Source organism: Nelumbo nucifera, chromosome 1 (assembly GCF_055504915.1).
Source record: "Nelumbo nucifera cultivar China Antique chromosome 1, China Antique-T2T, whole genome shotgun sequence".
Classification (NCBI taxonomy): Eukaryota; Viridiplantae; Streptophyta; class Magnoliopsida; order Proteales; family Nelumbonaceae; genus Nelumbo; species Nelumbo nucifera.
In genome coordinates, this window is record NC_142649.1 from 216,775,791 (window position 1) to 216,847,879 (window position 72,089).

A 72,089-nucleotide genomic window follows, 5' to 3' on the forward strand; every position below is an offset into this window, starting at 1 on the left:
TTTATTTCTTCTTCGGGTTTTTATAGACAGGTAAGTTGTTTACAGTTGCATTTTGTTACAAGATGGTTACAACTTGTTCTGTTACAAGATGGTTATAGCTTGTTGTAAGACTGTTATTTTGTTCTAACAGTCAGCCACTTGGACTACATTCTTGCTGACGTGGCTTCTCCCTTTTCTTGTAAACTTGGTATGCATGCTGGCTTCTCCCTTTTCTTATCAATACCCCCCTGGTTAAGCTGGACCTCGCCCTGAAGGTCAATATGGGGGAACTGGTGTTGCAGTTGTAGATAGGGTTCCCATGTTGCATCCTCTTCCGATAGATGTGACCACACAACTAAGGCTTTTGGAACAATGTGGGAGCCTTTCTTGACCCATCTGAAATTAGTGATATGCACCGGCTCTATTTCTAGGTTCATATCACTTGAGAATTTTGGAAGATGTGGTTGAGTTATAGCCTCTGGTTTCAAGCATTTTTTGAGAATTGAGACATGGAAGACTGGATGCATTCTTGAATCTAGTGGAAGATCCAATCTGTATGCAAGAGGTCCAATTTTCTCCAAGATCTTGAAGGGTCCAAAGTAGCGAGGTGCCAGCTTGTTCCATCTCTATATTTGTACAGAAAGCAACTTGTAGGGAAGCAATTTCAAGTAAACCATATCACCAACTTGATAGTGTGTTTCTCTATGGTGTTTATCATATGATTGTTTCATCCATTGTTGGGCCCGGAGTAGGTTTTGGTAAAGTTCCTGTGAATGTTGTCTCGATTTAGCATGTGTTCTTCTAGTGAAGCTACTGCTGTGGAGCCCCTTTTATAGGGAATCAGTGTGGGTGGATCATGACCATATAATACCCTAAAAGGGGTCATCCCAGCCGACATTTGATAGGTAGTGTTGTACCACCATTCAGCCCAATGCAGCCAGCTGAACCATTGTCTCGGGTTTCTTCCAGTGAAACATAATAGATATGTTTCTAAGCAATGATTGACCACCTCCATTTGCCCATTTGACTGTGGATGGTAGCTTGTGTATTTGCTGAGCAATACGCCTGGGAGGTGAAAAAGTTCTTTCCAAAAGAGGCTGATGAAGACTGAATCTTTGTTAGAAACAATAGACTTTGGGAACCCATGGAGCCGAGCTATTTCCCGCACAAAAGTGTTAGCTACTATAATTGCAGTAAATGGATGTGACAGTGCTAAGAAGTGGTTGTATTTTGTAAGGCGATCAACCACCACTAATATGACTGATTTACCGGCAGAGGTCGATAGGCCTGTTATAAAATCCATAGAGATATCTTCCCAAACTTGGTTAGGTATGGGTAATGGTTTTAGTAGGCCAACTAGGGATTGGGCTCATACTTGCATTGTTGACACTCTCTTATATGGATTTTAGCATACCCTTCCAATAAAATTGGTATGACACTCTTATATGTGCGTAGGACTCCTGAGTGTCCACCCATCGGTGTCGCATGGAAGTAATTTATGAGCTGGTCCAAAAGTGTTGAGTCCGCTGGTAACACCGTTCTACCTTTATAGTACAGCACTAACCCTTGGATAGAATACCCCAGTTTGTCCCCTGTTTTCTGCAACAACTGTGTCTTTATTGCTTGGAGTTCCTTATCACTGTCGGTTGCCTCCCTTAATTGGTCCCATAGTGCTGTCATGGGTTATTGGAACACCTGCAATTGGAGTATGCTCTCCACTCCATGTTTGAGTTGACGTGACAGTGCATCCACAACCCTATTTGTTGCTTCCGGTTTGTATTCAATAGTGTAATCAAAGCCCATTAACTTTGAGACTTACCACTGCTGATCTGGAGAAAGGACCCATTGTTCCAATAGGAATTTCAGACTTTGGTGATCAGTCTTAATTACAAACTTACGGCCTGGAAGGTAGGAGCGCCAATGTTGAACTGCTAATACAACTGCCATCAATTCTCGATTGTAGACTGAAGAGTGGTTTTGTGTGGTGGATGATGCCTTACTGAAGAAGGCAAGGGGCTGACCATCTTGCATCAGCACTGCTCCCACACCCAATCCCGATGCATTGCACTCAACCACAAATGGTTTGTTGAAATCCGATAAGACTAGAGCTGGTGGGGATGACACCGCTACTCTTAAGGCTTCAAATGCTACTTGGGCTTTGTTGTCCCAGCTGAAGGAGTCCTTCTTTAGAAGGGCTGTTAGTGGTGCTGCAATTATTCCATATCTTTTAATGAAGCGTCGGTAGTACCCTATGAGTCCTAATGCCCAAAGTTCCTTGGTGTTACGTGGCATTGGCCACTATTAGACGGCAGCTATCTTGTCTAGATCTGCTGAGACCCTTCCGTCTTCCACCACATGGCCCAAATAGTGTACACGGCCCTGCCCAAAGGCGCACTTCGATTCTTTGGCATACAGTTGATTTTGTAACAGAATGTCTAGGGTAATCTGCAAATCCACTAAATGTTGGGCCCATGTGGAGCTGTACCAAAATGTCAGAAAAAAAGACTAATATGAAACGACGTAAATGTGGCCTGAACAAGTCGTTCATTAAGGCTTGGAAGGTAGCCGAGGCATTTGTGAGACCAAATGGCATAACCCAGAACTCATAGTAGCCATCATGAGTCCGGAAGGCCGTTTTTGGAATGTCACTTTCATGGACTCTAATCTGATGGTATCCAGCCCGTAAATCCAACTTTGAAAAAATTCTTACAGTCTTGAGTTCATCCAGTAGCTCACTTATTATTGGAATTGGAAAGCGGTTCTTAACCGTAATATTATTAAGTGCCCTATAATCTACACAAAATCGCCATGTCCCGTCTTTCTTTTTGACAAGAAGAACAGGTGAAGAAAATGGGTTGTGGCTGGGTTGAATAAAACAGTTCTTGAACCTGCCTTTCAATTTCTTGTTTTTGAAAATAAGGGTAACCGTAGGGCCTTACATTGGTAGGAGGCGCATCTGGCAATAGTGGGATTCTGTGGTCATGATTCCTTGTTGGAGGTGGTCCGTTGACTCCTTGAAAACTGCAGCATATTGCTAGAGGATGTTGCGGAGCTGCTATTTGTATTCAGCTTGAGTTGTTGTATCCTGGGCCTGAGATAGTGTTGGCCTGTATGATTTGATCCCCAGATGATGAGCAGATTCGGGTCTCGTGCTTCTTTCAACATGGATGCCAAGCTTACTGGATTGGCTCGGCTAGTTGAGTGGCCTTGCAAATGTGCTCTTGACCCTTCTATCATGAAATCCATAGATAAACGGGCCTAGTTGCATAGAACAGGCCCAAGTTGCTGCAACCATTGAATTCCCAATACAATGTCGGCCCCACTTAACTCCAATGGATACAAATCAACCCGAAATTGTTGATCTTGGATCGTAACCAAATGTCTGTGCAAATTCCATCGCATTGGAGTGAGGTCCTATTTGCCACATGGACCTTAAATGAGGCTGTGGACTGAATTGGCAATCCTAATCGTCTGACAAGCATAGTGGTTACAAAGTTTAGAGTGCTACCATTGTCATTTAGGATAGACACCTGGCAACCCCAAACTAAACCCGTCACCCTCATGGTTTGGGGTGATGAGAACCCTGCAAAGGCCTGTAGCGATATTTCTAGTTGTATGGTCTCAACCTAGTGTTCTTCAGTTGACCATCCTTCTTCCGGTTGTTGATCCTCCTATTCCTCCTCAGTCTATAACAGGAAGGCTTGTTGAGTTTTGCATCTATGACAAGGGACAAACTTTTCTTCACAGTTGTAGCAGAGACCTTTGTCTCGACGATTTTACATTTCTGCCCATGTTAATTTCTTGAATGTTATAACGGGACTCGAGCCTAAGTTACCTGGTGGTCTACCTAATATGCTGTCATCTTTACTAGACCCCGTCCCTTCTAGTCTTGGTGTAGTAAATGATTTGTTCATTTGCTGCCAGGGCCTGTTCAGACGTCGGGCTCGAGCTATCTTTTCTTCTTGGGTGTGGGCTGGCTGCCACGGCCATTATCGTTGTTGGGTGCATCGCCTTGACCTCCAACCAGATTTCTTCCTTGAGTCCTCCCACAAAAGCTCCAACCACCCTTGGACTCTTAACGATAAACGTTCAAACTCCAATTGGTAGTCACAAACACTTCCTACTTGTTTAATCTTCGCAAGACTCTCATCAAAATCTTCATAATTGGAAGCCCCAAATCAGATGCATAGAGCATCCATGAAGTCGAGCCATAAAATATGGGGATGCCCTCGATGGTACTGATGAATCGATTTTTATTGATATATCGATTTTTTGGCTAAGTATCTCGTCATTTGATCTGCTTCCAAGTGGCCGATGACTCAGGCCGAAGTGGAGAACTTTGGCTGTTGAGCGGAATCGAGCTGTGCAGGCTAGGTGGCGAGCTGACTATAGTGTCGAGCTGCCTATGAGGTGTCAAGCTGACCAGGTGGCGAGCTAGTTGTGAGGTGCGGAGCTGCCTGTGAGGTGCCAGGCTGCCTGTGAGGTGCCAAGCTGCCTGTGAGGTGTCGAGCTGCCTGTGAGGTGTCGAGCTACCTAAGTGCCGAGCTACCATGTGTCACAATATCATTGGAAGGCCAAATCCGCCCTCATCATTTGCCCCCACTCCCGAGCTGAAAGTAACTCGGCGAAGGGAGTAAATTTCTCCTTTTGGCTCGAAATGAATAATTCGATGAGCTCGTAAGCGTCGATTCAATTCCTTAGGCTCTGGGAGCGGCTCGCAATTTGCTCCTTGATTTTGCCCATGCCGAAGAGGCGACTGGGTCTTATGTGGTGAGGAGGTCTTCACTAATTCGGTATTTTGGCCCTTAGGCTCTGGGAGCGACTCGTAGTCCACTCTCCTTGAGCTTGCCCATGCCGAAGAGGCGACTGGGTCTTATGTGGTGCCGAAGTCTTTGCCAGTTCGGCACCTTAGCCCGTAGGATCTAGGAGCGACTCGTAGTCCACTCTCCTTGATCTTTGATTTTTCCCATGCCGAAGAGGCGACTGGGTCTTATGTGGTGCCGAAGTCTTTTATCAGCTCGCCAGTTCGCGCCTAGGCCAGGCCGCCAGGCCGCACCTGGGCCAGGCTGCCAGCTTGCGCTAGGGCTAAGCCACCAGGTCACGCCTGTGCCAGGCTGCCAACTCACGCCTGGGCCAGGCTGCCAGGTCGCGCCTGAGCCAGACCGCCAAGTTAGTGCTTGTGCCAAGCCGCCAGGTTGCACCTGGGCTAGGCCGCTAGGTCATGCCTGGGCTAGGCCCCCAGGTCGCGCCTGGGCCGGGCTGCCAGGTCGACACCTTAGAGCTACGACTACGCTGCATCAGCCTCGTTAGTGACGCCGGTTATCCACTCCTACAAGAAGCTACTAGGAGCCCGACCTACAGGTTGCCAGCTTGCGCCAGGGCTAAGCCGCCAGGTCACGCCTATGCTAGGCTGCCAACTCACGCCTGTGCCAGGCTGCCAGCTCGCGTTTGGGCTAGACCGCCAGGTTAGTGCTTGTGCCAAGCCGCCAGGTCGCGCCTGGGCCAGGCTGCTAGGTCACACCTGGGCTGGGTCCCCAAGTCGCGCCTGGGCCAGGCCGCCAGGTCGGAGCCTTAGAGCTACGACTACGCTGCATCAGCCTCGTTAATGACGTCGGTTATCCACTCCTACAAGAAGCTACTAGGAGCTCGAGCTACAGGGGTAGCACTACTGACTTTAGGTCACCAGCTCGCACGGGAGCCTTGGAAGGCTCGACCGGCAGAGGCGTCCATGCAGTCTATTGGTCGCCTACTCCCGCAGAAGCCACGAAGAGCTCACCTTTGTAGAGGGTACCTCATGAAAAGGACTGATGAGGCTTTATCTGAGCTGAAATAAAGTTAGTAAAGCTACTTAGTCTGTTGGCCATCAACTTCTTACATAATCTTTGAGTTCATAAAAACTGGAAACTAGAAAGTGAGAGCTTTTAGTTTCTAAAAGGTGAGAACTTAGCTTTTTGGAAGAAGAGGACTTAGCCTTTTGGAGGATGAGAACTTAGCTTTTTGTAGTGTTTCCCATAGACGGTGCCAATTGATGAATCGATTTTTTGGCTAAGTACCTCGTCATTTGGTCTGCTTCCAAGTGGCCGATGACTCAGGCCGAAGTGGAGAACTTTGGCTGCCGAGCGGAATCGAGCTGGGCAGGCTAGGTGGGGAACTGACTATAGTGTCAAGCTGCTTATAAGGTGCCGAGCTGACCAGGTGGCAAGCTGCCTATGAGGTGCCGGGCTGACCAGGTGTCGAGCTGCCTGTGAGGTGCCGACCTGCATAGGTGTCAAGCTGCCATGTGTCACAATATCATTGGAGGGCCAAATCCACCCTCATCAGGTACCATTGATACCAGAGGATGGCATCTCCGTCCAGATGCATTACTACCAATGCCACCCTGAAGGGAAACTGAGAGGGGGAGAAAAGAGGATTCAGAGGGAGAGAGAGAGAGAGATTTGTTCGAATGGAATTCCCCCTCTTTATTTCTTCTTCGGGTTTTTATAGACAGGTAAGTTGTTTACAGTTGCAGTCTGTTACAAGATGGTTACAGCTTGTTCTGTTAAAAGATGGTTACAGCTTGTTGTAAGACTGTTATTCTGTTCTAAAAGTCAGCCACTTGAACTACATTCTTGCTGACGTGGCTTCTCCCTTTTCTTGTAAACTTGGTATGCAAGCTGGCTATTCCCGTGCACAGGCCTTGGTTTGCCGCAGCTCTTGGTCTTATCAGATCCAGTTACGAATCCCTCGTACTTCCAAATAATAAGCACTACAGGTAAGGGGCAGGGATCGAACCAAAGACCACCGTGTATATTTCATCTGAATTTTAAAAATTAAAATTCAATTGTAATTATAAAATTAGAAACTTTCCTCTTACCTACCTGCTTCTCACTCAGGATCTTCTGCTCACACACCGCCGTGTATCACTTGCTATGTAATCAGTCAGGAGAGAATACACCAGTGTTCTATACACATGAGGCCACATGCCAGTGTTTCAAGAAGAGATGAAATATAAATACAATAAAGCATATTCTCAATCTAAATATACACAAGGTCAAGACAATAGTAACAATTCCTTTGACAAGACTTGCTGAAATTTCTAACCATTTGGATAAGGGAATGAATAATTTGAGTACCAAGCTCCACCAGTCCATAAATGAAGATTGTATGACCTAGAACTCTAGAAGAGAGTACCATCTGGGGGCTGCGCCAGCTTCCGGTTGTGGGGGCTTGCCATTTCCTTCTTTAACTGTGTCAAGATGTCTTCCATTGTGTACTGCCGCTGCCAATTTTCTAGCAAACCAAATTTCTTTGGCTCAACCTGCAGACCATTACAAGCCACTTTCAAAGTTAGCCCACGCCATGTGTTGCTTGTATACAGACAAAAAAAATACTTCCCACAAAAAAAAAAAAATTTCTGTTTTACCCCTCCTGTCTCAGGGTTGACACAAGTCATGTTTATCCGTGAATGAAACCTAACAAATGGAGGCTTCTCAGGATAATCCATGTCACAGTACAATTTCAGTTGATAGATGCGCCCTTCGTGAACAGACTGCAAAACAAGGATAATCAGTAACCAATTGAGAGACTTCAAATATAGGTGAAAGCAAAACAAATAAATAATATTTAAAGTACATTGTGAGGCCCAATTATGGTTCCTGTCCAGGATCGCATATAAATGTCATCTCCATCATCCATCCCATAGCTAACAGTTCCATCTCCAATGCCTTTCTCCCCCCTTTCCAGTTCTTCTAATAATCTGAAGTTCCTAGGAACTGCAAGTAAATGCAAAGCAAATGAGTTTAACAAAGTAGGCTATTTCCACAAGATGTAAGACTGAAAGACCTTCAGTTGTCCAACCATTTTTCCACATTAACCAGCACATTACTTTATACAAAAGCTAAAACCTTTGACAGAAGCTATTTAAACAAACCCACTAATGAAACAAGGGGTTATGCTAACTGGAAGTGGATTTTTTTTTAAAATAGTCATCCATTCATTACTCATTAGTTACAAATTAGCACGCTATTATAAGTGATCATTTACACTAGAATAGAAAACAAGGGGTCATAAGGACTCATAAGGAAAGATCCATGTATTGGATTTTTTTCTTTCCTTCGACAATGAAACAGATGAGTTGAAGACAACTACAGCTTATTCCAATCATTAGTTACAAATTAGCGTGCCTGTTATAAGTGATAATTTAGAGCTAGAATAGACAATGAAGGGTCAACAAGATTTGTAAGGAAAGATCCATGTATTAGTTTTTTTTTCTTTCCTTCAACAATAAAACAGGTGAGTTGAAGCTAACTACAGCTTATTCCAATCATTAGTTACAAATTAGCATGCCTATTGTAAGTGATAATTTACAACTAGAATAGAAAACAAGGGATCATCAGGATTCGTAAGTAAAGATCCATTGCATTGGATTTTTTTTCCTTGATTCAACCTAAAGACAGAAAAATGCACTCATAATTTAACAATGGATATGGTACTGAATAGAATTGAATGGTGAAACAGGATTTATAAAGCTAACCGCATATAGGCTTTGATGATGATAATGAACTGGTCTATGATAATTGATATCAATGCATAGAGCAATGAACATGACACACAAGCTATGGATGCTCTGAAAAATATGATACGGCCATCTTTTTTAACAGCCCAATTGTCAAGCCATCTTCTTTCAAGATGATTTGACTTTCCAATATTATACAGATTTTTATGCCTTCAATGGAAGGGATACAGTGGCACCAAATGCCCAAAGAGTACATGACCACAACCATGCAAGCTCCCACCACAAAGCCACATTTACAAGAGAAGAAAGATTCTAATCAATATCACCAACACAAAACTTCACCTAGGAGGATTTCACAGACTTTGAATTGTCGAACCTGGTCCTGGTACGATGAGATCAGCCAACCTATATAAGTAAAACTTAGCAGATTAACAGGGCCCTACTGAGGGTTCTCTCCATGTGCTAGAGTCCTAACGCCTTGTCTCACACTTGAGGATGACTTCAGTGAGCATGCCAAGTTGCCTTGCCACTCAAGGTGCATACCTCATTGACGTTATTCAAAACATTTATTTTAACTTTTTCTGTTTCACATATTTTGATTTAACATGCGCATGTGTGTTTTGTGTATTAATGTGTATTGTTTTTTCCCTTTCCTGAATAGCCCAGAGAGGCTACTCATTTCACACAACCAACGCTTTTTTCTCTGCTCATGCAATGGACAGCTGCATTGCTGCAGTATGATGTTTTTCAATAACTAAAGCAGTTATTCTGTTTGTGTTAGGGTGAGCTGCCTAAGCCCACGGAATCCCTCAAAGAACTCATACACCGTCCCATTAACTATGACTAAGTAGTGACTACTTTGTAAACAGCCCTTAATCCATTTATACCACAAATTTCCAAAGCCACACCTCATAATATCAATCAAAAAGTTCCAATCCACCAAATCATAGGTTTTTTCCAGATCCAATTTGATGGCCACTCCTTTCCTCTTTAATCTCTTTTGAGTCTCCACACATTGATTGGCAATTAAGATTTGATCAATAATCTGTCTATCTTGTACAAAGGCGCCTTGAGACTGTGAAACAAGTGGGGAGATCACCTTCTTAAATCTTAATCCTCAAAGACAGCACCTTTGCTATCACCTTGTAAATACTGGTGACTAGACTTATTGGTCTGAAGTCCCCTGGTTGGTTGGCATTATTCTTCTTTGGGATCAGTGCTAAAAAGGTAGAGTTCATACCCTGACTTATCACCCCTCTTCTATAGAATTCATTGACCACACTGAGCAATATTCTTGATAGAAGGCCATTGTGAAACCATCGGGCCCTGTTGCTTTTGATCTATTCATAGAAAAAGCTGCTTCCTTAATCTCACTCTCTTCAAACCTTCTTTCCAAAAATTGGATTCCTATCTCCCCCAATGTCTCCCAATCAATGCCTTCAACCATCCACCTCTCAACTATGGGTCTTCTATAAGTAGACCTGAAATGCTCTGAGAATGCTTTAGCAATCTCATTTTGGTCTGTAACCTCATTGTCCCCCACACATTAAAGAAGTAATCAGGCTCTTCCTTCTCCTTCCATTTGCAATGGTATGGAAAAATGTTGTATTTCCATCACCTTCTTTGATCCACCTCTCTCTTGATTTTTGCTTCCAACTCATTTCCTCCCTCAATAAAGTCTCCCCTAGGTCCTTCTTCAAAGACCATCTCATCTCTGTCACCTTCACCTAGGATCCTTCTACCTCTTTGCTATCAGTTGCCTCAATCTGGGAAATCAAAACAGCTTTCTTTTCCTCTAGTCTTCCAAACTTCTCCCAATTCCAATCTCTGATCTCCTTTTTCAACAATAGGAGTTTCTTTAGGAACCTTTGGCCTTCCCACATTGGAGATTGATCCAAGCTATTCCACCAAACCTTGACTTTCTCTCTAAAATCCAGGTGAGTAAGCCACATATTTTCAAATCTAAATGGAGTTGGACCACCACTATTGATTCTCTAAAACAGACAGATGGGCCAATGGTCTGAGGTGATTATAGGGATATTTCTCCCAACTAATCCTGGCCAATGCTCTTCCTAATCTAGTGAGACTAAAAACCTATCAAGCTTGGATAGAATAGGGTCTTTTGAAGGTTTGACCAAGTATAGCAAGATTGTCCCAGATGAAAATCTCTCAACTCAAAAACTTCAATTAAGGAATTGAACTTTCTCATGCTTGACGTAGTCCTTTGTCTACCCACAGATGTATCACTCACAAATCTTACTACATTGAAATCACCCCCAAGACACCAAGGTCCTTCCCAGAGTCCCCTAATATCCCCTAGCTCCTCCCACATTTTATTCCTTTCTCTATATGAATTTGGCCCGTAGACATTTGTGAGAACCCATTCAAAACCATCCTGCAAAGCTGCAAGTCCTTCAACTTAATAGAAACTGAGAAACTACCCACCAATTCTTCCAAACATTGAGCTGCCTCTTCTCTCTACATTGTTATAATACCCCCTGAAGCACCCCAAGAGGGAGCAAAGCTCCAATTAATATTCCTCTCCCCAAATGCTTCTTATCCACTTCCTATCTACTTCCTGAATTTTGGATTCTTGGATTAGAACAAAATCTGGTCTCTTCTTCCTCAATAACTCTTTGATTACTCCTCTTTTTGTGGCACTTCCTAATCCCCCTTACATTCCAATTAATAATCTTCATGATCATACTAAAGACTGACCCCAAACCTCAACTAGCCTATAGGCCCCCTTTCCTGCTTCCTCCCCTTGCACTGAACTCCTTATCCCCTTTCATATTACTAATAAGTGGAAGAGGGGGAGAAAGAGGTTGTTGTTACTACCAATTTATTAGATAAGTGGTAGCAACAACAACATCCCCCCAGATTTTTATTGGAATATGAGGTGCAAAAAGAAGGCTTCTAGTGACTTCACCCGCATGACAACTCTTTCCACCAACCCATTTTGTTGTGGAGTGTAGGTACAAGAGCTCTAGTGAATAACCATAAAGGTGTCAAAATATGATAAAAGGTTCTCAAAATATTCCTTTGCATTGTCAAAGTGGAATATTTTGATATGGATATTAACCTAAGTACGGATTGTAATCTGAAGTGCTATACTCGAAGTAGCAAGGAAGAAAAGAGAATGACAGAAAAGAAGAGAATGTCGAACTGTACTAGCCAGTCGACCAGTTCTTTATTTATAGATGAATATAGTACAAGGTACAAGAAATTACTGGGATGCCCCTGATTAGTGATGGGACACCCAGATGACTTAAACATTAAACAGGATTAGGCCCATTAACACAAGCCCAGTTACAAGATAAGTTAAACATAAGAATGGGCTAATAAGAACTCTTATCAGCCGAACATAACTCTAATATTCTAACACTCCCCCTCAAGCTAAGCATAGATATCAATCATGTTTAGCTTGCCAAGTATGTCCCTGAACTTCGTTGATGCCAGCCCTTTAGTTAATACATCTGCAATCTGCATCTCTGATGGAGTATAAGGCACACAGAGTTCTCCTGAAATAATTCTCTCTTTGACAAAGTGTCGATCAATTTCAATATGTTTTGTCCTGTCATGCTGCACAGGATTGTTGGCAATGTTGATAGCAGCTTTATTATCACAATACAGCTTGAGAGGACCCTCTGTCTTGATACCAAGCTCATTAAGGAGAGTCCTGAGCCATAAGAGTTCAGCAACCCCGTGTGCCATAGCTCGGTATTCTGCTTCTGCACTTGATCTAGCCACAACATTCTGCTTCTTACTACGCCATGTGACTAGGTTTCCTCCCAAGAATGTACAGTAACCTGAGGTTGATTTTTTGTCTCCAACAGACCCAGCCCAATCAGCATCAGTGTAGGCTTCAATTTCAAGTCTGCTGTTTTTTCTGAATAAAATTCCTTTCCCTGGGCAAGTCTTCAAGTATCTGAGGATTCTTTCCACTGCTCTCATATGAGGGGTCTTTGGTGAGTGCATGAATTGACTAACAACATGCACTGCATAGGCAATGTCTGGCCGAGTAAGGGACAAGTATATCAGTTTTCCTACCAACTTTTGGTACCTTTCCTTATCACAGTATTCCTCACCCATTGATTCTTGTAATCCATGGCTTGGTTCTATTGGAGTGTCTGCTGGCCTGCACCCCATCATGCCTGTTTCCTCTAGGAGATCTAGCACATACTTTCTTTGACATATGTAGATTCCTTCTCTTGATCTAGCAACTTCAATTCCAAGAAAGTATCTCAGATTTCCCAGGTCTTTGATCTCAAATTCTGAAGCTAAGAACTCCTTCAGCCTCTTCATCTCTCTCACATCATTTCCAGTAATCACCATATCATCCACATACACAATGAGTGCTGTAAGTTTGTCATCCTGTCTCCTTGTAAACAATGTATGATCTGCACTGCTTTGAATGTACCCTACTTTCTTCATGGCCAAACACAGTCTCTCAAACCATGCCCGGGGAGATTGCTTCAAACCATATAATGCTTTCCTTAGTTTACATACCTTCTTTCCAACATCATATCCAGGTGGGGGTTCCATGAATACCTCTTCATGAAGATCACCATTTAGGAAGGCATTCTTCACATCCAGCTGATGAAGTTCCCAAGAGAATTTTGCTGTTAGTGACAGTAGAACCCTGATTGTGTTGAGCTTTGCTACTGGGGCAAAGGTTTCCTTGTAGTCAATTCCTTCCTTTTGTGTAAACCCCTTTGCCACGAGTCTGGCCTTGTACCTCTCAACTGACCCATCTTCCCTGTGCTTTACTGTGAATACCCACTTGCACCCAACAGTGCCTTTCCCTTCTGGCAGGTCCACCAATTCCCATGTCCTTGCTTTCATTAGGGCTTTCATCTCCTCATTCATGGCTTCTTTCCACCTTGGATCAGATGCCGTCTCTGAATACCTGGAAGGGACACATACAGAGGAAAGGGCAGACACAAAGGAATGATAGGCAGGGGATAAGTGTGAGTAAAAAACATAATCGGCTATGGGATGCCGAGTGGTACAAGAACGAACAGGCTTACGGAGAGCAATAGGAAGATCCAAATCTGAATTGAGTGAATCAGAATTACCTTGGATTGCAGAGACAGATTGATCTGAGTTCAACTGGTTGCAATCATGAGGTTGAGGGGCCTTCTTCCTTCTACTGTATGTAAGTATCTCTTTCTCTTGTTTACTGGAACCTTCAGAAGTATCAGCCGAATCTGGAGAAGCAACTGGCACAGTGGAAGTCTCACTAGGTTGACCCGGAATGTTATAGCTAGTAGTAGTGGAAGGTGCTGAAATGGGAACAAAAAAGAAGGGAGAATGAGAATCCTCTTCCAACCCACTACTCTCCCCCTGAAGAGGATTATGAGAAGACCCGAAATAGGGTTGAAACTCAAAAAAGACTACATCCCTGGTGACATATTTTTTCTTGGAGACAGGATCATAACACTTATACCCCTTCTGCGTAGGAGAGTACCCCAAAAATATTCCCTTTGTAGCCTTAGGATCCAGCTTGGTCTTCTTTGGATCTTTCACATGTATGAAGCATGTACAACCAAAAACCCGCGGGGGAAGAGGAAATTCTGGAAGAGTGGGACACAAAACAGAGAAAGGGGTCTTCATACCCAGTACCTTAGATGGCATCCGATTTATCAGGTATGATGCAGTGAGAACAGCTTGAGACCAATATTGCTTGGGCACATTGTGCTGGAAAAGAAGGGCTCGAGCTGTCTCCAATAGATGTCTGTTCTTGCGCTCAGCGACCCCATTTTGCTGAGGGGTGTAAGCACACGATGATTGATGTAACATGCCTGCATCTTCCATGAATGAGTTCAGGGATCTTTCAAAGTATTCAGCTGCATTGTCTGAACGGAATTGCTTGATCTTTTTATCAAATTGTGTTTCAACCATCTTGCAAAACATCATAGTTATCTGGGGAACTTCTTCACGTCCTTTCAACAGATAAATCCAAGTGCACCGAGAATAATGGTCAATAAAACTGATGAAGTAACAGAAGCCATCAATGGAAACAATGGGTGAAGGACCCCAAACATCAGAATGAACCAAGTCAAAAGGGGCTTGAATTTCATTACTAGAAATTGGATACATTGATCTACATTGTTTTGACATTTGACACACATCACAAATTAAACTCTGACTCGAAATGCCCTTACATAATTCGGGAAACAACATTGTTAAGGAAGAAAAGGACAAATGACCTAGCCTAGCATCCCACAAGTGCAGCCTAGCTATTGACTCCACACTCTCCGGACTAGTAGTAGAAGCTTGCATGGCTGAGCTGACATCTTCATCAAAGTAGTAGAGGCCCCCATACTCATGACCACTCCCAATCGTTCTCCTCGTCAATCTGTCCTGGAAGACACAATGAGAAGGAAAGAAAGTTATACTGCAGTTCATGTTTTTTGTAAGCTTTGAAACAGACAACAGATTTGAGGTAAGACTAGGAACATGTAGGACTGATTTAAGAGAGAGATCCTTGCTTAGGTCAACCACCCCCTTTCCAGAGATGGTGGAGAGGGACCCATCAACTACTCTCATCTTATCCTGGCCAGACAACAAATGATATGTGGAGAATAAGGAGGACATATGTGTCATATGGTCAGTGGCTCCGGAATCAATCACCCAAGAGGTAGAATTAATGGAACTAGATGCACTAAATGCAGAGGCTGTACCTGATTTGGCAAGAGAGGTGGAAGCTAAAGAATTGTTCTTCAGACGGGCTAATGCCCGACTGAGAACCTCTACCTCACTAGCTGTGAAGCCCAAAGTACTTGGTCCAGAGGAGTCGGCAGCCTGCCTTGCGGTGGAAGATGACACTGTCTGAATACTCTGTGAGTTGTCACTACTGTTGTTGGTGGCAAGATTCCCACTTGCTGTGTGGCCCTTCTGTTGCCTTTTGTCCTTTCTCAGAGCAGCTGGCTTCAGATGAGGGTACAGGACCCAACATTTCTCCTTTGTGTGTTTCTCACCACCACAATGTGTACACTTGAGGGACTTCTTGTCTGAAAATATATTCCCCTTAGTGGAGACTAAGGCTGAATGTTCTCCAGGTTGTTCTGTTGACTGTGTCTGGGAGTCAATTTGCATCTCCTTTCTCCTTACTTCTTCATTCCTCACCAGGTAGTAGACATGGTGAAGCTCAGGTAATTCATCTCTCCCTAGAATCTGTGACCTTATACCTTCATATACAGGGTCAAGACCCGCCAGAAACTTGAAGGCTCTGCCCTCCTCAATCTGCTTATCATGCCTCCCCTTATCATTAGCATTTTCCCAATCCAAAATCAAATGGTGGTCAAGCTCTTCCCAGAGGCCTTCCAGTGTTGCAAAGTAGGTTGCCACGGACATGTCTCCTTGCCTTAGGGCTGCAATGTCTTGGTTCAGCCTGTAAATTCTAGCATTGTTCTTTTTCTGGCCATATGTCTTAGATACTTTCTCCCAAATTTTAGCAGCTGTGGGGAAGTGATGAACAGTTCTGGCCACCCTAGGAGTCATAGAGGCCAGCAACCAAGACATGACTATGGCATTTTCCTTACGCCACACGGTGTATTCAGGACTGCCAATTTCTGGTTGTTTCTTGTCTCCATCCAAATAGCCTGTGAGGTCACGAGAGGTAATGAACAGCATTGCTGAGACAGACCACTCTCTGAAGTTATACTCATCTAGCAGCACACTTGTAATCTGCAAGCTGTGCAGATTAGGGTTTTCCAGGTTTGAGGACCTTGTAACAAGTCTGTTATCTCTAGAGGAAACTTCACCGGATAGTGAGGACATCTTGACTTCAGTCCAAGAGTTGTTCACAGTGCTGTAGGTGATTCTGTTTAGGACTGGCCGAAGTGGTCACAGTGTTCACCGTGCTGGTAGAAGTGTTCACAGTTCGGGTACTGTGCAGTGCTGTAACTGAAGTTCACAAAGTAGGACTGATAATCGACCTGAAGAGAATCTGTAACTGAAGTTACCACAATTCTACCCAAGTCTTGCTGGGACACGAAGCTGCAACTGTAGAGAAGGCTAAGTCTTTACCACTTGTTCTGCGCAAGTCTTGCTGGAGCACGAAGCTGCAACTGTAGAGGAAGCTCTCCCTCTTTCGGCTAGTGCTAGGACTGCTGAAAACAGTCCTCAACTAGGTCTGTCCTATACAGACCTCTCTTAGTAGCCCAATAGCTACTATTTGCTGGAGATAATCTAGTAGGACATCTACTTCTGGGTCTTACTTCTCTTGAGTCCTACAACCAAGAGAAACCCTAGGTTCGAACTTGCTTTACTCTCTTACACTCCTAGGTCTTCACTGCAGCAACCCAGAAAAGGAAAAGAGAAGATGAAAAGACAGCAAGAGAAGAGAGTGCGCCTATTGAAACCAGGAAGGAGCTAATGCTCTGATACCATGTAATTTGAAGTGCTATACTCGAAGTAGCAAGGAAGAAAAGAGAATGACAGAAAAGAAGAGAATGTCGAACTGTACTAGCCAGTCGACCAGTTCTTTATTTATAGATGAATATAGTACAAGGTACAAGAAATTACTGGGATGCCCCTGATTAGTGATGGGACACCCAGATGACTTAAACATTAAACAGGATTAGGCCCATTAACACAAGCCCAGTTACAAGATAAGTTAAACATAAGAATGGGCTAATAAGAACTCTTATCGGCCGAACATAACTCTAATATTCTAACACGGATTAATTCATGGAAATGTTGCATTATGGTTGGAACTTCATCACGAAAAAGCATTAGATAAATCCAAGTAAATCTGGAGAAGTCATCAATTAATAGAATAAAATACTTATAGCCACCATGCAGGTAAATGATAAGGCCCCCACACATCAAAGTGAACAATATGAAAGGAGAATCTAATCTTTTATTAATTAATAGATAAGAATTTCTACAATGGCGATTTCACACAGCTCACATGAAGACTAGACAAAGTTGTTGTCGGGGTTTTGAGCTAGTATATGCATGCCCCTAGGACCACTCATCTTGCTACTGCAAAGCATGTTCTGAAATACTTAAAAAGGTTTCCGGGTTAAGGTATCCACTTTTCCAAACATGGGCACTTGAAAGTAGAAGTCTTCACTTGTGCAAATTGGGCTGGCTCAGTTGATGATAGGAAATCTACAAGTTCTTTTTATCAATAACATCAATTTTAATAATCTGAGAAGAAAGTGGTAAGTACAAACTGTTAAAATAGTTTAAGTTCATGAGTAGGAATGGCAACGGGATGGGTTTGGGGCGGGGATCATATTCCTCGTCCCCATCGGGGATAAAATTTGTCCTCCATCCCTGATCCCCGATAGAGATGGTTTCCCCATGGGAACCCGAATCCCCGAAATGTTTTCAGATAACAGTATTTTTTAAATAAATTTACTTAAAATAAATAATTTTTTTAAATTATAAATAATGTTTAAAATATGTTTTGATATATATAATATAATAGTATATTTAATATAAATAACATTTAATATATATATACATAATCAGGGTCGAGGCAGGGCAGGGACCTCAATCCCCATCCCCAACGCCGACCCCAACCAGGGATTCCTATTAATCCTCGTCCCCATCCCTACCCCGCCAAAAAAATCCCCATGCCCAGCCCCATCGGGTCAAGGAAGTCGGGCCCACATTGGGGATGGGGAAAATTGCCATCCCTATTCATGAGAGATAAAAACTCTTATCTCCCCCCACAAAACCCCAAATCCCTTACAATTGTGCCCAAAACAATGAATCTCTCTCCACCCCTTGCTTAGCTAATGAATCAGCTATGGCATTTGCACTCCGCTTGACCCACCTTGTCTCCTTACTTCCATGTCTCTAGTTAACCATCTGAATTTCTTCCTTTCATTATTGTACATCCACATTTTCACTCCCCCATCCTGTAGCCAGTTGATCACCAATTTTGAGTCTCCCTCCACACTTAGGTTGTTGATGTGCAGAGTTATCGCCCTTTGTATGCCTTCCATTACAGCCATGACTTCTCTCAATAAGTCTCCTTCCCTTACCGGCCCAGAACATAATGCAATAATTCTGCCCCTTTCATCTCTAAATACACCTCCAATGCCAAAAAGACCTGGATTCCCTATGCTACTACCGTCGAAATTTAATTTAATAAAGCCCCTATCTGGTGGGCTCCAATGATGAATTGTGACAGCCTTAACAGTGGAAGAATCCGCCACTGCCCTCCAGTTCCTCAATATATCAGTTGCTGTAACACTAGAGAAATCTTTTAGGGACTTCAGCCAGTGCACCCCTTTCATCTCTAAATACACCTCCAATGCCAAAAAGACCTGGATTCCCTATGCTACTACCATCGAAATTTAATTTAATAAAGCCCCTATCTGGTGGGCTCCAATGATGAATTGTAACAGCCTTAACAGTGGAAGAATCCGCCACTGCCCTCCAGTTCCTCAATATATCAGTTGCTGAAACACTAGAGAAATCTTTTAGGGACTTCAGCCAGTGCACCCCTTTCATCTCTAAATACACCTCCAATGCCAAAAAGACCTGGATTCCCTATGCTACTACCATCGAAATTTAATTTAATAAAGCCCCTATCTGGTGCGCTCCAATGATGAATTGTGACAGCCTTAACAGTGGAAGAATCCGCCACTGCCCTCCAGTTCCTCAATATATCAGTTGCTGAAACACTAGAGAAATCTTTTAGGGACTTCAGCCAGTGCACCCCTTTCATCTCTAAATTCACCTCCAATGCCAAAAAGACCAGGATTCCCTATGCTACTACCATCGAAATTTAATTTAATAAAGCCCCTATCTGGTGGGCTCCAATGATGAATTGTGACAGCCTTAACAGTGGAAGAATCTGCCACTGCCCTCCAGTTCCTCAATATATCAGTTGCTGAAACACTAGAGAAATCTTTTAGGGACTTCAGCCAGTGCACCACTTTAATTTCGATTGCTTCAAAAACTTCTTCTTTACTTCTTTCTTTATCCAAGAAGATTCTTGAGTTCCGCTTTTCCCAAATCGTCCACAAGGTAGCATCTCTTATACACCTCCTCATAGTTCTCCCTTTCTTTTTTGGCCATGAAAATGCAGTTACATCAAACATGCTTCGCACACATCACAAGAGGGATCCACCTGTACCCAAACAAAGAGAAGCACCATTCCCAAACCGAAGTAGTAAAAGAACAAGAGACAAATAAGAGATATAAACTCTCACCATCAGCCTTTTCTTATACCAGTGAGGGGTAAACACATATTGGGCCGCTTTCTTTGAAGAAGATCAAGTGTGTTAATCTTTCCATGTACAACTTCCCAACAAAAAGCCGCAATCTTTGGCGGGACGGTCTGCACCATACCTCTTTCACAGGAAAAGAAGGCAAAATATTAGGGGAGGGCTATAACAAAGTTTTGAGGAAAGAAGCACAAGAAAAGGAGCCAGAGGTTGTACAGGTCCAGAATCGACTATCAGGTTCAGATGGCTCAAGAAAAACTCCCTCCAACAGCTGTAAGTTAATTACACTCTGAAACTCGGAATCTCTAATACCCCTTCGGAAGCCCAAATCCCAATTAACCTCATTATTTGAAGAAGATTGAACACAGAATTTGGAAGTTGGATCATTTTTAAGGCTTGAGAGGGCATACAATGAAGGTAATTGATCCTTTAAGGGGGAGGTGCCTATCCATATATGTTCCCAAAATTTTATACCATTACCATTACAAAGATTGTACCTGATGTAGGGGATGAATGTAGGTAAATTGCACCGATACCCTTCCAAGGTGTCTTCCGGGTTGCCCTAGGTAGTAGACCAGCATCCCATCCATTGTCCAAGAGCCCATGAATGCTCACTATCACCTTAGCCCACAATTTGTCCTTGTCCCTAGGCAATCTCCATAACCACTTCCCAAGTAATGCTAAGTTCCTTTTCTATATATTGCCTAAACTCAACCCTCCTTTTTTGTTTCTACACACAACCTCCCAACTTATCCTATGATCTTTCTTTTCCTGCCCTGGTTCCCACAAGAAATCCCTCATCATCTTCTCTAAGCTTTTGTAAACACTGACTGGAGCCTTGAAAACTAACAAATAGTAGACAGGTAAGTTGGCTAGTGTTGAGTTTATCATTATAATCCTGCCCCCTAACAACAAATACCCTTTCTTCCAACAAGCTAACTTTTTAGAGAATTTTTCTAAGACAGGATTCTAGAAACCAACTTCTTTTGGGTTAGCTCCAAGGGGCAAATCTAGATAGGTTAAAGGCCACGATCCAACACTACAACCTAAAATCTCTGCACATTTTACCAATTCCCCTTCCTCCATATTTACCCCCACTACGCAACTTTTCTCAAAATTGAACCTACGGTTTGACATCCTTTCAAAGAGCTGCACTGAAAACTTCATGTTCCTTCCCCATTCCAACTCAGTTCCTTCTCAAAAAAAGAATAGTGTCATCTGCAAACTGTAAATGGGTAATAGGCACACCCTCTCTTCCTACTCTCCACCCTCTCAACAACCCTTTGTTGATCAGCCCTTAGGATAGTTCTGCTTAGAACATCAACCATAAGTGTGAAAAGAAAAGGGGAGAGAGGATCTCCTTGTCTTAACCCACGTTTAGCTGGAAAGAAATCCGCCACTATGCCATTAACTAAGATAGAGTAGTGACAAGATCTTAAGCACCCCCAAATCCATTTGCACCATCTCTAACCAAACCCACATTGCCTTAAAACCTTAATTAAGAAGGTCCAATCAACTAAGTCATAGGCTTTTTCCAAGTCCAACTTGCAAATTAATCCTTTTTTCTTTGATCTCTTCATTTCCTCAACACATTCATTGGCAATTAAGATTTGATTAGTGATTTGCCTATGTTAGTGTCGAGTATGTAGGGGTATTTCTGTCTTTGTACTTATGTTGAGGTTGTTGATGTGTAATATTATGTTAGAACTAGTGTCCCTCACTTAAGTAGGGGCACATGTGTCTTTTCCATTATGTTAGTAATATAAAACATATCTGGCCGAATGGGAGAGGTAATTTTTCTCTCATTCGAACCAGACTTTCTTCTCTCTCTCTCTCTCTCTTCTTCTTCTTCTTCTTCTCTCTTCTTGGCTGTTATCAGACTAACAGAACTCAAGGGCAGGTCGAATCATAATATGGTATCAGAGCTCAACTAAGCAACTCAGATCTGCCCAGATTTCTATTTTTTGCGCACCCAGTCTAGGGTTTTCTCTTGGTTTCTTTGCCATCGGTTGGAGATAAGGGAAAGGGCTGAAAAGGAGTGGTCGCCCTCTTCCCTTGGAAGTCTCTATGCCTCCAGTTGTGCTGTTCATGGTCGGTTGTTGTGGTTTCTAAGAAGCCCTCCCCTAATCAATGAAGAGAAGAGGGCTGATTCGTGTGGTGCAGTGGGTGTCTTGTGTAGTCTGATTTTTTGGGTGGTTTGAATTTCGGGTGATGAGGTAAGAGATTTCTATGCTTTTTTTTTTGTTATGAATCAAATAAGAAGTATGTTTTAGATCATATGGTGGGATTTCACACTATAGTGTTCTAGGGTTTGTGGTGTAAAGAGTGCAACTTTCAGCAATAACAAGTGCTGAAACCAATGTGATTAATGTGTGGTGTGGTCTAGTGTGTAGTGTGCCGAATTCAGCAATGGGAGATAGCAGTGATAGCAAATCTAATGTGATGATACCTATTGACTACCTAAATGTTCAAATGACCTCCATTAAACTGAATGGAGAGAATTATGTACCTTGGGCTAAATCTGTAGAAGTTTTTCTGAAGGCAAAGAAGAAGGTGAAACACATAAGGGAGGAAAAACCCTCCATTGATTCTCGTGAGTATGATGATTGGGAACAAGAGGATGCACAAATTATCACATGGTTATGGAATAGTATGGAACCCAAGATTAGTGTAAATTTCATGTTTCTTGACACTGCCAAAGATGTGTGGGACCATGCTAAGAAGTTGTATTCTAGTCAAGACAATACAACCAGGGTATATCAGATGTTTCAGGAATACTTTAATCTACAATAGGGCAATCAGAGTCTTGAGGAGTACTATGCTAGTATGAAAAACATTCATAATGAGTTGAATGTTTATCACCCCCTCACTTCTAATGTCAAAATTCAGCAACAACAGAGAAAACAGCTTGGTGTGACTCAATTTTTTGTGGGGCTGAAATCTGAGTATGAACCAATGTGGGCTCAGATACTAGGAGGGTTAGCTCTCCCTTCCTTAGAAGAGGTGTTTGCTCGACTTTGGAGGATTTCCATTGGATCTACTGAGAACTCTAATGTTTCCGATAGACCATCCTTTGCAGTATCGAGGGGCCGTGGTGTTAGAGGTGGAGCTTGGGGAGCTCAGTCTGGCCGTAGTGGTAGCTAGACCTGTTCATGGGCCGGGTGGCCTGACAGGCCGGCCCAGCCCGGCCCGACCCCCAGACGGGCTTGAACAGGATTTTTGGCCCGCGGGCTTAACCTCGGGCCAAAAAGCCCGACCCGCGACCTATAGTTAAACCTAAGTAAAAACCCTATGTGATGTCTATTTGAATAAATTTTTTGATTTGAGAAGGTCATTGATTCACTTGTAGGCCCATTGTTCATTTAAATAGGGGAAAAAAACATCTAAATTAAAATAGAAAATGTCCATTTGAATAGGAAAAATTTTGAATTTCTTTTATTAGGTCGGGCTTCGGGCTCAGGCTCGGGCTTTGGGCTTTTTATCAGGGCCGGGCTCGGGCCCAAGTTATAGGCCCGTTGGTCAGGCCGGGCTCGGGCTCGGGCCTAACAGTTTTCTGTTAATAAAGAGTCAAAGCCCGACTCGAGCCCGGCCCATGAACAGGTCTAGTGGTAGCAGTGGTCCGGTATATGACCGAAGTGGTGGTGGTGGACCTACATATAACCGTGGTGGTGGTCGTACTGGAGGTAGAGATTCAGCGGAGCCTGTGGCAGAGGACGTGGTTCGGGTCCGAGGAGGTGTACTCATTGTGGTATGGATGGACATACCATTAATTATTGCTATGACTTGCATGGTCCACCCTCAACTTGGGCCAGTCATGCCATGACTAGTGACAACAATTTCAGACAAGAGAGTCATTCAGCTGATCAGATGCTTCCTACATCCACAGATGTTCCCCGGAAGGAGATGATGAGTGTCCCCCATGATGAGTATGAGAGGTTTGTCCAGTCCACATCTCAACAGGACACAACTATTCTCGCACACTCAGGTATGGCTTGTTTGGCATCCAAACCCAATCCCTAGATTATTGACTCTGGAGCCTCCGATCACATGACTAGAATTCCAGGTGTGTTTTCTTCCCTCTCTCATTGCTCAACATCACAACCTGTTACCCTTGCTAATGGTTCCACATCCTCCATTTGTGGTGTTGGCAATGTTAACATGACCCCCTTATCTTTATCCTCAGTTTTGTATGTCCCTAAATTTCCGTTTAACCTTATGTTTTTTAGTAAGTTGACCAAGTCACTCAATTGCTCTTACTTTTTACCCTTCTTTGTGTTTTTCAGGATTTCAAGATGGAGATGAAGATTGGTGGAGAGCATGAAGCTGGTGGATTGTATTATCTTGACAATGGTGGAAGAACATCAACAGCTCTCCAGTCATCTCTCTCTCCTCTCCAGTGGCACTGCCGATTTGGTCATCCTTCGCTGAAAGTTTTGAAGTCTTTGGTTCTTTCATTGAGTCAACTTTCTATTTTAGATTGAGTCATGTCAGTTGGGGAAACATCATCCTGTTCCCTTTAGTCCTAGGGTTGATAACCGTGTGTCGAGTCCTTTTTCTTTGGTTCATTCAGATGTTTTGGGTCCTTATAAAGTGATGTCATACAATGGATATAGATATTTTGTCATTTTTGTTGATGATTATTCAAGGATGGTGTGGCTCTATTTAATGAAAGAAATGAGTGAATTGTTTACCATCTTCCAAAAATTTTATGCTGAGATTCGCTACCAATTTGGTGTTCACATTAAAATTTTTCGTTCCAATAATGACCGTGAATATTTCTCTTCATCATTTCAAGAATACTTGGACCAACATGGAATTATACATCAAACCTCATGTACCTACACCCTACAACAAAATGGAGTGGCTGAAAGAAATAATCGTCATCTTTTGGAAACAACTCGATCCCTCATGCATCACATGAATGTTCCCAAACCATTTTGGAGTGATGCGGTGCTTACTTCTTGCTTCTTGATTAATCGGATGCCCACGTTTATCCTTAATGGTCATTCCCCATTCACTACCTTGTTTCCCACATTATCTCCGTTTTCTCTTTCTCCTCGGGTTTTTGGGTGTGTCTACTTCGCCCATAATTTGGGCCCCGGGAAGGACAAGTTAGATGCACGATCCATTAAGTGCATCTTCCTTAGCTATTCCTGGACCCAGAAAGGGTATAAGTGTTATCATCATAGTTCTCAACATTCCTTTGTGTGTGTTGATGTTACTTTCTTTGAGTCTACTCCGTTTTTCTTGGGGTCCGGTGATATTTCTTTCTCCTCATCACCTCCTCCTCTTCCTCTTCCAGTTGCGGATTCTATTCTTCTTGTTCCAGCTGTGACCAAGTCCTTGCCTCCAGTGCCACCACCTGTTGAACGGCCATCTATCCGTCAAGTGTATACACATTGCCCACATGTACCGGCTGCTCTTCCTCCAGCTCCATCAACGTCGACAGATCCGGCAGTTGTCCCCACACCAGCCGCAAACCCAGTATCTGATCTTGATCTTCCCATTGCCTTGCGGAAAGGTAAACACACTTGTACCCTTCATCCTATTTCTAATTATGTTTCACTCACTCACCTTTCCGCTTCCCATCGCCAGTTTATCTCTTTGTTATCCTCTGTTGTTGTCCCTAAGGATGTCCAGGAAGCCCTTGCCTTTCCAGGATAGTGTCGTGCAATGGAAGAACTCTCAGCTCTAACTCATAATCATACTTGGGACCTCACCACTCTCCCTCCTGGGAAGCAGGCTGTAGGTTGTAAGTGGGTTTATACTATTAAGTATTTACCTGATGGTAGTGTAGAGTGACTAAAAGTTAGATTGGTTGCAAAAGGGTACTCCCAAACCTATGGTATTGACTACATAGAGACCTTCTCCCCAGTTGCTAAAATAGGTTCGGTTCGTGTTGTGATATCTCTTGCTGCTATGTATGATTGGCCCCTCTATCAACTTGATATCAATAATGCTTTCTTGCATGATGATTTGCTCGAGGAGGTCTATATGGAGCAACCACCGAGGTTTGTTGCTCAAGGAGAGGATGGTAAGGTATGCAGAATAAAAAAGGCTATTTATGGGCTTAAACAGTCTCCTCGAGCATGGCTTGGTAGGTTCAATGAGGTGGTAAAGAAGTTTGGTATGAAACATTGCCAAGTTGATCATTCAGTCTTCAGTCATGACTCTCGGGCATGAAAAATCCTATGGGTGGTGTATGTAGATGATATTGTTATTACCAGGAATGATAAAATGGGCATTGACAGGTTGAAGACTTTTCTAATAGGAACATTTTCAAACAAAGGACCATTGTAAATTGAAATATTTCTTGGGGATAGAAGTAGCAAGGTCTAAGCATGGTATTAATTTGTGTCAGAGGAAATATGTGCTTGATTTGCTGGAGGAAACAGGTTTGTTAGGTGCTAAACCAGCTAAAACACCTATGGAAACAAATACTAAGCTGAGTAGTGATATGGGTGAAGTGTTTGAAGACCCTAGCAAATACCGGCGACTTGTAGGTAAACTGAACTACCTAACCATAACTCGGTCAGATATTTCATTTGCGGTTAGTGTGGTAAGTCAGTTCATGCAGAAACCTCTGGCTCCTCATTGGGATGTGGTTCTAAGAATTGTGAGGTATGGTTTGATATACAAAAGTGGTGGAAAACTTAAAATAGAAGGATATACTGATGCTGATTGGGTCGGTTCTATGTCTGATAGGAGATCTACCACAGGCTATTGCACTTTTCTTGGGGGTAATCTGGTAGCATGGAAAAGTAAGAATCAGACAGTCGTGGCAAGAAGCAGTGCAGAGGCAGAATATAGAGCTATGGCACATACTACTTGTGAATTAGTGTGGCTAAGGAACCTTCTACAGGGGATAGGATACAATGTTAACACTCCAATGAAACTCTACTATGACAATCAGGCTACAGTTCATATTTCTTCTAATCCGGTGTTTCATGAAAGAACCAAGCATATAGAGGTTGACTGTCACTTTGTGAAAGAGAAGATGCTGAATGGAGTGATAGACACTGCATATGTTAACACAGAGAACCAGTGGGCAGACTTATTTACTAAAGGGTTAAGTCGGGGAAGAGTGGACTACATATGTAACAAGCTGGGATTATATGATATATACTCACCAGCTTGAGGGGGAGTGTTAGTGTCAAGTATGTAGGGGTATTTCTGTCTTTATACTTATGTTGATGTTGCTGATGTGTAATATTATGTTAGAACTAGTGTCCCTCACTTAAGTAGGGGCACATGTGTCTTTTCCATTATGTTAGTAATATAAAACATATCTGGCCGAATAGGAGAGGTAATTTTTCTCTCATTCAAACCAGACTTTTCTTCTCTCCTTTTCTCTCTCTCTCTCTCTCTCTCTCTCTCTCTCTCTCTTTCTTTCTTCTTTCTTCTTCTCTCTTCTTGGCTGTTATCAGACTAATAGAACTCAAGGGCAGGCCAAATCATAATAGCCTATCTTGGACAAAAGCCCCTTGATTGGAAGTTACGAGGGAGGGAAGTACTTCCTGGATTCTTAGAGCCAAGACCTTAGCTAGAATTTTGTACAAGCTACTCACCAAGTTGATGGGTCTAAAGTCTTTTGGGCGACTAGCTCCACTTCTTTTAGGAATCAAGGCAATAAATGTGGAGTTCGCACCTGGATTTATTATTCCCCTTTCAAAGAACTCATTGAAAGCCCCCATTAGATCCTCTTTTAGCACTTCCCAACAGTCTTGATAGAAAGCCATTGTGAAACCATCTGGCCCTGGTTCTTTGGCCCTATAGGTTATTGTACCTTTGTTGGAGGAAATTTGGTAACCTAGAGAAGCAAGAAACAAGCGTTGATTGTCAGGTCTAGTGCAGAAGCAGAATAAAGGGCCATGGCACATGGAGTTGCAGAAATCTTGTGGTTAAAGAATATGTTAAAGGAGTTGGGAGTTTGAAGTTCACAGCCCAATGTCATTCTATTGTGACAACAAGGCAGCAATCAATATTGTCCACAATCCTATGATGCATGAAAGAACAAAACATATCGAAATTGGCAAACATTTTATTCATGAGAAACTTGAAGTTGGAGAAGTCTGCATTCCTTATGTAAACTCTATGGATCAGTTGGGTGACATTTTCACCAAGGCTGTTTCAGGTGCACGACACATGGATATCTATACCAAGTTGGGGATGATAGATAATTATCAGATATATACAGCCCAACTTGAGGAGAAGTGTTGTTAGGAATGTCATTAGGATGTTTCTGCGCTGTTAGTGGGCCTGTTTTATATCTTTTCTCTGTTAAGTTGTAATCAGGGGTATTCTTGTAATATCCCCTTTTATTTGAACACCCTACTATATAAGTCAAGTGGGGTGACGCCCCCAACACTTTTTTGGCAATTCTTTCTCTTTTTCCGCTCTCTTATTCTCCTTTCTTTCTTCTTTTCCTTTCTGGAAAAACCAAGCCAACAAAAATATAGATTCTAATCTGGAAATAAAAGAGGAAAGAGAAGAGAAGAAGCTGAATCAGAAGAAGAAAAAGATGGTCAGAGAAGAAGGGAAAAGTAGAAGAGAGTTCAATCAGTCCTCTCTCCTGTCTCCTAATTACTTTTATTAATTTAATGAGATTAACAGAATTACAAATATGCCTTTAATGGGGCAGCCAACACATAAGCATAACATAAAAGAAGAGCTAACAAGCCCATTAACATAAACACAGTTAGTAAAAAGGACAAGAATAAAAGGAGAATTGGGATCCATTCAGCTCAGTCTCTATAGCATCATCTGTACATAACTCACCAGTTAGAACAGATTAATCTCAAATCACCTTTTGGTCTTCATATTATGGAGCCCAAGTGCTTTACTAGCTTTTTCACACAATAACAGTCACAGAAAAGAAATATTTATTTGACAAGTATTTATAGATTAGTTTCTTTTAAAAAATAAATTAAAATATATTAATCAAGTAAACAAAGATAAAGAAGATTGTAAGTACAAGATAGAACATAAAGAGAAGTTAAAAAAAATAGGAGTTATATTAAAAGACAAACAAAGTCTAGGAAACCCAAATATAGATACTGAAACAGGAAACAGGGATACAATTCTCTCTTGTTAGTCCATCGTTTTGTTTTGGTATTCTTATATGTAGGGTTAGAACTACAAATCTATTTCTTTGGTTTGCTATTGGTGTCATCATAAGGGTTCTAATAGTTACTAATCTAATTTTGTTAATCATATATATGGTTTGGAAGAATTGTGACAGACATGTCATTAAGGTCTCAGCTTGTGATGTTACTTTAACCTTTTAAGGTTTCCTTGAGTTAAGAATGTGTTCAGATAGATTGTTATGACCATAATATGAAGAACATGGTAGCATAAACAAGTTGTTTTTATATATAATTCTATTTTGAAAGCTTGTTCTTTCCTTTGTATGGTACTAAGTCTAAGAGAAAGTAAATGTTGAATTTCTTAATTTCTTTGTGAAGAATGAATGTAGGAATTTTTTTTATGAGATATCCTGTAAGTTAATATTAGTGAAGTCTAGTCTGATAGTTATGTTATTTGAGTCTCACCCATGTTCTATTTAAGTTTTGCAATTGTAGGATAAGGAACATAGAAATTATAATATTTTCTTTGGGCTGAAGCTTGGCAGTAGCAATTACATATTGGGCCAAAAAGTAACTCTAACACTATTATTCCTGTCTTGTAAGCTTTGGACAAAGAATGAACTTGAAGTGTTTTCTTAGTTCTCTTTCTCTTACCCCTTCCTTAGTTTGGAAAAAAACAAAAAACAAAATTCCACATTTCCACACTACAATGTCAAATTTTGATTTGGATTAGGGGTTATCATCAGCCAAGGTGAGCTAGAGATGTGCTTAGCACTTATAAGGCTAACCAGAAATTATGAGGTGAGTGTTATGGGGTGAAATATTTGGAGTGGAACTATGATGTTTAACCAGGACTTCATGGGTTTGATTAAGTTTAAAGTGAGAAATGGTTCTAGAGTAGGTTTTGGGAGGATGAATGGACTGGAGTTGGGAAACTGTGTGACGTTTGTCCAAGGTTATAAATATAGATTGACTGAGTAACAAGTAACAATAGAATAGTGCTACAAGTGAGGAGGGAACAGCTGGTATGGAGCCCAAAATTCAGAAGATCTTTGCATGATCAAGACGTGGAAGAGTGTGTTATGTTGCTGGATAAAATAAAATACTTCAGTATTTCTACTTCTTCAGGGGATGGTTGGAAAGAATGCAAAGATGGCAGGTTTTCAGTATTTGATCAAATTGTCAGTATTTTCAGTGAAGTCTTTTTATTTGTTTGACGGTATTCAGATCAAATACTGTCAAGATGACAGTATTTTAACCACTGACCATTTGAAGAGAAGAGGATTTAGCTTGACAATCTACTGCTATTTGTGCAACATGGACGAGGAGACAGCTTTCCACCTGTTCTTTTCTTGCGAAGTGGTGAATTTTATTTGCAAGTTTATTCTTTCTTACTTGGAGTGAGTGTCTTTCAGCCATCATCACCAGCAGAAATTTTCTCTGGGTGGCCACCGGCCACGACTTACAGGAAGCAAGAAAGTCAGAATCATATGGAGTTGCATTCCCTTTGCAGTTTGTTGGTCATTATGGAATGAGAGGAACAGAAGATTATTTAAGAATAAATCGAAGAGCTTGAATTAATTGTAGCAGCAGTGAGTAAACTTGTAATAAAATGGGTTATGGTCCTTCCAGATTTCAACCAAGCTAACAGATCTGATTGGCTAGAGAATTTCTGAAGTGTTCTTGATTTGCAACCTTGTAATGTGGATTCATTTTCAATTTGATTAGTTGTATCAGATGTTTTGGTGTGTCATCTTGACAACCAATCGGTCTGTAATGTTTCTTTATTTTATTTTAATGAAAATTTTTCTTCATTCTTCAAAAAAATAATAATAAGGGTTATAGCCTGGGCTAGGGCCCAGCACAAACTACAAGGACTTGGACTTGATGGTTGGCTCTGAAGATCTGATGAGAGATGGCTGAAATTGGCTTGGGAAGAAGGGAAGTAGTTGGACCCCCAAGGGGCTGCACTATGTACCCTCCAGAGAGGGATCAGACTGTCATAGTTCCCTTGATTTCCCCTAGCAGAGAGGGGGGATAAGGGACAGGGAAAGGGAGAGGGGGAGGGAGGAAGAATTCCTGTTACTTATATTTTTGCCCTCATTTCTTAAGTGGAAAAGTTTTTTGAATCTATACCATGTTAGCCAAGGTGGCCGGCTTTTTTTTGATAAATAATAAATCACACTTCATTAAAATCAAGAGGAGATTACATACCCTTGGACATGGAACCCACAAAAATGAACCAAAAAAATTAAAACAAAGAACACATGCTTGCTACTATAAGATTATAATTTAGCCCAAAACAGTGTATCCCTAACTGTCCCTTGCTTTGCCAAAGTATCCGCAAGGGTATTCACTGATCTCCCCACCCACTATACTATAACAGTCATGTTTCTTGTCAGCCATTTATATCTCTTGAGCTTGTTCTTGTAGATCCAAGCGACCTCCTCTGAACTATTTAGCCACCCCACTACTATCTTAGAATCCCCTTCAATCAGCAACTGCTCCACTCCCAAACCTTTTGCAAGAAGAACTCCTTGTATGGCAGCTAAGAATTCTGCTCTAACAGAATTCCCAACTCCCATAGGGCTAGAGTAGAGAAGAATGACCTCTCCATTCTCATTTCTCAGAACTCCTCCCAAACCAGGCCCTGGGTTGCCCTGGCTGCTCCCATCGAAGTTCAGTTTCAAAAAACCTTGTAGAGGGGGCCCCAGTTTGTGAAAACCCTATCCGTTAAGGATGAGCAACTTGCTACTGCTGTCCAATTCCTCCATAAATCATTAAAGGAGAAAGGATGAAACAGTTCCATAGACTTTAACCAGTGTATTGCTCTATTCATGATACAATCCTTCAAGGCCTAGTTGCTCCTTTCCTTCTCGTGGAATATTCTATTATTCCTTTCTTCCCAAACTGTCCAAATCAAAGCTGCTCTTGCACACCTCAACATACTTCTTCCTCTTTTCTAGGGCCAAGAGAAGGTAGATGGACTGAACAGCAAGTTTATTTTTGATGGCATCTCCCACCTGCACCCAAATAAGGAGAAAACCAAACCCAAAGCTCTGCAATGACATCACAATTCACAAGAAAGAAATGATAACAGTCCCCACCGTGAGATCTTCAAAGAGTGCACCAATTTGGAGAGATACAGAGAAAGGGTCTTCTCTTTTGTACGTTATCCAAGGCGTTAACTTTCCCATGGCACACTTCCCAACAAAAAGCCATTACCTTGGGGGGACCAGCCTAAACCACACTTCTTTAGCAGGGAAGGTCTGTTGAGACTTGAGAGGTGTTGCAAAGTGACTTAAAAAAGGAACCACAAGAAAAGAACCCTTTGGGGTTAGGGGTCCAGATTCTTTTATCTGGCAACAAGGGATCCAACCACACTTTATCAAGGAGGAAAAGCAAGTTAGATAGACAATCGACTTCCTCATCCCTTAACCCTCTACGAAAACCAAAGTCCCAAGTCAAAGCCGATGGGTTTAAAGGAGAAGGAAGGAAATTTGAGATCACCTCATTTTTATACAACAAAATAGAAAACAAGGAAGGAAAAAGATCTTTAAGAGGTAGATCTCCAGCCCAAATGTCTTCCCAAAAACGAACAAAAGTACCAGAACAAATATCATACCTGACACAATTTAGGAATTGTGGGAGGATTCAGTGGATTGCCTTCCATGGTGTTGCCAAGTTAGCCCTCCTTGATGCACCAGCATCCCATCCATTCTCTGAGCAACCATGAATACTCTTCACTACTTCATGCCAAAGTCTCTCTTGCTCCAAAGGCCACCTCCACAACCACTTCCCTAGCATAGCCATATTCTTTTTTATCACATTCCCTAATCCTAAACCCCCTTCCTCTTTTCTCTATCCACAATCTCCTATCTGACCAAATGACCTTTTTTTCCTTCTCCCGGTTCCCAAAGAAAGTCTCTCATCAACTTCTCTAGCTTCTTAAATTCCCCTAGGTGGTATCCTAAAGACAAAGAGGTAGTAAGTAGGTAGGTTTGTGAGAGTAGATCTTATCAAAGTGATCCTTCCACCCAAAGAGATGTAATTTTTCTTGCAAATCGCTAACCTCTTCTCGTACTTCTCTATGACTGGAATCTAAACCTACTCTCCCTAGGATTTGCTCCTAACGGAAGCCCTAAGTAGGACATAGGCCAAGAGGAAGTAGAGCAACCAAGACAAAGTGCAATAGCCTCAACCTCCTAATTTTCCAAGTTGATCCCCGCTAGCCGCTATACAGCTCTTTTCCAAGTTGATTTTTAAATTGGAGATTTCTTCAAAAGCTTCAATCAACACCTTATGGCATCTTCCCTATCAGCCCTAGTGATGATTCGACTGAATACATCGGCTACCAAGGTAAACAGGAAAGGTGAAAGGGGATCCCCTTGTCTAATACCCCTATAGGCTGGAAAGAAGTCCCTTACCACTCCATTTACTAGGATAAAATAGTGACAACTACTGACACAACCCATCATCCACCACCACCTTTCCCCAAACCCACATTTCCTCAACACCCCTAACAGGAATTGCCAATCCACCAAGTCATAGGCTTTCTCTAGGTCTAGATTACATACAAATCCTCTTTGCCCGACTCTCTTCATCTCCTCCACACACTCATTTGCAAGAAGGAAATAATCAATTATCTGATGTCCTCAAATAAAAGCCCCTTGATCCTGACTAATGATGGAAGGGAGGGCTTCTTTAATCCTCAGAGAAAGAACCTTTGCTAGTATTTTATAGATACTTGTCACCAAGCTAAATTGGCCTGAACTCCGTCAGATGGGTAGCATCAGATTTCTTTGGGATTAAGGCCAAGAAAGTAGCATTGATACCTCAACTAACCACATGCTTATTTGCAAACTCCTTAAAAACATCACAAAGATCATCTTTTATTACCTTCCAACAATCTTGCTAGAATGCTATTGTAAAACCATCTAGGCCTGGAGCTTTTGATCTATCCATCAAGAACACCGCTTGTTTAATCTCTTCTTCCTCAAAGTTCCTTTCCAGCCACCTCATCTTCTCCTCATCCAAACTTGGCCAATCTACTACCACTTTCATTTCAAAACTCTCATTCAAGGGTCGTCTATAAATTGATTTAAAATGGTCCACAAACCCCCTGGTAATATCCTCCTGGTTAATGAGCAACCCCCCCCCCTCCTATCTCTAACTTCGCCACAAAATTCTTCCTCCCCTCCCATTTGCCACATTATGGAAGAATTTAGTGTTTCCGTCACCTTCCTTAACCCATTTATGCCTTGACTTTTGTCTCCAGCTTATTTCTTCTCTTAGCAGTACCTCTTCCAACTCTTTCTTTAAATATCTCCTCAGATCTCCATCATTCTCATCTAACCCAAATTGGGTTTCTTTCTCATCCAACTCCTCTATCCTAGAGGTTAGGATTACTTTTTGTTCCTCAATCCTCCCAAAATGATCCCTATTCCACTCTCTTATTTTGGATCTTAATTTCTGCAATTTCTTGTGATTACTTTTTGTTCCACCAAGCTTTTACTTTATTCACCAAGTCCGGGTGGGTATGCCACATGTTCTTGAATCCAAACGGTCTAGGTCCCACTGATGAAATCTTCCAAACCTATTCCTATGGGACAGTTATCCGAGGTTACTCTAGGCAGAGCTCTAGACACCAAGTTTCCCTAGTAATTCTCCCATTCTAAGTTAAAGATGAATTTATCCATCTTTGACCACAAAGGGTTTTCCTGTAGGTTAGACCAAGTAAATCTGGCCTGTAAAAGTGGGATTTCCTTCAACTCACAATCCGCAATAAAGCTATTAAACTTTCTTATGCTAGTTGTAATGGATTGTTGAGAATTATTAGTTTCCTCAGAAAACAGTATAATATTGAAGTCCCCTCCCGAACACCACGGGCCTATCCACAAACCCTGAGTTGTGTATAATTCATCCCACATGTCATTCCTTTCCCTATAGTTATTGGGACTATAGATATTGGTCAACACCCAAATGAAACCATCTGCCACATTCTTGAATTTAATAGACACTGAAAACCTACCTATCAGCTCCTCAACTTCTTCTACTACATCCTCTTTCCATAATGTAACAATCCCTCCTGAAGCTTCCCAAGATGGGGCTGAAACCCAACTAACTCCTCTAGACCTCCATATACTTCTCACCCACCTTCCATCTAGTTCCGACAATTTTTTATCTTGCAAAAGTACAATGTCAAGCTTCTCTCTCTTCACTAGGTCCTTAATCATCCTCCTTTTCCTTGTGCTTCCCAATCCTCTCACATTCCAGCTAACTATTCTCATAGGCACAGAACTTAATAAAACCCTCAACCAATTGATTCTTATAGGCGCTTCCCAAGGTGGCCAGCTGTTAGCCACTAGTTTATTCTTACACTGCTCCTATAATTTACTCTGAATTACTACTTGGTAACTTGGGTTGGTCATTGGACCAGGCTGATGCATTTTCAATTCATGATGGATTAAACCAGGCCTGTGCTGGTTTGCATGTCTATGCTCTTACACTAGTGCTATTATTTCTTTGTTGTGTCAGTTCAGTTATGACCATAATTGCCAAAATCTCATGGTTTATGATAAGATTTATGATATGAATTGTGAATCAATGTTTTTAAAATCATGCAATTCACGATTTGAATTGTATGATATCAAATCAGCCCCAAAATGATTCAAATCGCATGTACTAATCGCTTTTTAAATTAACCATGCAATTTAGGTTTAAATTGTTGCATCGAATCATAAATCATGATTCAGAACTGATTTAAATGATTAGAGCTGGAAACATAATTTAAGACAAAATGACCATTTAGTCCTCCACTTTCTAAAAGATAGTTAGATCAAGGGGTAGTATTGTCATTTTCTTTTTATAACCTAAATAGCCTCTTTAATCAATCGAAAGAGGCTTACTATTTGAAGAAATGGTTACTAAGTCACGAGTGTGGGGTTCCATACCCACACTCAGGCTCTAGTGTGTGTGGTTCCATACCCACACCTAGTTATTTCCTAGTTGTTTTATTTTTTCTTTTAAGATTGGGCCGGCTGGCCTTATTATGTTTATCCATAAAGGAGACCTATTCCCAACCCCTCAATGTTGATAGAGCTTATGAGATAAAATGTGAGGTGAAAACCTCAAGCAAGGAGAGAGGCCAGTCTCATTATATTTTTCTACCCTAAAATCCCTTTGGCATGAAATTGATCACTTAGAAACCATTGAAGGGAAAGCCAGAAGGATGCAGAAACATATAGAAAACTGCTTGAAACAAACAGAGCTTTCGAGTTCTTAGCCGGCCTAAACTCAGATTTTGATATTACAAGACAACAACTTCTCACTAGGGAGAGTGTGACCCTATCTCAGGCCTACTCATTTGTCCATAGTGAAGAGAGTAGGAGGAAGGTAATGCTATCCTTCCAGCCCACAGAAGCAGCCTTGGCAGCAACAAAATTCAAAGCTGGAAGAGAAAAGGAAAAAGAAGTTAAGAAGAAAGACAAAAAAGATATTTTTTGTGATCATTGCAAGAAGCCCAAACACACTAGGGAGACCTATTGGAAGTTGCATTTGCACCTAATGCCAGGTAGACTTAGAAACAAGAAGGAAAGTGCTAATACAACAACTAATACTGATAGTACATCCTCTTTCAGCACAAGGACCACATCCTTGGATGCCTTGGCAGCTGTCTGAGTGGCACTGACACAGTTAGAAAAGGAAGTTGATATTTCTAGATCTACAACTACTACACCAGCTCAGCCTACTTCAACCCTTTCTCATACAGGTACTAGAGCTACTGCATGTCATGCCTCTGTCCCAGGTAATACTAGACCTTTTTGGGTAATAGATTCAGGTGCTTCAAACCATATGACCAGCATATCTACTTTATTCAGCACCTATTGTTTATCCTCTGGGAGAGACAAAGTTTTCATTGTTGATGGCTCTCTCATACCAATTTCTGGCGAGGGAGACATCAGATTGTCAGATACCATCACCTTATCCTCAATTTTGCATGTTCCTAAGCTTAGTGCTAACTTACTTTCAGTTAGTAGTATTACTAAAAATCAAAACTGTTCGGTAACCTTTTTCCCTGATCGGTGTATTTCAGGATCTGGAAACGAAGAAGGTGATTGGGATTGGCCGTGAGATGAATGGAGTCTACTTGCTTGATCATTCATAGGGGGAACAGAGTGAAGTAGGAAAATTGTTTGTTTCACAATCTTGTAGTAAGATTATACTTTGGCACAACCGCTTAGGTCATTTATCTTTTGGGTCTTTGAAGAGTCTTTTTCCAAACTTGTTTGAGTCAGTAGAAGTGTCTGGGTTAAAATGTGAAAGTTGTGAGCTTGCAAAACATAGTAGATCATCTTATCCTTTTAAGTAATAAAAGAAGAAACCCTCCTTTTGAGAGTGTGCATACAGTAGAAATCTACTGAATTAAAAAATATAAAAGAAAAATAGTTTCTTGAAGAGAGAAGGAAGAGAGAAGGAGAATAAGAGAAGTTGAAAAGAAAAGAGAGCAATAAATTGGCCACCCCCTTCACTTATTATTTATACTAAAAATAATAGAACAGTATGTAGAGAAACTGATGTGGGCCCCACAGCTGTGGGGCCACTCTATCCGTAGGGTAGAATGTACCTAGTCTATTTGTTATGTTTTTCTATTATTCTAGTTTTGTTATTCGAGTTGTTATTTACTTTTCAGTTTTATATTGTTAAGTGTTATGATGTAAACACCAAGGGCAGATGTGTCCTTTCCTGTAACTAGCATAACATATAAATATTAAGTTGAAGTGGCGGCAGATGATTCAGAATCTGTCCTTCCTTTCAAACCTGTGTTCTACTGCTCTCTCACTAATCTTTCTCCTCTTTCTTCTTCACTTTCTCTTCTGTTCGAACCTGAAATTCCAAGACTGATAGCAGTCTTGATCATCTTCATGGTATCAGAGCCAAGTTAGGGTTTCTTATGTGAGTCTAATACCAGCCGACCACATGAGAATCTCCTAGGACTAGAAGCTGAAAAGGTGGAGTTCGCAGACTGATTCTTGGAGATTGCCAGAAGTGCTAGCAGCTGTTGGAAGTTTTGTTATGGTTGCAGAGTATTGGTGGTCAGGAAGGATCAGAGAAGACTAAGGTTCGGGTAACCCTAGAAGGCAGCGAACAATTCTTTTCTTGTAAGTCATTTACTTTTCTAAGAAAAGATAGGTTGGACCTATCTGGAGAGGAAGGCTGAACCATTCTAGGTTTTCATCTCTTTGATTCACTAGGGTTTTACAGCAAACCCTACTGTTCTGCTGTAATTAAAACCCTACTGTTTTACACTTCGATTCACTAGGGTTTTACAGCAAACCCTACTGTTCTGCTGTGATTAAAACCCTACTGGTTTACACCGAACTGTCTCAGACTTGTTTCTTTCTGCACTAGAGTTTGAAAGTGATCTTGCGGCAAGCCCTAGTGCTGGACTGAACCTTGTGATCTACCTAGAGCTGTCCTCAAGTTTATTGTTGGCATTGATCAGATTCTAGGGTTTCATATTAACCCTACTGCAAGTCTATCTATACAGTACTGATTAGATTGTGCAACTGAATTGATCACTTTAAGGATTAATTAAAACCTTAATTCTGCAAAGGCAAATCAGACCTTCTTCTAAGCTGTTTTTCAAAGTATTTTGGGGTTTTCGAACTCTCTTAAAGGGGTTAGAGCTCTACGGACAGCCACTGTTGTGTTTGTTAGTTGATTTCAGATCAGAGTTATCCCAGCTGTGCACATACACTATGAATACAGATCAGGCCTATACTGTTTTTGGTTGTGATTGGTAGTCCAAGTGCTGTTTTAAGACTTGACCGAGATAGAGTTTAAAAATCAGGCAGAAGGCAGCTTTGGGAGCATCAGTTATGGTAGTGTTTCTGAGATGGGTGGTTAGATTACAACCGTAAATTCAGGTACTCTAGCTTCAGCCTACCATGCCTCAGCTCCAGGTACTACTGAACCTTGTTGGGTAATAAATTCATGTGCATCCGACCACATGACTAGCTTGCCTTCACTGTTTACCTCTTACCATTTGTCATTTGGTAGGGATAGAGTATCTATTGCTGATGGCTCCCTGGTTCCTATTTCTGGGAAGGGGGACATTAAGTTATCAGATACGATCTCCTTGTCTTCTGTCTTACATGTTCCTAAGCTTGATACTAAACTCCTTTCAGTCAGTAGTATTACCAAACACATGAACTGCTCAGTAACTTTCTTCCCTGACCAGTGTGTTTTTCAGGACCTGGAGACGAAGAAGGTGATTGGGACTGGCCGTGAGACAAATGGGATCTATCTACTCGGGGAGAGTTCTCATCGGGAAGAGTCAGTGGGTAAGAGGTCACTTGTCTCCCAGAGTGTGAGTTCGATTATGCTTTGGCATAACCGATTGGGTCATTTGTCTTTTCGGTAAGAGTCTGTTTCCTACTTTGTTTGAGTCTGTTGAGTTGTCCTAGTTGCAATGTGAAAGCTGTGAGTTTGCTAAACATTGTAGAAACTCTTATTCATTGAGTAATAAAAAGAGTAATCGTCCTTTTGATCTTGTGCATACAGATGTTTGGGGGCCATATCACATTCCTTCTATGGGTGGGTACAGATATTTTTTGTTATTTGTTGATGACCATACCCGGTTTTCTTGGGTTTATCTTATGCGTTCACGAGATGAGGTTCCCGCCCTGACCCAAAACTTTCACCAAATGATCCTAACCCAATTTGATGCCAAGATTAAAGTTCTTAGATCTGATAATGCAAAGGAGTACTTTGCTAAGTCATTGGCATCTTACCTTCTTACTCATGGGGTTATCCATCAGAGCTCTAGCCCTCATACACCTCAGCAGAATGAGGTTGTAGAAAGGAAGAATAGGCACATCTTGGAGGTGGCTAGAAGTCTTATGTTTACCTCCAATGTCCCTACTCGCTTCTGGGGTGATGCTATCCTCACGGTGGTATATCTTATTAATCGGATTCCTTCCCGGGTTCTTGATTTGCGATCTCCTTTTTCCCTTCTATACCCACATGAGGAGTTGTTTTCTATTCCCCTTAAGACATTCGGTTGTACCTGCTTTGTTCAGCTTCTCGGATCCCATCACTCCAAGTTTGAACCCAAGGCCTCCAAATGCATTTTCCTTGGTTATGCACGAACTCAAAAGGGGTATTGCTGCTATGATCCTGTCTCAGGGAGGAAGTTCGTCTCCATGGATATCACTTTCTTTGAGGAGACACCCTATTATCCTCGGGTTTCTCCTCAGGGGAAGAGCAGTGAGAGTAGGGGTTTAGGTCCATGTCTTCAGGGGGAGAGCAGGGAGAGTGGGGTAGTTCCTTTACCTATTCCATTGGGTGATGGGAGCTGCAATGGTGAGGATGGCCAGAGGGATCAGGAGTTGAGGGGGAGCTGCAATGGTGAGGGTGGTCAGAGGGATCAGGAGTTGAGGGTCTATCATAGGCGGTGCAGGCAGGTTGATCCCGATCATCAGCAGTCCAGGCCAGCTCCAATCTCATCTGCGGCTCTAGGTCCAGGCATTACAGTCCCAGGACCCACAGAGACTTCTTCTATTATTGCCATTTCACCTCCTACAGATGACCTTGATCTTCTGATTGCAGTCCGTAAAGGGAAACGACATTGTACCACATCTACAGCCCACTGTATTTCCCATTTTTTATCCTATGATCGTCTATCTCCTACCTACAGGTCCTACCTTAGTTCCATTTCCAATGTTCCTATTCCAAGAACAGTGCAAGAGGCCCTATCAGTCCCGGAGTGGAGAGGTGCAATGCAAGTTGAAATGGATGCCCTGTTGAAAAATAATACCTGGGAGCTAGTTGACTTGCCCAAAGGAAAGAAACCAGTTGGATGTAGATGGGTATTTATTGTAAAGCACAATGCGGACGGTTCCATTGAGAGGTACAAAGCTCGGCTAGTTGCAAAAGGGTTCACTCAGACTTATGGCATAGATTACTTGGAGACGTTTGCCCCGGTAGCCAAGATGACCACCATTTGGGTTCTATTATCTCTTGCAGCAAGCCACACTTGGCCTTTGTACCAAATGGATGTTAAAAATGCCTTCTTGAATGGGGACTTGTAGGAAGAGGTTTACATGCAGTTGCCTCCTGGATACTATGATACAGAGACAGGTAAGAAGGTCTATCGGCTCAATAAGGCATTGTATGGTTTGAAGCAGTCACCTAGAGCTTGGTTCGACAGATTCAGACTAGCTCTTGGGAAGTTCAGTTATGTACAGGCCCAGTCAGATCATACACTGTTTATCAAGAGGGTGGAGTCTTCACTGACACTACTTGCAGTATATGTTGATGATATTGTGGTAACAGGAAATGACAGCCATGAGATTGAGTCCCTCAAACAACTCCTTCATCAAGAGTTTGAAGTGAAAGATCTGGGTCCACTACGATATTTTTTGGGTATTGAGGTTGCTAGATCTAAACAGGGGATCTTTGTCTCACAGAGGAAATATGTTTTAGATCTGTTGGCTAAAACTGGAAAGCTGGGTGTCAAACCTGCAGATACACCCATTGAACAGAACCACAGGATTAGTGCAGAGAGTGGAGAGCTGCTTGAAGACAAAGTTATGTTCCAGCGGTTAGTGGGAAAGCTCCTATATCTGTGCCTCACTCGGCCAGATATCAGTTATGCAATTAGTGTTGTCAGTCAGTACATGCATTCTCCTAGAACCACGCACCTTCTAACAGCAGAAAGAATACTAGCATACTTGAAGAGATGCCCGGGTAGAGGTATACTGTTCAAGAACAATAACCACATGAAGGTGGAGGTCTATACGGATGCCGATTGGGCTGGGAGTGTTGATGACAGACGGTTTACCTCAGGATATTGTGCCCTTGTGGGAGGAAACCTTGTCTCCTGGAGAAGTAAGAAACAGAGTGTTGTCTCCCGGTCTAGTGCTGAAGCAGAACACAGGTCCATGGCCAACGGAGTGGCTGAAATCCTATGGCTAAGATCTCTACTTGATGAGTTGGGTATTGAGTATGAGAAGCCTCTGATGCTGTATTGTGATAATCAAGCAGCCATTAATATAGCACATAATCCAGTGCAGCATGACAGAACCAAACACATTGAAGTTTACTGGCATTTTGTACGAGAGAGGGTCTCATCTCAAGAAATATGCCTCCCTTACATCACTTCCAGTATGCAACTAGCAGATATCCTCACTAAAGCCGTATCAAGAAAGAAGCTAGAAGCGGATCTATCCAAGTTGGGAATGAATGATGTAAACACCAAGGGCAGATGTGTCCTTTCCTATAACTAGCATAACATATAAATATTAAGTTGAAGTGGCGGCGGCAGATGATTCAGAATCTGTCCTTCCTTTCAAACCTGTGTTCTACTGCTCTCTCACTAATCTTTCTCCTCTTTCTTCTTCACTTTCTCTTCTGTTCGAACTTGAAATTCCAAGACTGATAGCAGTCTTGATCATCTTCACAGTACAAAGACAACTATGCACTTATAGGGTGGCAAAACATAAAACAGCATATATAACACCCAAAAACAAAATAAAATTTGGACTCACATAACTACTGTGGTCCCCACCTCCTATTTAACAACTAACAAAAAACATCTACTCAGAAAAACATCATAAAACTAATTAATCTTCAACACTCCCCCTCAAGTTGGGAGTAAATGTCACACATTCCCAACTTGCGTAGATCACGTTCAAGCTTGTTCTTTGCCACCCCTTTAGAGAGAATATCAGCCAGCTGCAACTCTGAAGAGACATAAGGCAAACAAACTTCTCTGGTTGTTACCCTTTCTCTTATAAAGTGTCTATCAACTTCAATGTGTTTTCTCCTATCATGTTGAATTGGATTGTGGGCAATATTGATTACAGTCTGATTGTCATAGTATAACATCATAGGTTCCTCTGCTTTCACCCCAATCTCATTCGAAAGAGATCTAACCCAAAAACGTTCTAAGACACCATGAGCCATGGATCTATACTCAACCTCTACACTTAACCTTGCCACAACCGCCTACTTCTTACTCTTCCAGGAGATCAATGTTCCACCTATAAAGGTACACACTCCTGATGTAGTCCTCCTATCATCTAAGCATCTTGCCCAGTCTGCATCTGTATAGGATTCTAGCTTCAGATTCTCATGATTTGAGAAAAGAATACCTCTACCAGGGTGTTTTTTCAGATATGTGATAGAATTCAAGTCTGCCTTAGAGTTCGGCCTGACTGAGTTCAGTTATGTAGAAGAAGAAAAGGTGATAGAGAGAGAGAGAGAGAAAGAGAGAAGAGAGAATTCTGGTTCGAACTGAAAGAGTCAACTTGACTTCTCCCAGTCGGCCAGTAAGTATTTATATCATTATTAAAACATAACTAAAAAGACCTATGTGCCCTTACTTAAGTTAAGAGCACTTGTTCCAACACAACATTACAGATCAGCAACATTAATCAAGGTATAAAGACAGAAATACCCCTACGCTAACACTCCCCCTCAAGCTGGTGAGTATATGATGTTACATATGTAGTCCACTCTTCCCCGACTCAAGCCTTTTGTAAATAAGTCAGCCCACTGATTTCCTGTATTAACATGTGTAGTGTCTAGCTCTCCATTCAGCACCTTCTCCCTCACAAAGTGACAGTCAACTTCAATGTGCTTGGTTCTTTCATGAAACACTGGATTAGAGGAGATATGAACTGCAGCCTGATTATCACAATAGAGCTTCATTGGAGTGTTAATGTTGTACCCTACTTCCTGTAGAAGGTTCCTTAGCCACAGTAATTCACAAGTGGTGTGCACCATAGCCCTATATTCTGCTTCTGCACTGCTTATTGCCACAACCGTCTGGTTCTTACTTTTCCATGTCACCAGGTTACCTCCCAGAAACGTGCAATAGCCTGTAGTAGACCGCCTATCAGACATAGAACCAGCCCAATCAGCATCAGAGTACCCTTCTATTTCAAGTTTTCCCCCACTCTTGTATATCAGACTGCGACCCAGAGCCCCTTTTAGATACTTCACAATTCTCAGAACTGCATTCCAATGAGGAATCAAAGGTTTTTGCATGAACTGGCTTACCACACTAACTGCAAATAAATGTCTGGTCTAGTAATGGTTAGGTAATTCAGTTTGCCCACAAGTCATCGGTATCTGCCAGGGTCTTCAAACACTTCACCCAGATCACTGCTTAGCTTGGTATTTGAGTCCATGGGTGTTTCAGCTGGTTTGGCACCCAACAGGCCTGTTTCTTCCAGCAAATCAAGCACATACTTCCTCTGACACAGGTTAATCTCATACTTGGATCTCGCTACCTCTATCCCCAAGAAGTATTTCAGTTTACCCAGATCCTTTGTCTGAAAGTGATCCTACAGATAAGTCTTCAACCTGTCAATACCAATGTTATCATTCCCAGTAATAACAATATCTACATACACCACCAACAGTATTTTTCCTCCTGAAGAGTCATGACTAAATACAGAATGGTCAACTTTCCACTGTTTCATACCGAACTTCTTTACCACCTCACTGAACCTACCAAACCATGCTCGAGGAGACTGTTTAAGCTCATATATAGCCTTCCTTAGTCCGCACACCTTACCATCCTCCCCCTGAGCAACAAACCCTGGAGGTTGCTCCATGTAGACCTCCTCGAGTAAGTCACCATGCAAAAAGGCATTCTTGATATCAAGCTGATATAGTGGCCAATCATACATGGCTGCAAGAGAGATCACAACACGAACTGACCCTATCTTAGCAACCGGTGAGAATGTCTCTGCGTAGTCAATACCATAGGTTTGGGAGTACCCTTTTGCAACTAATCGCGCTTTCAGGCGTTCAACACTACCATCAGGCAGATACTTAACCGTATAAACCCATTTACAACCAACAGCTTGCTTCCCAGGAGGAAGAGCAGTGAGGTCCCAAGTATGATTATGATGAAGGGCTGAGAGTTCTTCTTCCATGGCACAGCACCACCCTGGAGAGGCAAGGGCTTCCTGGACATCTTTAGGAACAATAACTGATGATAACAAGGTAACAAACTGGCGATGGGAAGCGGAAAGGTGAGTAAGAAAAACATAATTAGAAATGGGATGAAGGGTGCAAGTACGTTTACCTTTCTGCAAAGCAATGGGTAGATCAATCTCAGAGGCTAAGTGCGGGTCTGGTGCTGGATCCGTCGACGGAGATGTAGCCGGAGGAGTACTAGCTGGTGCACGTGGGCGATGTATATACACATGACAGATAGGTGGGCGTTCAACAGGCGGTGGCACCGAAGGCAAGGATTTGGTCACGACTGGAACAAAGGAAGGAGGATCGACAACGGGAAGTGGAAGAAGAGGAGGTGAGGAGGAAGAAGCATCACCAGACCCCAAAAAGAACGGAGTAGACTCAAAGAAACTGACATCAGCACACACAAAGGACCGTCGAGAACCAGGATGGTAACACCTATACCCTTTCTGGGTCCGAGAATAGCCAAGGAAAATGCACTTGAGAGAACGGACATTGAACTTGTCGTTCCCAGGACCCAGATTATGAATGAAGCAGACACACCCAAAAACTCTCAGTGTAAGGGGGAACGGAGACAAGGTGGGAAACAAGACCTAAAACGGAGAATGACCATCCAGGATGAATGTGGGCATCTGATTAATCAGAAAACAAGAGGTAAGCGCTGCATCACTCCAAAAAGGTTTGGGAACATGCATGTGATGCATTAGAGATCTTGTTGTTTCAAGGAGATGGCGATTCTTTCTCTCAGCCACCCCGTTTTGTTGTGGGGTGTAGGTACACAAGGTCTGATGTATAATGCCATGTTGGTCCAGGTATTCCTGAAATGATGAGGATAAATATTCATGGCCATTATCAGAACGAAAAACTTTGATGTGGGTACCAAATTGGTTACGAATCTCAGCATAAAATTTTTGAAAAATGGTAAAAATTCACTTCTTTCTTTCATTAAATAGAGCCACGTCATCCTTGAAAAATCATCCACAAAAATGACAATATCTGTATCCATTATATGACATCACTTTATAAGGACCCCAAACATCTAAATGAACTAAAGAAAAAGGACTCGACACATGGTTATCAACCCTAGAACTAAAGGGAACACGGTGGTGTTTCCCAAACTGACACGACTCACAGTCCAAAACAGAAAGCTGACTCAAGGACGGAACCAAGAACTTCAAGACTTTTAGCGACGGATGACCAAATCGGCAATGCCACTGGAGAGGAGAAAGAGATGACTGGAGAGCTGTTGAAGTTCTACCACCACCACCGTCAAGATAATACAGTCCACCTGCTTCATGCCCTCCACCAATCTTCATCCCCGTCTTGAGATCCTAAAAAACACACATAGAGGGATAAAAGGTAATGGAGCAGTTAAGTGATTTGGTCAGCTTACTAACAGACATAAGGTTAAAAGGCAATTTAGGAACATACAAAACTGATGAGAGGGATACAGGATCTAGGTCAAAATTACCAACACCACAAATTGAGGTTGTGGAACCATTAGCAAGGGTGACAGATTGTGATGTTGAGCAATGAGATAAGGAGGAAAACACACCTAGAGTTCCAGTCATGTGATCGGAGGCTCCAGAGTCAATGATCTAGGGATTGGGTGTAGATGCCAGACAAGCCATACCTGAGTGAACAAAAGTCGACGTGTTCTGCTGTGATTGGATAAACCTCTCATATTCATCACGAGGAACACTCACCATCTCCTTCATGGGACCATCTGTGAATGTAGGAGGCATCTAGTCAGATGAATGATTCTCCTGTCTAAAGCTGGAACATGAGTCACCGGTCGCGGCATGATTGGCCCAAGTTGAGGGAGGACCATGTAGATCATAACAATAGTTGATGGTATCTCCATCCATACCACAATGAATGCACTTCCTCGGGCCTGAGCTACGTCCTCTACCACGGGCTCCCCCTGAATCTCTGCTCCCAGTACGACCACCACCACGATTATGAGTAGACCCACCATTGCCACTTCGGCCATATGCAGAACCACTACCACCACCACGGCCAGACTGAGCTCCCCGAGCTCCACCTCTAACACCACGGCCTCTCGATGCAGCAAAGGCAGATCTATCTGAGATATTAGAGTTCTCAGTAGATCCGATAGAAATCCTCCGGAGTCGAGCAAATACCTCTTCTAGGGACGGAAGAGTTGATCCCCCTAATATTTGAGCCCGTACTGGTTCATATTCAGACTTTAGTCCCACCAAAAATCTAGTCACATCAAGCTGCTCTCTCTGTTGTTGCTGAATCTTGACATCAGAAGTGAGAGGATGATAGACATTCAACTCATTACGTATGTTCCTCATGTTGGCATAGTACTCCTCAAGACTCTGATTGCCCTGTTGCAGGTTAAAGTACTCTTGATAAAGCTGATAAACTCTGGTTGTATTGTCTTGCCCCGAATACAATTTCTTCGCATGGTCCCACACATCTTTGGCAATATCAAGGAACATGAAGTTCACACTAATCCTGGATTCCATACTGTTCCACAACCATGTGATGATCTGAGCATCCTCTTGCTCCTAGTCTTCATACTCGTGAGAGTCAGAGGAGGGTTTCTCCTCTCTAATGTGTTTTACCTTCTTCTTTGCCTTCAGAAAGACTTCAACGAATTTAGCCCAAGGCACATAATTCTCTCCATTTAATTTAATGGAGGTCATCTGAACATTCAGGTAGTCCGTAGGCACCATCACACTAGGTTTATAATCATTATTGTCTCCCATTATGTTATCACCAATTCTGCACACTTGCTGAATTCTATTATCACTGAGATCTGCACACTACACACCACTAGGTCACACCTGTCACACTGATTGTAACACTTATTGTTGCTGGAATGTGTGCTTTTTACACCACAAACCCTAGATCACACCTATCACACTGATTTCAGCACTTGTTGCTGAAAAGTGTGCTCACACCACAAACCCTACTCCTACAACAAACTGAAATCTCACCACTATATGATCATATCTCTTCCTTCAAAATGCACAGAGAAACCAGCATAAACCCTAGTACTTATTGGCTGAAACCCTAGCATATGGTCTGAAACACACCTCCTATTTAATCCATAACAGATATCATGCACTGAAATCTCTTACCTTATCGCTGAAGTAACACCAATACGAGCAGGAAAGCAGTCCACACACAACAGCCACTGCACACACAACAGCCACTGCCCACACAGTCCGGCCCTCTATTCTTCCTCTACTAGGAGAGGGCGATCTTAGAAATCACAGCAACCAACCACATACGACCTGACTGGAGGCATAGAGACCTCCAAGGGAAGAGGGCGATCACTCCTTTTCAGCCCTTTCCCTTATCTCCAATCGAACACAGAAAAAAAAAGGAAAAACCCTAGATAGGGTGTGCAGAGAATGAACCCTAGGCAAGCAGAAATCTAGGCAGATTCAAGAAGCTCTGATACCATGATAGAATTCAGGTCTACCTTAGAGTTCGGCCTGACTGAGTTCAGTTATGTAGAAGAAGAAAAGGTGATAGAGAGAGAGAGAGAGAAAGAGAGAAGAGAGAATTCTGGTTCGAACTGAAAGAGTCAACTTGACTTCTCCCAGTCGGCCAGTAAGTATTTATATCATTATTAAAACATAACTGAAAAAACCTATGTGCCCTTACATAAGTTAAGGGCACTTGTTCCAACACAACATTACAGATCAGCAACATTAATCAAGGTATAAAGACAGAAATACACCTATGCTAACAATATGCAAGTATTCTCTCAATACCTTCCCAATGCTGAAACCGAGGTGCATGCATGTACTAACTCACAACACTGACAGCATAAGAAACATCTGGTCGTGTTATATACAAATACAGCAATCGGCCCACCATTCTTTGATATCTCCCCACATCCTTTACCAACTCACCATCCACACCATTAATTCTGTGATTTGGATCAATAGCAGTGTCTGCAGGTTTGGTCCCCAGCTTCCCAGTCTCCCGCAATAGGTCAAGTACATACTTTCTCTATGAAATGAAGATCCCATGCTCGGATCTTGCAACTTCAATCCCCAAGAAGTATTTGAGCTCTCCAAGATCTTTGATCTCAAATTCTTGCTACAATGAGAATTGACACTAGAGCATCAATCTCTTCCAGATCATTTCCTGTCACCACTATATCATCCACATACACAATCAGAATTGACACCAGAGCATCTCTCATCTTCACGAAGAGGGTGTGATCAGACTGTGTCTGTGGGTATCCAAAACGGATGAGTGCCCCTCTAAACCTGTCAAACCAAGCCCTAAGTGACTATTTCAGTCCATACAGAGATTTTCTAAGTCTGCACACCTTTCCTTTACCAACATTTTCATAAAAGCCTGTTGGAATGTCCATATATACCTCCTCCTGTAAATCACCATTGAGGAAGGCATTTTTGACATCAAGCTGGAACAAGGGCCATGAATAGGTGGCTGCTAGAAATAAAAGGATACGAACTGAACTCATCTTAACTACTGGTGCAAAGGTTTCCAGATAATCAACACCATAGGTCTGAGTATACCCTTTTGCTACCAACCTTGCCTTGTACCTCTCTATCTTCCCATCAGCCTTATACTTCACTGTGAATACCCATCTACATCCAATTGTCTCCTTGTCTAGAGGGAGATCAACTATTTCCCAAGTTTCGTTTTTGACCAAAGCATCCATCTCATCTTGCATGGCAATTTTCCACTCAGGTTTAGAGAGAGCCTCAGTAACATTTCTAGGTATAGACACAGAATCCAGGGAAGAAAAACACGGTATGAGGGTGATAAGGCACTATAGAAAAGATGGTGTGAAATGCAATGGGTTGTACACTTTTTGTTCCCCTTACGAAATGCAATGGGAAGATTAAGGTCAGTGGGATCAGCTGCAACAATGGTGTTAGGGACAGGAACATTATCATCAGAAAACATAATAGGCTTAGGCTCAAGAGGAATACTTGGAACTGTATCTGCCGAATCTAGAGTTTCAGAAGGACTGACAAAGAGTGGTGTGGGTTCAGGATGTGCGGAGTCAACCATCACCTGTTGGCACTGATATTTCTGTGAGACTGCCCGTAGTGGCTCAAGTAATGAAACTAGAGGTGCAAGTGTTGGCTGAACTGATGCAAGTGCTAGCTGAATTGATGAAGGCACCAAAGAAACAAGAAGATGAACAAATTGTGAGTTCTCCTCCCCAAAACTCTCCCCCTGAGGAGAACCACTCAAGAAGAAGAAAGTAGATTCAAAGAAGGTAACATCCATAGTGACAAATCTGCTCCTCGACACTGGGTCATAACAGCAATACCCCTTTTGGTTCCGAGCATACCCAAGAAAAACACATTTCTTGGCCTTAGGATTCAATTTCTTGCAATGAGGGCCAAGAATGTGAACAAAAGGAAACATAGCCAAAAACCCTCAGAGGTATATGAAATATCTCCCCATCTGGAAAAAGAAGACTAAATGGCACCTTAAACCCCAAAGTCCGTGAAGGAACACGGTTAATCAAATGCACGGCTGTAAGAACTGCATCTCCCTAGAACTGCACAGGAACTGAAGCACACACCATAAGACTCCTTGCCACCTCCACAATGTGTCCGTTTTTCCTCTCAGCATCTCCATTCTGTTGTGGTGTATATGCACAACTGCTCTGATGAACTACACCATGTTCTAAGAGATACGTGGTCAGGTCCTCAAAGTACTCTCTGGCATTATCTGATCTAAAAGCTTTAGTTCTCACTCCAAATTGTGTGAGAACCATCTGGTAAAACTGTTGTACCAAGTTAGGAACCTCATCACGTGATTTCATCAAATATATCCAAGAATATCATGTATAATCATCCACAAATAAGAGAAAGTAATGGAATCCTCCCATGGAAGGGATATGGTATGGCCCCCATACATCAGTGTGAACAATATTAAAAGCATAAGTACTTTTATTACTTGGTTTAAAAGACTGTCTATAATGCTTTCCTAACTGACTAATCTCACACTCCAAAGTAGATAACTGAACAGACTCAAACAACTTTGGGAAAAGACATTTCAAAGAACTAAAAGAAAGATGTCCAAAGCGATTGTGCCAAAGCATAACCTGATTCACTGACTCTGACCCACTACTACTGTTGCTGCTAACATGATGGCCCTGATGTCTCAGAATCTCATCCAGAAAGTAGACTCCATTCACCTCACGACCACTCCTAATCATCTTCTTTGACTCTAGATCCTGCAAAACACACTTACCAGGAAGAAAGGTCACAGAACAATTCAAATTTTTTGTCAAATAACTAACAGACAGTAGGTTGGTATGAAGTCTAAGAACATGTAAAACAAAAGACAAAATTATATCATTGGTCACTCTAACTGTCCCCTTCCCAACAATGGGCATATGTGAACCATCTGCTGTAAAGACTCTGTCTCTACCAGAGAACAACTGATAGGAACTGAAAAGGGTAGGAGCATTAGTCATATGCTCAAATGCTCCTGAGTCTATAATCCAGGGAGGCCCCTCCTTACCTGAAGTGGATGAAAGATTTGTAGTTGCATATGAACTACCTGTATGTGCAAAGGAAGTGGTGTAGTTGGCTCCTGCATTCTGCTGTCCATCTGGAAGGCTAAAGCTAGGTGAATCTTTCTTACACATAAGCTGTCCAAACCTCTCCAATTCTGTTCTCACTGCTACTACTGCAATGGATTCCCAATCAGTTTGGGAAAGAGGGGCCGAAGAGTCTCCTATAGTGGCTACAATTGCATTTCCCTTCTTGTTTCTTATCCGAGCAAGCATAAGATTTGGATGAAGCTTCCAACAAGTGTCCCTGGTATGCTTAGGCTTCTTGCAATAATCACACACCTAGTCCTTCTTATCTTCCCTTCTAGTCTCACTACTCCCCCTGTCTCCATTCGGCACCGACTAGTCAATCCCAGGCTGTCTCAGCATTACATTCCTCCTACTCTCCTCTCCAAAGACAAAGGCATAGGCCTGAGTGAGTGTCACACCCTCCCTAGAAAGAATATGTTGCTAGCAATGTTAAATTCAGGGTTCAGCCCTGCCAAGAACTCAAAAATCCTATTCCTCTCTACCAGTCTGTGATAAGTTGCCACATCATATACACTTTCCCATACCACAGTTTCTAAGTGATCTATTTCCTGCCATAGGGTTTTCAGCATGGAGAAATACACAGCAAGAGGTTTTTCTCCCTGTTTCATACTTATTACCTGATTTCTTAACTGATAGGCTCTGGCTTCATTTTGCTTTTGAGAGTAGGTTTCAGTCACTCTATCCCAAATCTCCTTAGCAGTATTACCCCATAGGAAATTTTTTGCAATATGAGGTAACATAGAATTACACAGACAGGATATTACCATGTAATTCTCATGCACCCATCGAGAAGAGTCTGTATCAGGTTTCTTCTCTTCCCTAGTGAGATACCCTAATTTTCCACAGGCACCAATAGCCATCTTAGCTGATTGTGCCTACTCCAAATAATTTGTACCATCAAGTTTTACTGTAGTAATGATCCCAGACCAAAAAATATCACTACTACCTCCAACACCCAGTCCCACAGTACCGGTAGATTTCATCTCGGTATTCCAACTCTCCATCTTACTTCAAACAGTTCAACAATAAGAAATAATAGATTGAAGACTTTCAAAAAATAAATTAATATCACATGCACAGAAACCAACCCTTCCAGAAGAAGAAAACCCTAGCTAGAGAGAAATCTCTCTCCTACCCACGCCTCCCAACAGAGAAAAGAGTGAATCGATCACTCCGAGAGGCTCAGAAAATTCCAGAAACCAAACCACCTTCTTCAGAAAATCAAAAGAAAACTAACAATACCTGGGCGCCCAAGATCAGATCAAAAACAAAGAGTCCAACTTTTCTGTGACTCTTCCCCATACTCCAGTTCTTCCTGATTTTGATGTCAAACAGTAGATCACCTTCCTGATGACTAAATCCCACCAAAAAATCCAAGAACTGGGCAATCTATAGCAGATCGATCAGCCGTTTACTAATTCATCCAGTCGGCTGATCTAAGGCTGCATGAATGCTTCAAGAAACCCTAGTCGATGCTCTGATACCAAGTAGAAATCTGCTGAATTAAAAAATATGAAAGAAAAGTAGTTTCTTGAAGAGAGAAGGAAGAGAGAAGGAGAAGAAGAGAAGAAGAGAAGTTGAAAAGAAATGAGAGCAATAATCTGGCCGCCCCCTTCACTTATTATTTATACTAAAAATAATAGAACAGTACAAAGACAACTATGCCCTTATAGGGCGGCAAAACATAAAACAGCATATATAACACTCAAAAACATAATAAAATTTGGACTCACATAACTACAGTGGTCCCCACCTCCAATTTAACAACTAACATAAAACATACTCAGAAAAACACCATAAAACTGATTAATCTTCAACACCATAAAACTGATTAATCTTCAACACATACCGATGTTTAGGAACCATATCATACTCCCACCATGTGGGAGTATAGATATTTCTTATTATTTATTGATGATTATACCCGCTTTTCATGGGTTACCTTATGCACTCTCGAGATGAGGTCCCTTCTCTGACCCAAGCCTTCCATCAGAAAGTTCTAACCCAGTTTGAAAGCAAGATCATAACTCTTAGATCTGATAATGCCAAGGAATACTTTGCAAAACCCTTGGCATCCTATCTCCTTGATCATGGGGTCATTCATCAGAGAAATTGTCCTCACACACCTCAACAAAACGGAGTTGCTGAGAGAAAAAATAGGCATATCTTAGATGTAGCCAGAAGCATCATGCTCAATTCTAATGTTCCCATATGCTTCTGGGGGGATGCAATCTGTACAACCGCGTACCTCATTAACAGGGTTCCTTCACAGATTCTAAACATGCAAAGCTCATTCAGTCTTCTATATCCAAATAAGGACCTATTCACTATTCCCCTCGAAACTTTTGGGTGTACTTGTTTTGTTCAAATCCTTGGACCTCATCGCTCAAAGTTTGATCCCAAAGCCACTAAGTGTATTTTCCTTAGGTATGCACAAAATCAAAAGGGATATTGTTGTTATGAGCTAGTTTCAGGGAAGCACTTTGTGTCCATGGATGTCACATTCTTTGAGGATATGCCCTACTATCATAAGGCTTCTCCTCAGGGGGAGAATAGTGAGGAAGGGATTTCAGTTTCAGCCCCAAAAGTTCCTTTACCTGTCCTAGTTACTAAGGGGGGGGGGGGGGGGGGGGGGGGGGCAGTTGTGAAGAAGGTTGCCAAAAATGCAAAGAATTAAGAGTGTATCACAAAAAGTGGTGGAGGCAGGTTGACTCTCACTGTTGATCCCACTATTACAAATGCTCAGCCTCCACCGTCAAATGACCTTGATCTTTCAATTGCTATTCGTAAAGGGAAGCAACGTTGCACTTCATCCACTGCCCATTGCATCTCCAAGTTCCTTTCCTATAATTGTCTCTCAGAATCCTACAGGTCATACTTGGCATCTACTTCTAATGTTCCTACACCCAAAAAAGTGCAAGAAGCCCTTTTGATACCTGAATGGACAGAAGCAATACAAGTAGAGATGGAAGCTCTTGTCAAGAACAACACATGGGAACTAGTTAACCAACCTGAAGGGAAAAAACCCGTTGGATGCAGATGAGTGTTTACTGTGAAATATAATGTTGATGGTACTGTAGAAAGGTATAAGGCCAAATTGGTTGCAAAGAGATTCAGACAAACTTATGGCATAGACTATACAGAAACCTTTGCACCTGTTGCAAAAATGAACACTATCAGAGTTCTTCTATCCACTGCTGCAAACTACTCCTGGCCACTATTTCAGTTGGATGTTAAGAATGACTTTCTCAACGAAGACTTGCAAGAGGAAGTTTACATGGAGCTACCCCCTGGCTTTTATAGTGCAAAAGGAAAGAAAGTTTGTCTTTTGAAAAAGGCCTTATACAAGTTGAAACAATCTCCAAGAACTTGGTTTGATAGGTTTAGATTGGCTTTATACAAATTCGGATACATACAAGCTCAGTCAGATTACACTCTCTTCTTTAAGAAGACACGTCATTCCCTGACTCTACTTGTTGTCTATGTAGATGACATCGTGATAACAAGAAGTGACACTAGTGAAATTGAAGCCCTTAAACAACACTTTCACAAGGAATTTGAAGTGAAAGACCTAAGAAAGTTACACTATTTCCTAGGAATTAAGGTAGTTCGATCTAAGCATGGCATTTTCATCTCCCAAAGGAAGTATGTTCTAGACTTATTGAAAGAAACTGGCAAGTTAGGAGTGAAACCTGTTGATACTCCCATTGAACCTAACCATAAGATAAGTGCAGAAAGTGGAGAACTCCTTGAGGACAGGGCTATGTACCAAAGGCTGGATGGGAAACTTCTTTATCTCTGCCTAACTCGACTAGATATTTCTTATATTGTTAGTGTTGTCAGTCAATACATGCATTCTCCCAAGACCACCCACTTCCTTGCAGTAGAAAGGATTCTTGCCTACTTAAAGAGATGTCCAGGAAGAGGTATACTCTTCAAGAATAATGGTCATATAAAACTGGAAGTGTATACATATGCGAATTGGGCCGGATGTGTTGATGACAAGAGATCTACCTCTGGATATTGTGCGTTTGTGGGGGGAAACCTTGTTTTCTAGAGAAGCAAGAAGCAGAATGTTGTTACTAGCTTCAGTGCAGAAGTAGAATACAGATCCATGACCAATGGTGTTGCAGAAGTGTTACGGCTAAAATCCTTGCTTAATGAGTTGGAGATTGATTATGAGAAGCCTCTGATGTTATATTGTGATAACCAAGCTGCAATTAATATTGCCTATAACCCAATACAACATGACAGGACTAAGCATATCGAGGTTGACAGACATTTTATCTAAGAGTGAGTTGCATCTAAAGAAGTATGCCTTCCTTACATTGCCTCAGACATGTAGTTAGCTGATCTCTTCACCAAAGCAGACACAAAAATAAAATTGGAGACAGATTTACGCAAGTTGGGCATGATAAATATCTACTCCCAACTTGAGGGGGAGTGAAGAAATAGTACTAAGTCACGAGTGTAGGGTTCCATACCCACACTCAGGCTCTATTGTGTGTGGTTCCATACCCACACCTAGTTATTTCCTAATTGTTTTATTTTTTCTTTTAAGATTGGGCCGACTGGCCTTATTATGTTTATCCATATTATTTTTTGTCTTACTAGGATTAGGACTTTATGTATTTCTATCCTATTCTTGTAAGGAATCAAAGGCTATAAATAATAAAGAATATGGGACGGCAGATATCAACAACCGAACCCCTTCTTTCTCTTCCTCCTCTCTTCTTTCACTCTTGTTTTCTCTCTCTCTCTCTCTCTCCTTCTCTTCGAACATGTATATCTCTTCTCAGTTTACACAGCAGCAGTTCTAGTTCATCCAAGTCTATCAAAGGAAATTCTTGGGTGGGAAACTGGAAGAGATGAAACCTCCTCCATTGAAGATCCAACCCTCCTCTGCTTGTTTGCATGAAAGGTAAAGGTTCTTCTTTTCTTTTTTTCATTCCTGATTTTTGTTGCTTTTTAGTTGACAGGTGACGCAAAACAGGGGCTCCATCCTCTTTCTTTCTTTCTTTCTTTCGTTCTTCTTCTTCTCCACCCCATTTCTTTCATTCTTCTGCTTTTTTGCATGAAAGGTAAGGGGTTTTTTTCTGAATTCTGTTATTTTTTTAGTTGTAGATGAAAGGTAAGCTCCAGCCCTTCTTCTTTTGACGCAAAATAGGCGCCGCCCCATTTCTTTCATTCTGTTTTTGCATGAATTTTTTGGAATGAAAACAGGGGCTCGCACTCCATTCTTTTGTTTTTTTTTTTCTTTTTGCATGAAAGCAAAGGGCTTCACTCCCTTTTCTCCCTTCTTTGTCTGTATGAAAACAGGGGCTCCACCCTGTTCTATTTTCCTCTTTTTTGCATCTTTTTTTTCATGCAAACAAGGGCTCTGCTCTATTTTATTTTTCACTTTTATTATGCAAAAAGCAGGGAGCTTCAACCTCTTATATTTTTTCTCCTTTTCTAATGCGAAACAGGGGTTCCTCCTAGGGATGGCAACGGGGCAGGTTCGGGGAGGGTTTTGTAAATGATAGACCCTACTCGCCTCCCTAAACCTCCCAACCCGTACCCGCCCCAAAACCCGTAGCGGGTTGGATTTTGAGAATCTAAACCCTACCCACACATGAAAATGCAAAACCCTCCCGACCTTACCTTCCACACATTCAAGGGTAGGGCAGGTTGGATTTAGATCTTGTATCTAATTTCCTATTATTTCTTGTCATATATAAGTAATAAATAAGTAAAACAACACAAATAAACAATAACATTTCCAATTATTTGATTAAGACATGTAAAAAATACATGAGCTATCAATTATCTTTCACGTAAAATTCAAAATATTATTAAATTCAACACTTGGACTTGGTACATAAAGTTTATATGCTTTCCAATAATATGTAGGTCAGGAAGGGTCGGGTTTAGCCTAATACCATACCTTATCCATACCCGTACGGGTTATAGAATCCTAAAACCCATACCCACCCCAAAACCCGTCCTTCAAGCAAAAAAACCTGCCCCCTCGAGTAGGGTAGGGGCGGGTACCCACCGAGTAGGGTAGACATTGCCATCCCTAGTACTTCCCATTTTTGTTTCCCTTTTTTTTGTTTTGCCCCATGTTATGTTTTCATTATTTCATAAGACTTCTCATTTTGTCCATGTGTCCTACTTTAATTTTTAAGTTGGTTGTTCTTCTTGTTAGGTGTCTTTTTGTTTATAAATGGCTAGAGGCAATGATAGAATAGGGCATCTTTGAATCTGAACACTGAATAACTCTATATTCCTTGTTGATTAGTGAAGATTTCTTTGTTAGCTTCAGTATGTAAATCTTTATTTATGCTGGTTTAGTGGATATGGTTAGGTTTATAATTCGGCTAGATTTGTAATTTATTATAATTGTCCACATAGCATCTTTTTAGTTGTTTAGTTGTTTATGTCAATGGAATGTGCTTATGAGTTGTGTCCAATTATGCAATGGTATTATTTACCAAAAAAAAAATGATTAGATTTCACAATTTAATTTCTTTAATTGTATTGTTTCACTATTGTATTCTTGTATTGATGATTTAATGTGTGTATTTTGTTGAATTATCATGTTCTTGTATTGATGATTTGGCTTAAACTATCAACCTTGAAAGACAAAACATTAGGAATTAGAATATTAGATAACCTTTTAGTTCTTTTTTGTTGAGCCTTGGGGATGAAGAGTGAAGACATGAACATGTGATGCCATGCAAAGCTCATATTTATATAATTATATGATCATATCAAATAGCAATACAATTAAAGATATAGATTTTTATTGCTCAAAATTGAAGTTGAACTTGATCATACTCATGGCATCTATTGAATTATGACTTATGAAAGTGGTGTAATTGTAAGACTCACTACAAGTCTACTACTACCCATTCTAATAAAAAAAATGCCGATTTGCATAATTCATGCAATTCTAATCAATTCAACTGAAATCTGGTTTCCTAATTTGTCATGCCTTTATTATTTTATTTCTTTCAAGGAGTTCTTGCTTTAAAACCCTATAACAGAATAAGATTTATTTAGGTTACTTAAAATTGATAACAATAAAATAGGTTTTAAAACCTATTTAGGAACCTCATTGAGTTTATTTTTCATCGTATGAGTGTTAAAGGAGTTCTTGATTATATCATGTTGTGCTTTACCATTGCAACAGCATCTCTCCAACTCTAGCTTAATTAATTACGATGTTATTTCATTGATATAATAACAATAAATTAATAACATGCAAACGAGATTCATTCAGTACCAGGCAAGCATTGGTAAAGCAAACATCGCCTCCTTATATCGAATATGTAGAAATCATCAATACTCAACCTAGACAGCTAAGGCAGAACAAATATGTAACGTTCTCTTGCAAAGATGTCATTTCACTAAACAAGAAAATAACAGCGCACTAAGAATATTTATGATTGCCAAGCAGGAGAGACAGAGTAGATTGCAATTCGACATTCCAACCCAAGTCAACCCTAAGATCTCATCCATTTGAATGTTTTCTTCCCTTAAACGTTTTGAAGCAAATCGAACCCAACTCTAGAATTTTTTTTTAATTCAATAAACAACTTATACATTTTTATTCAACCAGCCTTAGAAATAATACCAAGCAATCAGAGAGAGCGATAAATCAATCATGAAAATCGAGCGATGAGTCAAGTATAGGGGACAGGGTGGGGAAAGAAAACAAAAGGAGAGGTAACAATGAAAGCCAACAAACAATCACGAAAGACGTTTCTAAAGAGGAAAGAAATTTATGGATTAAGAAAAAAAAAAGAAAGAAAATAAGGAATCATAGTTACCGACCAACGATGCTCGATCCCCCTGAACCAATCGTCATTGGATGACCGGACGGTCTCTCTCTCTTACTGATCCTCTCTATCTGCCAGAAGGGTGCTTGCAGTTGCAGGGTGGAGGTCGATCGCCAAGTCCTCTTGCGCTAATAAAATGGAGTACGAATCTCATCCCAACAAAAAAACGTTCACACGTTTGTTACCGTTTACGTTTATTCAGTAAATGTTTCTTGATGGTGCCGCATAGGGGCTCAGCATGTGATTTGGTTTGTATGCATGTCAGCCGTTTGTAGAAGTTATTTTTTGAAACTTTCACAAACGCCAGGTATTTATTCACTATTACGCTGAAGCCGCACCTAATGGCACCCAATTGTCGTAAACAGTTGCAATTATTGTATCTCCGTTTTATCAGCAAATAAAGTACAAACGTTTATTCAATAGACATAAACGGTACCAAACACATAATCTGTGTCCACACAATCTCACACATAGTGGGTCACGGTCTCATAGTGGGTCCCAGTCTTATGGCGTGAAGCGCGATGTGCGAAACAAATTATGTTGGAAGATTATTGAGAGTATTTGGGACAGTGCTTGGAGGGAGATCCCAAATCAAAAAAAAAAAAAAAATCTATGCTGCCCTTAATTGAAATATTCTTTTCGGGACGACAGGATTCCTATGTGCGATTGAGAATGTTTGAGACAACTGTTGCTGAACTTCCCAATCTCGTCGTTGTCCAATTCATCCTTGACAACAATGATTTCGTGAAACCTGTCGGTCAGATTGGATGAACAAAGCCTTTCTATTAGGGGGCGTTCTTTTTTCAGATTTTGAGAGGGGGAAAGTTGGTCAATGGGATTTTAGTTCCCATTGACCAAGAATCCCATGTTATTTTTTTAGATTTATGTGGGAACCAGGGAAAATTTATTTTCCTGGGCATCACTTGCCTAGGTAAGTGAATGGGACAAAAATGCCCCTTTTAATAATGGACTTTTATGGATAAAATGGCCATTGCCTTATTTACATGAAAAAATAAAAGAACATGGGTAAATGCATTTACATAGGTAAGTGTTTTCTAGGAAAAACTTACCCAGGTAACTGCATTTACCTGGGTAAGTAACTTACCGAAAAGCAAGCGGGGCCTTAGGGGGTGTTCTTTTTTGAATTATGAGAAAGGGAAAAGTTGGTGCATGGGATTTTGGTTCCCATTCATCAATAATTTGAACACCCCTAACCAGTGTAATATCTCTCCATGAAAAATATTCCCAATCTGCGGTTGTAAAAGACTGTGCAAACAATGTAATTTCAGCCTTATGAGCACTGAAGCTGATCTCGACAAACACCATATAATGACCACCCCTAACCAGACATGTTATGGATTAAAAAAAAAAAAAAAAAAACATGTTATGGAGGGTTTTGTAAATTATAGTCCCTTTTGCCTCTCCAAGCCTTCTAATTAACTTCTAATTTGTATTTTTTCAGAACACAAAGTGGGTTGAATTTTCTAAGTTTGACTATGATATGGAAAAGATATGATATCTAAAAATTTTCTGACCAATCAGCTGGAATCATAAACGTGGTAGCCAATCAGGTGTTATTTACCAAAATTCATGGGAGTTTTGATTGGTCAAAACCTTTCCCATATCATATCTTTTCCGCATCATAGATTTTCCCTAAATATTTTGATACATAAAAATGCAAAACCCTCCCCAAATTTCAGATGATAGCCGCTTATATTTTGTAGCCTAAGCCCTTGTCTACTATAGTATCTAGTTGATCTTTGCCATACCTACTACACTTGCTTATGAGGGAAACCCCCCCCCCTTTCTCTCTCCCCCTTGAGGGGGATTTTGGTTTGTGATTGTCTTTATGTTTCATCTACTTCTTGAATACAACTAGCAATTTGAATACTATATCTATGGTTCCAAAACCAACAAAATTGGTTTCATTTAATACAACTTTATGTAGCTTTCTCAACATAGAAAAACGGTTCATGGATGTAAATATGACAAGATAGCTATAAGCCCATTAAAACAAATTTAATCAAATGAACATAAAAATGAAATTATTATTATTGCCCTTGGTAAAACATGGACAACTATTTTATTCAATCAATTTTGTTCTTTGTTTGAAGAAAAGTTAGGCGCATTTTCAGAATAAACAACCATGAGTTTGTGCCCTTAAACATTTTCCACTTGGTTTAGCACATGAACATTTTTTATGGCAATATAAATAGTTATTAATGAAAGGTCGATTAAGAAAATCGTTTGCAAAATAGGGATGTTTTAGTAAAACACAAACTATGTGGTAGATTTTAGTAAATCCATGAAACTATATGGGTTTTTAAGTAAATGACCCAAAAATGAACCATGAACAAAACAACTTCTTTTGCATTTTGAATTTTCTGTTAGAGTTTGGTCTAAATCGAGAGTTTTGTTTTGGTAAAGCTTTGAAATAATCCACGAATCATAGTGGGAGAGGAGTTTGTGATATAAGAGGTCCTAACTCTCCCACATCAATTCATACTGTAGGTACATAGTGTTTGCTCAAACCATCAAAGTACAAAAGATACTAAACTGGCACTGCATGGACGCTTGCGATGAGTCCATAATCCATCAGTTACCTGCGATGAGCTTATAACTCATCAAACGATTGTTATGAACATACGACTCATCGCATGTCTGCAACAAAATCGCACTTGACACAAGTCAGAGTAAACATTGGCCAATACGAACCTGCGATAAAGTCTAGACGTACGCGATTCTATGATAAACTTTGAATGTGTGCAGTTCTGCGATGAACCTCGGATATGCACAATTCTACAATGAGCCCAAGACAATTACAGAACCGAGGGTTATTATGAACCAGAGTTAAATATTGGCTACACATGCAACTTCAAGGTCATGTGCATGATAATGCGCCATGTAGGTTTAGTAAAACACGCCTGTTGAATGATGACGTTACCAAGGCCATGTCGGTTAAGTAGATCACGAAAGGAAGTAGCACACATGGATTATGAAAATTCTCGGATGAAAGGAAAGTCGGTCCTTGAGAGATCTCATAAGATACGTGGCGAAACCTTAGCAATGCCCCTTAATGACTGGCAACGAATCTAATATTCCCTTTTCTAATAGGAATCAAATTCTTTCAACACCTTCCTTTTGGGACCTCGGGATCCCTCCTTATAAATGAGAGTCCATCCCATGATGAGGGGATCATTCGAATCATTCAATCTTCCTACCCTACTCTCTTATCACTTCCATTTACCCTAATCTCCAAACCCTAAGTCTGCACCTGGTCTTCCTTCATCTTTCAAGGAGACCCCCGAACGTAACCTAACCACCTTATTTACATTAGAATCTCTGGTTCTTCCTTAATCACAAAGGATGGCCACCCGCAGAATCAACCTTTCACCTTTTCCCAAAGAGCACAATAACATCCTAGAGAATACCAACCGAAAGATGGGTAATCAGTATAAGACAGAGACGGTTGATCAAGTCGACATTGATATCTTGTCAAACAAGGTCTATGAGTTTGAAGCTCGGTTTGAGGTTCGATTCGAACAAATCAAATAGATGTAGAACAAGACAAGGCTCAATTCGATTCAACCCAGACCGAACAATCCCCCTTCACCCCAGCCAGCTCTCCTACATCCGTCCCTGCTAGTCACCAAGCCTAGAAAAATGAGAGGGTCGTGGATACTCGAGAGTATCAGTAACAAATGCTTAAGATCGGATGAGTTCTAATGTGAGGAGGATCTCTATTTATGGAGGAGGTCCCCGGATCCTAAAAGGTAGGAGATTAAGATATTCACTCCGTATTGAGAAATGAAATATTTGACTCTCTATCAATCATTGGATGTGCTACTGAGGTATCGTCAGGTGTTTCATGAGGATCCTCTCAAGGATTAGCTTTCCTTATCCTTGAGATTCCTCATTACTCGCGTGTACTACTACCTTTTTGTGTGTCATAACTAATCCTATGTGGCAACAATGATGTCACCGTTTGGCGGTACTTCGTTAGTTCTATGTGGCAACTTGCGAAGTCCTACGTTGTCATGGGTTCACATGTGTCTGGGTACACGTGGGCCTCACTGTGGGCTCGGCCTACTATCCTTTCTATCCCGTTATCCAGAGCGGGCTCGCAAGTCATGAGTTCACCGCATGTTGTATAGGGTGTGGCATCATCGCACACTTAAGTGTGTTTAAGTCTCTTGGACGGTTCTTTCTAAGGTTTATTTAGGTTCTAGCGTTAACTGAACTTGGTGAGCTGCGGGTTTATCGTAACTTTGCTTAATGTTTTGCGGGTTCATCACACAGGTGACGGTGTACCGCAAGTTCATCACAACACGGGAGTTGATTGAAAGCGGCTCATGAATGCTTCTGTGGCATTAATTTTGGTGTCTAAGTGTACTTTGAGGGACTAGGTGAGCTGTACATACCTAGATTAGCCCCCTGCTTATCGGTAAGTGGGAGCCTATCAATAAGCATATTGCCTTTTTCGTCTTCAGGTTTTGCAGTAGTTTCACTTGTGTGTGTTGGGTCTGGTGTTTCCGCTTACTTTGTGGTTTTGTGTCGATCGCATGCACCCTGCATTCGTGTTTGGCAACTCGTTATAATCTGAGGCTCAGCCCCCCTGTCTTTTGGTGATTTGTTTTCTGGCAGCAGTCAGTGTTACTCATCAATGGTGTGCTCTAGCTCCCCTGACTGTTGATAGGAAGAAAATCAGCAAAAGACAATGCTAGCAGTAGTATTGAGTGCAACCTTTCGACAGTGGGCATGAGAGGTGGTTAATGACTAGGCTTCGGCTGTTTTGCTGATTCCAGTGTAAGAGGTCGGGTGTGTGTCGATTGAGTTTTTGGTGTTTAAATGATGGTGCTAGGTGCATTATTACATCTCGGTAAGTGTAGCGCGGCGTTCCATTTTCTTTTGGGGCATATTTATGAGCTGTGTTATGTTGCCTTTCGCGATGATCCATCTGGGTGTGCCAGTTTGGTTTCCTCTCACCGGGTCGTAGGTTGTTTATAAAAGGGTGCGGTTTGGCTTATTTTTTATCATCGTTTGTATTCGACCTATCTTACTTCTTTTGGTTCTCCTCTTCCTTTGCGATTTGCGGTTAGTGATGGCTCTTAATCAGAACGATGCGCTGATGGTTATCAACGAGTTTGTGGGCTCTAATTCACCATCTCCGGCGGGGTCGGTGCCTGGTGTGTTCGAAAGCGCAACGTTAAATACTTCGAAACACCAGCTTAAACATTTATAATTTTATTCTGATTCTCAAACAACTACTAATGTAGTAAAGTGACGAGAACGGGTCGTATCCATAGGGAAGCAAGGGAAAAATAATTATGTACTTAGATTCAGGAGAAGATAATGCAAGTGGGAGTTGTAGAAATATAACATTAATTAATTTAAAAAATGGAATTCTAGGATGGGCGCCAACTGGGTTTAGAAGATAGGAGGCGCCCTCATGTTCTAAGTTCTTTACAAAACACCCCCTCTCTCAGTTGGTCTTCACACTAGCTTCCCAAAAACTGCACATTAGCCTAGAAAACTTCCCAGTTTTCTACATAATTTGCACAGAGACCCTCAATGGTCACATAATTGATTTTAACTGTGAAAATGAACGCATTATTCCACTAGTGCATGTATTCTAGAGGCCCGGTCTTGGGGAGTCGCCATTAGTTCACGGGTGGTCTTTGAGGGACGTGCATTGATGAGACAAAAAAAACCCTATTTGTATCCCCTAATATTCACTCTTTTACATTAATTTGGCACTTAGATGAACCCATTACTCTTGTATTTCGATTCAGGGCAACAAAGAAGGCAATTGGAAGAAAACTGGGCAAATCGGGTGATTTTGCACAGTTTCGGCAATAGTCAGTAATCTGGGCATAACTCTCAATTCCGGACACCGAATTGGACAATTCAAGAAGCATTAGAAAGAAGAAAGGAAGGCCCATAACTTTTATGTTTTGGGTTTTGACAGATTTGGCCCGAATCGAGTACGAAAACAAGCCCGAAGTCAGAGAAAGTTTGTAGCTAGGCCCATTTCACAACTGAAGCCCAACTCGCAGAAGTACCTTGAAACAGCCCAAGTTATCAAAGCAGCCCAACTCGAAATCAAGAGTCAAGAGTCCCAATTTCAAATGTAATCTCCAAGGAGAGAGTCTTATCAGATCTAAAGTTTTGAATGTAATCATAGAGAGATAAGACGATTGAGATTAGATCATTAGATAAGAGATAGGATAGGATTAGTTCAAAGAAGATCAAGACTCCCTGAAGATAGGATGATCTCCTAGAAGGAGTTGGAAAACAACCCTCTCCTTTGGCTATATAAAGAGGGGGGTGGACCAGCTCTAGCATCACTCACTCCAAGATCCAAGAGATCACCAAGCAACTCAAGCTACAAAAGAGAGCAGTTCGGCCACAGGGAAGAAAAGCATGGAGGGTTCGAAGATCATGAGTAGCTAAACTTCTCTTTTTCTGGTTCAAGGGGGGAGGTTCGATTGAGTCATTGTGAGGTTCCGTTTTTAATTTAAGTTCTTGTTTTCTAATTCAAGTATTCATTGATTCTTGTGCATATTTTCATTGGATGTTAATGTTAATTAGTCTGACAAACTGAATTAATGTTGATTTTCCTACTGCTATCCATGATTTCGGTGATCCGTAATTGTCACGAATAGTGGTACAAGTAGCAATTAGGTTAATATCTTTTTGGGTCAATTGTTCATGACAGCCTTTGACCAATGTATTGACATGGTTTAGCCTAAAAGGAATCGATGGAACAAGATTCAATAATTGTAGCTATCTCAATTATTGCTATTTTGGTTCAACTGTTTTCACAAAGCTTAATGCTATCATTAATCATCATGGAGCACTATCGTACCCAGTTGATTAAAGATAAGTGTTGATCGAATTCTAGGTTTGGTCAACTGATTTAAGAAAACACAAGGTTTATTATGGCTATCCTAATAAATCTAAGGTTAAAGGTTTGAATTGCAAGAATGCTGAAATTTACCTAGGATCAATGGCCAATCGATTCAACTTGAACCCTTGAACCAGAATTCGGTAAGACTAATTTTCTCTTATTTGTTTAGTTGCTTTCTTATTCTTTTAATTTTAGTTATTAAATTTTCCCACTCAATTATAGTATCCATTCGGCTAAGAGATTATTGTTTAGCTCCCCGTGGGATTCGACCTAGTACCACTTTTACTACAAATATTTTATTGTGGGACTAGTACTAATTTTGAGGGCTTCGACAACCCGTCAAAATTTTGGCGCCATTGCCGGGGAGCAACTTTAATTTCTTAGTTATTTCCTTCTATTGGTGTTAACCTTCTTGTTTTATGACTCGTGCTTCTCAACGAGGTGAATTCGAGTACAACCCGAAATTGAGAAGACTACCCGTCGTTTAAGGAAGGAGGCGAAACAAAGGAAGGATCGTTCACCTAAAAGGTGAATTCAGATTCCGATCTACCAACTTGTGATCAACCCATCTTCGAAGAGGAAGAAAGGATGGCTGATAGAGAGAGAACATTAAGGGAGTTGGCTGCACCGATTATGAACCAACAGCCCCTATGCATAACATATCCCACTCTTGAGGTAGCCTTTGAACTAAAATCTGGTTTGATTCAATTACTTCCTATTTTTCATGGCTTTCCAGGTGAGGACCCTCATAAACATCTCAAGGAATTTCATGTTGTCTGTTCAAGCATGAACACAGGGTATGACCAAGGACCAGGTAAAATTAATAGCTTTTCCAATTATTTTACGAGATAAAGCAAAGGATTGGTTATATATTCTTCCTCCCGGTTCGATACGTACATGAGATGAAATGAACAAAATATTTTTAGATAAATATTTTCCTGCATCCCGAGCTACGAACATTAGGAAAGAAATCTGTGGAGTTCGGCAATTTGGTGGTGAGACACTATATGAATATTGGGAAAGATTTAAACAACTTGTTGCTAGCTGTCCACACCACCAAATACCCGAACAACTCTTGATTCAATACTTCTATGAATGACTCCAATCTATGGATAGAAGTATGGTAGATGCAGCTAGTGGAGGAGCCTTGGTAAATAAAACACCCGAAGCGGCTAGGGAATTGATTTCCAACATGGCCGAAAATTCACAACAGTTTGGAGCAAGAACAGATGTCACTACTAGGCGTGTTAATGAGGTAAGTCATGTTAATTTAGAAAATCAAATTTCAGATTTAAGTGCTTTGGTAAGACAATTGGCTTCAGGGCAATTACAAACAGCTAGGGTATGTGGTGTCTGTTCGATCCCTGGGCATCCTACGGATATGTGTCCATCACTACAAGATGGATCGATGCATCAAGTTAGTGTTGTAGGAGGATTTCCGAGTCAGCCTCAATGCAAGTATGACCCCTACTCCAATTACTACAATTCGAGGTGGAGGGATCATCCAAATCTGAGCTACGGAAATCAAGGAGGACCATAGAGATATCAGCCCCAAATTTCAATAGACAACCCCAAATTTCAGCACCTATCTCAACGCAAAATCAACCCTCAAGTTCAGGTATGTCATTAGATGAAATCGTTAAGGTTCTTGCTACTAACACTCAAAAATTTCAATAGGAAACAAGAGCCAGCATTCAGAATTTGGGGAACCAAATCAGCCAACTTGCCACTTCCATTAGCAAGTTGGAGGCACAAAACTCCGGGAAACTACCATCACAAATGGTAGTCAACCCAAAGGAGAATGCAAGTGCAGTAGTGTTGAGAAGCGGAAAGGAGTTGCAACCTCAACCGAGCTCACCATCGAAGGCAGCTAAGGGAGACATGGAAGAGGAGAGACACGGGTCAAATGAAGACCCCATTGAGGTAATATCCGACCCCCTCTCCCTAAGGTTACTAATGCTATTATACCACCTTTTCCTACTAGGTTGGAGAAGTCCAAGAAAGAGGAATATGAGCAAGAAGTCTTGGAGACCTTCAGGAAGGTGGAGATAAATATACCCTTGTTAGATGCCATCAAACAGATCCCAAAATATGCAAAATTTCTGAAGGAGTTGTGCACTAACAAGAGGAGGCTACGAATCGATGAGAAGGTAAGGGTTGGAGAAAATGTTTCAGCTGTCATTAAGGGGACTTTGCCGAAAAAACGTGCTGATCCAAGTATGTTCACTTTACCTTGTGATATTGGCAATAAAAGAATCGAGCGTGCCATATTAGATTTAGGTGCATCCATCAGTGTCATGCCATACTCGATTTATTGTGCTTTGAGATTAGGTCCGTTAAAGGAAACTAGGGTAGTCATTCAGCTAGCTGATCGTTCTAACGCCTACCCGGAAGGGATTGTTGAGGATGTGTTGGTGCAGGTTAATGATCTAATTTTTTCAGCTGATTTGTACATCCTGAAGATGGAGGAGGATACAGTCACAAGTTCAGCCCCACTTCTATTAGGCAGACCATTCATGAAAACGGCCAAGACCAAAATAGATGTGGACGAGGGTACCCTCTCCATCAAGTTCGATGGGGAGATTGTTAAATTTAATATTTTTCAAGCAATGAAGTACCCCAATGAATGTCATTCGATTTGTTCAGTTGACACTATTGATTCAATTTTGCAGGAAATTTTTGAAGAATATATGAATGAGGAGCTCGGATTGAGCGCACAATTGAATACGAAGGCCCCTATTCCAGATTTGAACCCACCCATGATGGATGAAAGGGGAGAACACCGAAAGCTGCATCCACGAGAATTAGAGGATCCGATTCAGGATTATTAAAAATAGGGAAGTTTGTTTTTCCTTTTTCTTTTTATTTTTACATTCCTAGTTTAGTTTTTCTACCCATTCTTTGCATTTAATCTCACATTGGGGACAATGTAAGTTTTAAGTGTGGGGGAGGGGATTTAGGTTAGAATTTAGGTTGTGTTTTAAAATTTGATTTAGGTCATGTTTTTCTACATTTTCTTTTCAAAAAAAAATGAAAAAAAATCTCAACTCTTTTGAAATCAATTGAAACAATGTTTTAGGGAAATTCTTGTGAACCTAGTATTGAGGTACGACCAAGGAGTGCATGATTTATCTGAAACCATTCCCTTTTAAGCTAGTACTAAATTCATGTTTAAGTAAACAAGCCAAATACTTCACCATTGCCACAATTGGTAGGATGGAGCATAAAATGCACCTACCGGTCAAGTAATCCGATGGTAGGATGGAGCAAAAAATGCACCAATAGCCAAGTCATCTGATAGTAGGACGGAGCATAAAATGCACCACTAGCTACTAAATCAAACAGTAGGATGGAGCATAAAATGCACCTACTGACCAAGTAATCCAAAAGTGAGATGGAGCATAAAATGCACTCACTTCCTCAGAGGAGAGAAAAAGAAAATAAAAAGAGAGAGAAGATAAAAATGTTTTCCCTGATTTACGACCTGGTTTGTAGTAGCAAAAAATTGGATTGACTGATGAATGAGTCGTGTATGGCTTGGTTGTGTTGATTTAATGGTTCACAATATTTAACCTAGAATATTTGTGGAAAAAGATGAAGGGGAGTTGAGTTTAAAAATCGGTAGGACAGTTAGTTTGTTCTTGTTTTATTTTTGTTTGAATTTTGTCTTGCCCGAGGACGGGCAAAGTTTAAGTGTGGGGGATTTGATGAGACCAAAAAGAACCCTATTTTTATCCCCTAATATTCACTATTTTTCATTAATTTATCATTTAATTGCACTCATTACTCTTGTATTTCGATTCAGGGCAAGCCAGAAGGCAATTGGAAGAAAACAGGGCAATTCGGATGATTTTGCACAGTTTCGGCAACAGTCATTAATTTAGGCATAACTTTCAATTCCGGACTCCGAATTAGACAATTCGAGAGGCATTAGAAAGACGAAAGAAAGGCCCACAACTTTTATGTTTTGGGTTTTGACATATTCAGTCCGCATCGAATACGAAACTGGTCCCGAATTTGGAGCAAGTTCGTAGCCAGGCCCATTTCACAATTGAAGCCCAACTCGTAGAAGAGCCTTGTAGCAGCTCAAGTTCTTAAAGCAGTCAAACTCGAATTCAAGAGCCAAGAGCCCCAATTTCGAATGTAACCTCCAGAAAGGGAGTCTTATTAGATTTAAATTCTTGAATGTAATCCTATCAAGATAAGAAGATTGGATTAGATAACTAGATAAGAGATAAGATAGGATTAGTTCAAAATAGATTAGGACTTTCTAATTTGAAATTAATCTCCTAAAAGGTGTTGGAAAACAACCCTCTCCCTCTGCTATATAAAGAGGGGGGTGGACCAGCTCTAGCGTCACTCAATCCAAGGATCCAAGAGATCATCAAGCAACTCAAGCTATCAAGAGAGCAGTTCGGCCATTGAGAAGCAGAGCATGGAGAATTCGAAGATCATGAGCAGCTAAGCTTTTCTTTTCTAGTTCAAGGGGGGAGGTTTGATTGTGCCATTGTGAGGTTCTGTATTTAATTTAAGATTTTTCTTTTTAATTCAAGTATTCATTGATTCTTCTGCATATTTTCATTGGATGTTAATGTTAATTAGTCTGACAAATTAATTAATGTTGATTTTCCTATTGCTATTAATGTCAATTGTTCGTGACAACCTTTGACCAATGTATTGACATGTTTTAACCTAAAGGGAATCAATGGAATTGAATTCGATAATTGTAGCTATCTCAATTATTGTTATTTTGGTTTAACTGTTTTCACAAAGCTTAATGCTATCATTAGTTGATATGGAACGCTATCGTACCCAGTCGATTAGTGATAAGTGTTGATTGAATGCTGGGTTTGGTCAACTAATTTAGGAAAACACAAGGTTTATTATGGCTATCCTAATAAATCTAAGGTTAAATGCTTGAATTGCAAGACCACCGAAGTCTACCTATGATCGTTGGCCAATTGATCAAACCGAACCCTTGAACCAGAATTTGATAAGACTAATTACTTCTTGGAAGTTGAATTTGCTATTGCTTTCTTGTTCTTTTAATTTCAGTTATTTAATTTTCCCACTCAGTGATAATATTCATTCGACTGAGAGATTACTATTAGCTCCCTGTGGGATTCAACCTAGTACCACTTTTACTATAAATATTTTATTATGGGACTAGCATTAATTTTGAGGGCTTCAACAACCCATCATGCATCATCATCTAAAAGCAGCGGAAGCAAGGTTGGTCGACACTGCTAGGGGGCTCACAGACCTCGAGGCGTAGTGTGCTCGCCAGCACAAATAGGTGGCAGAGCATGAAACTGAGGTGGGTGAGCTGAGAGCGTATGGGGCTCGAAGACCTCTGCTTGGGAACATAGAAGCAATGAGGGATGAGTGGGCTGCTTTGTGAAACCTGTATCTTTATTTGTAATCATGTAAATTAATTTTGAATGAAATCAATGAGCTTCTTTGCATTATAGCGTACTTAATTTACTGTCTTTCATAATGTACTGTATTTATGAGGATGGATTATGTATAGCTTTAGTTTGGTTTTAATCGTTTGCATCCGGATGACCCCCATGGTGTGTTGGTGTTTATCCTAATTGGAACGACGCTTATTTTCAGTTTCTTGGTTTAGCTACATTGCTGTCCTGGATGTTGGTGATGTTGCTGCCCCATTTTTTTGTGCTTCGGCTTAGCTGGCTGGCCTAGATGTGGCAATTATGTCGTTCGTCTTTCTCGGCTAGTCGGCCTTTTAAGGAAGGAATGGCTTGTAGGGGGGGAAACCCTCTCTATGCCACAACCTTTTTGTGTCTATCTTTTGTGGACATGCGATTCAGTTTCCTATCAGAGTTCTTTGATTGATTGGGACTAAGGATTTATTGGGGACAACCATGTGGCACTTGCTAGTAATATCTTTTGATTGGTGCTTTGAAATTATTGCGAGTCTGTCGCACGTGTGGGACGAATTCAGCGCCTATTACAATTCGGCGACAACTATTGACGAGTCACTCTTG

General features: G+C 41.3%; 1 protein-coding gene across 3 annotated transcripts; it reads right to left on the reverse strand.

Annotated features, from left to right (window-relative positions):
- Positions 1-6,415: 6,415 nt before the first annotated feature.
- On the reverse strand, positions 6,416-59,383 carry LOC104585782 (ubiquitin-conjugating enzyme E2 variant 1D-like). 3 transcript variants are annotated; one of them, XM_088896214.1, is made up of 5 exons: positions 59,167-59,383; positions 50,842-50,973; positions 7,594-7,733; positions 7,385-7,510; positions 6,416-7,279 (listed from the first exon to the last, which is right to left on the reverse strand). In XM_088896214.1, the coding sequence occupies exons 3-5, from the start codon at positions 7,654-7,656 to the stop codon at positions 7,139-7,141; spliced, it is 330 nt and encodes a 109-aa protein (XP_088752340.1). In that variant the 5' UTR covers positions 7,657-7,733; positions 50,842-50,973; positions 59,167-59,383; the 3' UTR covers positions 6,416-7,138. The 3 variants fall into 3 exon arrangements, with proteins under 3 accessions (XP_088752340.1, XP_088752339.1, XP_010241071.1); XM_088896213.1 differs by lacking the exon at positions 50,842-50,973 and having other exon boundaries at positions 59,163-59,383; XM_010242769.3 differs by lacking the exon at positions 50,842-50,973 and having other exon boundaries at positions 59,167-59,382.
- Positions 59,384-72,089: the final 12,706 nt, after the last annotated feature.

What these genes read in the sequence shown, in the direction of transcription:
- LOC104585782 (XM_010242769.3), bottom strand. Translation starts at nt 59,200, where the DNA reads ATGACGATTGGTTCAGGGGGATCGAGCATCGTTG. An exon ending in AGGGGGATCGAGCATCGTTG is followed by an intron (nt 7,734 to 59,166) that starts GTCGGTAACTAT and finishes ATTTACTTGCAG; the next exon opens with TTCCTAGGAACTTCAGATTA. An exon ending in TCAACCCTGAGACAGGAGGG is followed by an intron (nt 7,280 to 7,384) that starts GTAAAACAGAAA and finishes AATGGTCTGCAG; the next exon opens with GTTGAGCCAAAGAAATTTGG.